At 54.8% G+C, this 72,089-nt stretch overlaps 5 pseudogenes; all 5 read left to right on the top strand.

Moving 5' to 3' along the window:
* Nucleotides 1-505: 505 nt before the first annotated feature.
* On the top strand, nucleotides 506-614 carry LOC143175456 (U2 spliceosomal RNA; annotated as a pseudogene).
* Nucleotides 615-23,212: 22,598 nt separating this feature from the next.
* On the top strand, nucleotides 23,213-23,393 carry LOC143175454 (U2 spliceosomal RNA; annotated as a pseudogene).
* A 7,856-nt stretch (nucleotides 23,394-31,249) lies between these two features.
* LOC143175453 (U2 spliceosomal RNA) lies at nucleotides 31,250-31,430 on the top strand (annotated as a pseudogene).
* Nucleotides 31,431-51,565: 20,135 nt separating this feature from the next.
* On the top strand, nucleotides 51,566-51,744 carry LOC116434477 (U2 spliceosomal RNA; annotated as a pseudogene).
* A 7,566-nt stretch (nucleotides 51,745-59,310) lies between these two features.
* LOC143175455 (U2 spliceosomal RNA) lies at nucleotides 59,311-59,491 on the top strand (annotated as a pseudogene).
* The last annotated feature ends 12,598 nt before the right edge of the window (nucleotides 59,492-72,089 follow it).

Here is a 72,089-nt window from a genome sequence, read left to right as displayed (position 1 = left end):
ATGTGGATGCAAGTGCGTGGCTTATGCTGACGACATGCTTATGATTGTGGAAGGACGTAACAGAATGGATCTAGAGCGAAAGGGAACGGAATGGATGAGGATTGTGAGTGATTGGGGAATGAAAGTGGGTGTGAGTGTTTCCGAGAGCAAGAGTGTGTGCATGTTGATGAAAGGACGTTTGTCCAAGAGTAGGTGCCCGAACGTACGTGTGAATGGGAAATGTATGAAGTATGTTGAATGTGTGAAATATCTTGGTGTGTGGATGAGTGAGCGCATGAATTTCAAGGTACATCTGGAGAATGTGAGAGGTAAGATTAATTAATGTGGTAGGGCAGATGATTCGTGTCCTACGGTGTGAATGGGGTATGAGGAAGAATGCGTTGCGTGTATTGTACAAGGGTTTGTTTGAGGCGTGTGTGATGTATGGTGCGAGTGTGTGGTGTGATGTGTTGAACTTTGAGTATGGGAGAAGAATGCTTGTGAGATGTCAGAGAGTTGTGTTGTGATCGCTTCTCGGCCTTATGGCTAAGATCAAAGTGTAGTATCTGTTCTTATCAGCTTAATATCTGATACACTCCGCATCGCCCGGGCCCACACCACCAAAACGACTCCCAGGGGAATTAAGGGTTAACCGGACGGTCGAGGGCATCGACGGGGATCTGGGGGCTCTTAGGCCTGACATTGTTGTTAGGCACGAGCCCTCAAGGAGCATCGTCATCGTCGATGTTACCGTGCCCTTCGAGAACGAGTATATTTCGTTCGAGGAGGCCAGGGCGCGAAAGATACAAAAGTATAAGCCCCTGGCCGACGTTCTCGGAGGGCGCGGCTATCGGGTGGCGGTCTCCGCGATCGTCGTTGGTGCTCTCGGCTCATGGGATCCGGCCAATGAGTCGGTGTTGAAGATCTTGCGTATCGGTAATCGGTACGCATCTCTGATGCGCCGGCTCATTGTGTCGGAGACTGTCCGGTGGAGCCGGGATATCTACGTGGAGCACGTATCGGGAGTTCGCCAGTATCGCGAGGCACTCGCCGAGGATGTCCCGGCCCCTGATCCAGGCCGACCCACTTAGAAACTGCGGGATCAACTCCCCCGGCTTAGGCAGGTACTGCAGCGAGAGGACAGCAGCAAAGAAGACAACAGGTAAGTGGATAGGCCTGATAGTATGTAGCCGCATATTTTATTAACTCACATCTATTTCTAATCGCTAAATCAACTAGAATATCTTTTAGCTATATCATTTATGTATGACTTGTGTAGTCATCTATTTATTTATTTATTTCTTTCTTTCTTTATTTGTTTATTTATTTTTCTATTTATTTATTTATTTATTTATTTATTTATTTATTTATTTACCCATTTATTTATTTATTTATTTATATATATACTTATTTATCTATTTATCCGTCTATTTATTTATTTATTTGTTTATTTATTTGATCATACACCTATTTATTTAATTTTGTCTATCTAGTTTATTTATTCTACTTGTTTTAGCTGATTAACCTATTATGGATGTTTTACTTGAATAACTCTTTCTATTTTACCTATTCATTTATATTGTCTATTTTATCTTCTACTCTTCCTCTTTATTTATTTATTTATTTACTTATTTATTTATTTATTTATTTTATCTACGTATCCACTATTTATTTTTACTCATGGACTCTATCTATTTTAATTATTCTACCTATGTATTTTAACAAAACTGGCTCTACATACTATGCCATCCGCTTTTCTTAACTGATGACCCACTAACAATAGATATTCTTTTAACTCTAATACTTAATTTTAAGTTTTAACCCCAATTTTAATTTTAACTTTTACTGCACTGTGCTTTTATCTATTTATTAACTACAACTCGCTTTTACCCTCACGCTACACTCTTGTTCTTCGCTATGCCTGACTGCCTCCTCAAGCCTGCATGCCCTGCCCCAACGACCTTGCTCTTGCGCCCACGCCCACTAATTTTATGCTCTATAACCACGTACCGATACATGTATCTATTTTAACTTTAATTATTTTCTTTTTATTCTTTCTATTTCTTTATTTTAACGATCTGTTTATCTATCTATTTTACTTACTGTTTTATTTATATATTTAGTTTAGTTCTTTTCTATTTTATGATACTTATTTCTAATGGCGAAGGCCCGGGGATGATGTAACCCCCGGTAATGGCTATGTGAAAATTAACTGTGTACTATTCTATATATTTTAACCATGCATTAACCTATTTATTATTTCATTGTGTAGTTATTTCGTTTGATTTGTTTATTTATTTACTTTCCTATTTAATTATGGTTTATTTATTCATTCATTTATTTATTTATTTATTTATTTATTTATTTACTTGTTTATCTATTTATGTATTTATTTATTTATGTATTTATTTACTTATCTGTATATATACTTATCCACCTATTTACCCCAGCCCATTGATTTAACTGTTAACCTACTTATACTAATAGCCTCAGATGCATAGCTAGCCATGCAAATGTATACACGACTGCATAATAATATATTAAATTATCTGCCTCCGCCATAAAGGCGCTCCTGTACACCTACCCCCAGCCAAACTATGTAAGGCTGGGGGAACATGTTTTGAAAAATAAAGCGCTTTTTATCTGTTCTTATCAGCTTAATATCTGATACACTCCGCATCGCCCGGGCCCACACCACCAAAACGCAGCCCCCCACCGAGGAAGCACCGGAGCCCCAGGACGCCGCCGACCATCCGCGGCGAGCAGGGGGCTCCGTCTCCGGTAACATCGGCGAGCATGGTGACGTTATGCACTTCCACCGTTACCACCACCTGCAGCGGGGGGCCGATAATGACCCCCCTGCCTATTGTGGGAGGAGCGATGGTGGCCAGGCCGCTACCACCATCTCCAGCGGCCCCGCTCCTCCCACCCATCGAAGAGGTGGAGGTGCCGCAGCCGGCCGGGGCAGCCGTTAGCCCCGATTCTTCACCGGAGCCGTGGCGAATCGCCGCTGGATCCCGCCGACGCCACCACCGCGGGATCCCGTCGTCCAGCTCGTCGTCCGACGAGGAGGCGCAGCCGCTGCCGCCAGCGAAGAGGACGACGCCTCCGCCCGCCCAACCACCGCGGGAAAAGTCCCCCGCCCGGCCGCCACCGGGCAGCAGCAGCAGCAGCAACAATAACAACAGCGTTGCGCACAACAGTGCGCATCGGCCTGGAGCAGGGTGCTCCGGGGAAGCCTCGGTGAGTAGCGTAACACCTGCTAGCCCCACGCGACTCCCGAGCGTCCCCCGTAGTGCCCCCGGCTCCATTTCTACCTTGCGGGAAGGGGTAGTTTTGAATCGCGCGGGGAGGGATAATCGGAGGCCCGTCCCCGTGGATGCAACCGTGAGGGGTGCTCCTGCCTCCGCGACGGAGGCGACCGCACCTGCGAGAAGTCGCAGACCGACCGCACCCTCGCGTGCCTCGGTACCTCGTGAGCCCAGGCGTCCTGCGGCATCCGGGCAGCCCTCTCGAAGAAGGGACGCCATCCGGCCTTTGGTCGGGGAAGCGTTTCCTTCGGAGAGAGAGTTGTTGATCGGAATGGCGCAGAACGCTGGCTCCCTGGAGCAGCTGGAGGATGTTGCGAGGGAAATCGCAGCATACCTTCAGGGCTTCAGAGTCGAGGGACCGACCACGAGAGGGGGCGGGACGGATAGGCCCCAACAGCGTGCGAGAGCTAGGGAAGTGTCGGGCGACCAAGCGGCTCGCGGTTCGAACGGTCACCGCGATCGTCCTGTGTTGGCAAGTGGACCAACGCGGGGGGACCAGGTAAGGGAGGCTACGCGTATACAACGGCTCTTCAGGCAGAACCGTCGGCGTGCTGTTCAGGAGGTGCTCATGGGCCCGTCCTTGCACTGCAAAGTGCCAAAGGACAGGGTACACGAGTACTTCCTCAACATGTACTCACCGGCGGGGAACCTGGGAGCTAGGCCTCCCCCGCCTTCCATCGAGGCTCCAGACGAGGCCAGCAATGTGGCCTTGGTGAAGCTCTTCGAAGTGAGTGAGGTAGATCGTCGGATCAGGCGTATGACAAACTCTGCGCCCGGTCCCGACGGTCTAACTTACAATGATCTGAAAAGGGCAGATCCGGGGTCACATCTGCTGACCTCTTTGTTTAATCTATGTCTTCGTCTGGAGTCGGTCCCCTCGTGTTGGAAAACTTCCAACACTGTGCTCGTGCACAAAAAGGGCGATCGGGATGACCTGTCGAACTGGCGACCGCTGGCCATGTCCGATACGACCCCGAAGCTCTTCGCCGCTGTTCTGGCTGACCGTCTCGTCGCGTGGTCGGTCAAAAATAAGCGCCTAAGTCCCGCGCAAAAGGGCTTCCTGCCGTACGAGGGGTGTTACGAACATAACTTCGTGCTGCAGGGAGCCCTTACAGACGCTCGCAGGTGGGGGCGTCAGGTGGTGGTGGCGTGGCTGGACCTGTCGAACGCGTTCGGCTCGGTCCCCCACACTTCCATCTACCAATCCTTCGTGGAGGCCGGGGTTCCCTCTACTCTTCAGAATATTCTGAAGAGTATGTACCACGGTTGCACCACGCGGGTGCGGACCGCCGACGGGTTTACCGACCCCGTTCCCATCCTCTCCGGGGTGCGCCAGGGCTGTCCGATGAGCCCTGTGGCGTTTAACCTCGCCCTGGAACCGGTGCTGCGCGCAGCTACCGGAACCTCGGCGGGTTACACGCTGCACGGCCATCGGCACAGTGTCCTGGCGTACGCGGACGATCTCGCGTTGATCGCCGACACCCCGGAGGGCATGGAAACGCTGCTAAAGGCAGTGGATGCTGCGGCGAGTGGCATCGGATTGCGGTTTAATCCCGCAAAATGCGCGACCCTCCACCATCGTGGCAGGGGGCCGCGCGGGATCCGTGCCACTCGCTTCACCATCCAGGGTCAGCAAATGCGCGCCCTGATAGCCGGTGAGCCCTATGAACACCTGGGCGTTCCCACCGGGTTTCAGGTCCGTCAAACCCCACTGCTGACGATCGACGAGCTGGTTCAGGACCTGCAGGCCGTCGACCGTTCCCTCTTGGCCCCGTGGCAGAAGGCCGAGACCGTGGCAGCTTTTATACTGCCACGCCTCGACTTCTACCTGCGGGGAGCCCACGTGGAGAAACGTCCCTTAGTCGAAGTCGACAAGCGAGTGCGACGTATGGCCAAGTCCTGGCTCAACCTCCCGCAGCGGGCCAGCGCGGAGGTAGTCTACCTCCCACCCAGTAGGGGGGGATGTGGACTGCTTCCGCTTGCTGACATGGCCGACGTCCTGACCATCGCTCATGCGTTCCGTCTTTTGACGGCGGATGATGCGGTGGTCAGGGAGTTGGCCTGGAACTCGCTGCGCGAGGCTGTAGCCAGGAAAATCGGCCATACCAACCCGTCGAACAATGACCTGGCCGAGTACCTCTCTGGTTCGCTGGAGGGGTACTTCGCCAGGGACGGGGGGGACATTTCCTCGCTGTGGTCGAGGGCACGGAACGCGGCACGCAGGAGTCGGGACCTGCTCGGATTGCGTTGGCAGTGGAGCGAGGCGAGATCTGAGCTCGCGATTACGCTCAGGGGTTCTCGCGATCGGGAGACCATAGTTCCGCCCGTGGCGAGGGGCCAGATCATCCGCCGATTGCGGATGGCAGTGGTAGAATACTACCATCAACGCCTTCAGCGTAAGAAGGACCAGGGGAAGGTATTTGGGGTGTCGTCGCGGAGTGGTGCTTCAAACCACTTCCTCCGCGGCGGCAACTTCACCCGCTTCGCCGATTGGCGCTTCATTCACCGAGCTCGCCTCGACGTCTTGCCTCTCAACGGGGCAAGGCGCTGGGGTGAGGGTGATAAGCGTTGCCGGCGATGCGGGGCGGAGCTTGAATCCCTTCCCCACGTCCTTTGCCACTGTCGTCCGCACTCGGCGGCCTGGCAACTTCGCCACGATGCGGTGGTTTCCCGCATCGCTAAGGCCTGCCGACTCCCAGGGGAGTTAAGGGTTAACCGGACGGTCGAGGGCATCGACGGGGATCTGGGGGCTCTTAGGCCTGACATTGTTGTTAGGCACGAGCCCTCAAGGAGTATCGTCATCGTCGATGTTACCGTGCCCTTCGAGAACGAATATATTTCGTTCGAGGAGGCCAGGGCGCGAAAGATACATAAGTATAAGCCCCTGGCCGACGTTCTCGGAGGGCGCGGTTATCGGGTGGCGGTCTCCGCGATCGTCGTCGGTGCTCTCGGCTCGTGGGATCCGGCCAATGAGTCGGTGCTGAAGATTTTGCGTATCGGTAATCGATACGCATCACTGATGCGCCGGCTCATTGTGTCGGAGACGGTCCGGTGGAGCCGGGATATCTACGTGGAGCACGTATCGGGAGTTCGCCAGTATCGCGAGGCACTCGCCGAGGATGTACCGGCCCCTGATCCAGGCCGACCTATCGATAACCTGCGGGGGTCAACTCCCCCGACATAAGCGGCAGTACGTACAGGTAGGCGATGCAGCAAAGTAAGTACAATCAATTTTAACCAAGTGACCCAACCCTGCTTTATTCTAGTCATGTAACTAATATAAGACAGCCAAATACGACATAGCTTTAATAACTGCCTGTGATTTTATTTTATTTCTTATGTAGTTGCATGCCTTTTATTTAATTAACTTATTCAATTTTTCTAAATTTTTTTATTTTTATTTATTTATTTATTTATTTATTTAGTTATTTATTTATTTATTTATTTATTTATTTATCGATTTATTTATTTATTTATTTATTTATTTTAGCTATCTTGACTTTCTGTACTTCTTTTTTCTATTTTATCTTATTTTATTTTATTCTATTTTACTCGCTCTTTAATCTATATATTAACTATGTTTTATTATTGACTAGAACTTCAACTATTATCTATCTTAACGGGACACTGGTTTTAATTCATTAACATATCTATTACTATTCTATTTACATTTTTATTTACATTTTTATTTACATTTTTATTTACATTTTTATTTACATTCCATTTCCTTGTTTTTACATTTTATTTCTTCTTTTTCTTTTTTTTAACCACTATGTACTTACATGCTAACGCTAAGCTCATGACATCATGCCTGCTCTAGTCCTACGCCTGCCGCTTTAAGCACCCGCGCACGCAAACGCCCTTGTAACATTCTCTTGCCTCTAACCTAGCTACTATACTTAATATTTATATGTCTATTTATTTATTTAATTAAGTATTTATTTTATCATGTATTATTATTTTGTATTTATTTAGTATTTATTTTCTTTTGTCTTATTAATTTACATGGCGAAGGTCTGGGTACTAAATGTCCCGGTATTAACTATTACAACTATAACATACAACTGTCCACAACTATCTGTTGATCTATTTATTTATTTATTTATCGATTTTATTTCCGTCTGGTTATTTATTATCTATCTATTTGTGTGTTAATCTTTTTGCTCGTTAATTTATTTAATCATTCATTTATTTGTTTATTTATTTATTTATATATTATTTATTAACTTCTTTCTTTCTTTATTTATTTATTTATGTATTTAGTCTATTTATTTTAATCTTTAACACATCTATGTATTTAAATAGCCATGCTTGTATAACTAGTAATCGTAGAATTAACCTACATAGTAAGATAACTTATTTGGATGTCTACCTTCGCCAATAGGCGTAATGTTGCTGTATCTACCCCCGACCAAACATTGTAAGGCCGGGGGAACATTTATTGAAAAATAAACGCCTTTATCTGTTCTTATCAGCTTAATATCTGATACACTCCGCATCGCCCGGGCCCACACCACCAAAACGCAGCCCCCCACCGAGGAAGCACCGGAGCCCCAGGACGCCGCCGACCATCCGCGGCGAGCAGGGGGCTCCGTCTCCGGTAACATCGGCGAGCATGGTGACGTTATGCACTTCCACCGTTACCACCACCTGCAGCGGGGGGCCGATAATGACCCCCCTGCCTATTGTGGGAGGAGCGATGGTGGCCAGGCCGCTACCACCATCTCCAGCGGCCCCGCTCCTCCCACCCATCGAAGAGGTGGAGGTGCCGCAGCCGGCCGGGGCAGCCGTTAGCCCCGATTCTTCACCGGAGCCGTGGCGAATCGCCGCTGGATCCCGCCGACGCCACCACCGCGGGATCCCGTCGTCCAGCTCGTCGTCCGACGAGGAGGCGCAGCCGCTGCCGCCAGCGAAGAGGACGACGCCTCCGCCCGCCCAACCACCGCGGGAAAAGTCCCCCGCCCGGCCGCCACCGGGCAGCAGCAGCAGCAGCAACAATAACAACAGCGTTGCGCACAACAGTGCGCATCGGCCTGGAGCAGGGTGCTCCGGGGAAGCCTCGGTGAGTAGCGTAACACCTGCTAGCCCCACGCGACTCCCGAGCGTCCCCCGTAGTGCCCCCGGCTCCATTTCTACCTTGCGGGAAGGGGTAGTTTTGAATCGCGCGGGGAGGGATAATCGGAGGCCCGTCCCCGTGGATGCAACCGTGAGGGGTGCTCCTGCCTCCGCGACGGAGGCGACCGCACCTGCGAGAAGTCGCAGACCGACCGCACCCTCGCGTGCCTCGGTACCTCGTGAGCCCAGGCGTCCTGCGGCATCCGGGCAGCCCTCTCGAAGAAGGGACGCCATCCGGCCTTTGGTCGGGGAAGCGTTTCCTTCGGAGAGAGAGTTGTTGATCGGAATGGCGCAGAACGCTGGCTCCCTGGAGCAGCTGGAGGATGTTGCGAGGGAAATCGCAGCATACCTTCAGGGCTTCAGAGTCGAGGGACCGACCACGAGAGGGGGCGGGACGGATAGGCCCCAACAGCGTGCGAGAGCTAGGGAAGTGTCGGGCGACCAAGCGGCTCGCGGTTCGAACGGTCACCGCGATCGTCCTGTGTTGGCAAGTGGACCAACGCGGGGGGACCAGGTAAGGGAGGCTACGCGTATACAACGGCTCTTCAGGCAGAACCGTCGGCGTGCTGTTCAGGAGGTGCTCATGGGCCCGTCCTTGCACTGCAAAGTGCCAAAGGACAGGGTACACGAGTACTTCCTCAACATGTACTCACCGGCGGGGAACCTGGGAGCTAGGCCTCCCCCGCCTTCCATCGAGGCTCCAGACGAGGCCAGCAATGTGGCCTTGGTGAAGCTCTTCGAAGTGAGTGAGGTAGATCGTCGGATCAGGCGTATGACAAACTCTGCGCCCGGTCCCGACGGTCTAACTTACAATGATCTGAAAAGGGCAGATCCGGGGTCACATCTGCTGACCTCTTTGTTTAATCTATGTCTTCGTCTGGAGTCGGTCCCCTCGTGTTGGAAAACTTCCAACACTGTGCTCGTGCACAAAAAGGGCGATCGGGATGACCTGTCGAACTGGCGACCGCTGGCCATGTCCGATACGACCCCGAAGCTCTTCGCCGCTGTTCTGGCTGACCGTCTCGTCGCGTGGTCGGTCAAAAATAAGCGCCTAAGTCCCGCGCAAAAGGGCTTCCTGCCGTACGAGGGGTGTTACGAACATAACTTCGTGCTGCAGGGAGCCCTTACAGACGCTCGCAGGTGGGGGCGTCAGGTGGTGGTGGCGTGGCTGGACCTGTCGAACGCGTTCGGCTCGGTCCCCCACACTTCCATCTACCAATCCTTCGTGGAGGCCGGGGTTCCCTCTACTCTTCAGAATATTCTGAAGAGTATGTACCACGGTTGCACCACGCGGGTGCGGACCGCCGACGGGTTTACCGACCCCGTTCCCATCCTCTCCGGGGTGCGCCAGGGCTGTCCGATGAGCCCTGTGGCGTTTAACCTCGCCCTGGAACCGGTGCTGCGCGCAGCTACCGGAACCTCGGCGGGTTACACGCTGCACGGCCATCGGCACAGTGTCCTGGCGTACGCGGACGATCTCGCGTTGATCGCCGACACCCCGGAGGGCATGGAAACGCTGCTAAAGGCAGTGGATGCTGCGGCGAGTGGCATCGGATTGCGGTTTAATCCCGCAAAATGCGCGACCCTCCACCATCGTGGCAGGGGGCCGCGCGGGATCCGTGCCACTCGCTTCACCATCCAGGGTCAGCAAATGCGCGCCCTGATAGCCGGTGAGCCCTATGAACACCTGGGCGTTCCCACCGGGTTTCAGGTCCGTCAAACCCCACTGCTGACGATCGACGAGCTGGTTCAGGACCTGCAGGCCGTCGACCGTTCCCTCTTGGCCCCGTGGCAGAAGGCCGAGACCGTGGCAGCTTTTATACTGCCACGCCTCGACTTCTACCTGCGGGGAGCCCACGTGGAGAAACGTCCCTTAGTCGAAGTCGACAAGCGAGTGCGACGTATGGCCAAGTCCTGGCTCAACCTCCCGCAGCGGGCCAGCGCGGAGGTAGTCTACCTCCCACCCAGTAGGGGGGGATGTGGACTGCTTCCGCTTGCTGACATGGCTGACGTCCTGACCATCGCTCATGCGTTCCGTCTTTTGACGGCGGATGATGCGGTGGTCAGGGAGTTGGCCTGGAACTCGCTGCGCGAGGCTGTAGCCAGGAAAATCGGCCATACCAACCCGTCGAACAATGACCTGGCCGAGTACCTCTCTGGTTCGCTGGAGGGGTACTTCGCCAGGGACGGGGGGGACATTTCCTCGCTGTGGTCGAGGGCACGGAACGCGGCACGCAGGAGTCGGGACCTGCTCGGATTGCGTTGGCAGTGGAGCGAGGCGAGATCTGAGCTCGCGATTACGCTCAGGGGTTCTCGCGATCGGGAGACCATAGTTCCGCCCGTGGCGAGGGGCCAGATCATCCGCCGATTGCGGATGGCAGTGGTAGAATACTACCATCAACGCCTTCAGCGTAAGAAGGACCAGGGGAAGGTATTTGGGGTGTCGTCGCGGAGTGGTGCTTCAAACCACTTCCTCCGCGGCGGCAACTTCACCCGCTTCGCCGATTGGCGCTTCATTCACCGAGCTCGCCTCGACGTCTTGCCTCTCAACGGGGCAAGGCGCTGGGGTGAGGGTGATAAGCGTTGCCGGCGATGCGGGGCGGAGCTTGAATCCCTTCCCCACGTCCTTTGCCACTGTCGTCCGCACTCGGCGGCCTGGCAACTTCGCCACGATGCGGTGGTTTCCCGCATCGCTAAGGCCTGCCGACTCCCAGGGGAGTTAAGGGTTAACCGGACGGTCGAGGGCATCGACGGGGATCTGGGGGCTCTTAGGCCTGACATTGTTGTTAGGCACGAGCCCTCAAGGAGTATCGTCATCGTCGATGTTACCGTGCCCTTCGAGAACGAATATATTTCGTTCGAGGAGGCCAGGGCGCGAAAGATACATAAGTATAAGCCCCTGGCCGACGTTCTCGGAGGGCGCGGTTATCGGGTGGCGGTCTCCGCGATCGTCGTCGGTGCTCTCGGCTCGTGGGATCCGGCCAATGAGTCGGTGCTGAAGATTTTGCGTATCGGTAATCGATACGCATCACTGATGCGCCGGCTCATTGTGTCGGAGACGGTCCGGTGGAGCCGGGATATCTACGTGGAGCACGTATCGGGAGTTCGCCAGTATCGCGAGGCACTCGCCGAGGATGTACCGGCCCCTGATCCAGGCCGACCTATCGATAACCTGCGGGGGTCAACTCCCCCGACATAAGCGGCAGTACGTACAGGTAGGCGATGCAGCAAAGTAAGTACAATCAATTTTAACCAAGTGACCCAACCCTGCTTTATTCTAGTCATGTAACTAATATAAGACAGCCACATACGACATAGCTTTAATAACTGCCTGTGATTTTATTTTATTTCTTATGTAGTTGCATGCCTTTTATTTAATTAACTTATTCAATTTTTCTAAATTTTTTTATTTTTATTTATTTATTTATTTATTTATTTATTTATTTATTTATTTATTTATTTATTTATTTATCTATTTATTTATTTATTTATTTATTTATTTTAGCTATCTTGACTTTCTGTACTTCTTTTTTCTATTTTATCTTATTTTATTTTATTCTATTTTACTCGCTCTTTAATCTATATATTAACTATGTTTTATTATTGACTAGAACTTCAACTATTATCTATCTTAACGGGACACTGGTTTTAATTCATTAACATATCTATTACTATTCTATTTACATTTTTATTTACATTTTTATTTACATTTTTATTTACATTTTTATTTACATTTTTATTTACATTCCATTTCCTTGTTTTTACATTTTATTTCTTCTTTTTCTTTTTTTTAACCACTATGTACTTACATGCTAACGCTAAGCTCATGACATCATGCCTGCTCTAGTCCTACGCCTGCCGCTTTAAGCACCCGCGCACGCAAACGCCCTTGTAACATTCTCTTGCCTCTAACCTAGCTACTATACTTAATATTTATATGTCTATTTATTTATTTAATTAAGTATTTATTTTATCATGTATTATTATTTTGTATTTATTTAGTATTTATTTTCTTTTGTCTTATTAATTTACATGGCGAAGGTCTGGGTACTAAATGTCCCGGTATTAACTATTACAACTATAACATACAACTGTCCACAACTATCTGTTGATCTATTTATTTATTTATTTATCGATTTTATTTCCGTCTGGTTATTTATTATCTATCTATTTGTGTGTTAATCTTTTTGCTCGTTAATTTATTTAATCATTCATTTATTTGTTTATTTATTTATTTATATATTATTTATTAACTTCTTTCTTTCTTTATTTATTTATTTATGTATTTAGTCTATTTATTTTAATCTTTAACACATCTATGTATTTAAATAGCCATGCTTGTATAACTAGTAATCGTAGAATTAACCTACATAGTAAGATAACTTATTTGGATGTCTACCTTCGCCAATAGGCGTAATGTTGCTGTATCTACCCCCGACCAAACATTGTAAGGCCGGGGGAACATTTATTGAAAAATAAACGCCTTTATCTGTTCTTATCAGCTTAATATCTGATACACTCCGCATCGCCCGGGCCCACACCACCAAAACGCAGCCCCCCACCGAGGAAGCACCGGAGCCCCAGGACGCCGCCGACCATCCGCGGCGAGCAGGGGGCTCCGTCTCCGGTAACATCGGCGAGTATGGTGACGTTGTGCACCTCCACCGTTACCACCACCTGCAGCGGGGGGCCGATAATGACCCCCCTGCCTATTGTGGGAGGAGCGATGGTGGCCAGGCCGCTACCACCATCTCCAGCGGCCCTGCTCCTCCCACCCATCGAAGAGGTGGAGGTGCCGCAGCCGGCCGGGGCAGTCGTTAGCCCCGATTCATCACCGGAGCCGTGGCGAATCGCCGCTGGATCCCGCCGACGCCACCACCGCGGGATCCCGTCGTCCAGCTCGTCGTCCGACGAGGAGGCGCAGCCGCTGCCGCCAGTGAAGAGGACGACGCCTCCGCCCGCCCAACCACCGCGGGAAAAGTCCCCCGCCCGGCCGCCACCGGGCAGCAGCAGCAGCAGCAACAATAACAACAGCGTTGCGCACAACAGTGCGCATCGGCCTGGAGCAGGGTGCTCCGGAGAATCCTCGGTGAGTAGCGTAACACCTGCTAGCCCCACGCGACTCCCGAGCGTCCCCCGTAGTGCCCCCGGCTCCATTTCTACCTTGCGGGAAGGGGTAGTTCTGAATCGCGCGGGGAGGGATAATCGGAGGCCCGTCCCCGTGGATGCAACCGTGAGGGGTGCTCCTGCCTCCGCGACGGAGGCGACCGCACCTGCGAGAAGTCGCAGACCGACCACACCCTCGCGTGCCTCGGGACCTCGTGAGCCCAGGCGTCCTGCGGCATCCGGGCAGCCCTCTCGAAGAAGGGGCGCCATCCGGCCTTTGGTCGGGGAAGCGTTTCCTTCGGAGAGAGAGTTGTTGATCGGAATGGCGCAGAACGCTGGCTCCCTGGAGCAGCTGGAGGATGTTGCGAGGGAAATCGCAGCATACCTTCAGGGCTTCAGAGTCGAGGGACCGACCACGAGAGGGGGCGGGACGGATAGGCCCCAACAGCGTGCGGGGGCTGGGGTCGTGTTGGGCGACCAAGCGGCTCGCGGTTCGAACGGTCACCGCGATCGTCCTGTGTTGCCAGGTGGACCAACGCGGGGGGACCAGGTAAGGGAGGCTACGCGTATACAACGGCTCTTCAGGCAGAACCGTCGGCGTGCTGTTCAGGAGGTGCTCATGGGCCCGTCCTTGCACTGCAAAGTGCCAAAGGACAGGGTACACGAGTACTTCCTCAACATGTACTCACCGGCGGGGAACCTGGGAGCTAGGCCTCCCCCGCCTTCCATCGAGGCTCCAGACGAGGCCAGCAATGTGGCCTTGGTGAAGCTCTTCGAAGTGAGTGAGGTAGATCGTCGGATCAGGCGTATGACAAACTCTGCGCCCGGTCCCGACGGTCTAACTTACAATGATCTAAAAAGGGCAGATCCGGGGTCACATCTGCTGACCTCTTTGTTTAATCTATGTCTTCGTCTGGAGTCGGTCCCCTCGTGTTGGAAAACTTCCAACACTGTGCTCGTGCACAAAAAGGGCGATCGCGACGACCTGTCGAACTGGCGACCGCTGGCCATGTCTGATACGACCCCGAAGCTCTTCGCCGCTGTTCTGGCTGACCGTCTCGTCGCGTGGTCGGTCAAAAATAAGCGCCTAAGTCCCGCGCAAAAGGGCTTCCTGCCGTACGAGGGGTGTTACGAACATAACTTCGTGCTGCAGGGAGCCCTTACAGACGCTCGCAGGTGGGGGCGTCAGGTGGTGGTGGCGTGGCTGGACCTGTCGAACGCGTTCGGCTCGGTCCCCCACGCTTCCATCTACCAATCCTTCGTGGAGGCCGGGGTTCCCTCTACTCTTCAGAATATTCTGAAGAGTATGTACCACGGTTGCACCACGCGGGTGCGGACCGCCGATGGGTTTACCGACCCCGTTCCCATCCTCTCCGGGGTGCGCCAGGGCTGTCCGATGAGCCCTGTGGCGTTTAACCTCGCCCTGGAACCGGTGCTGCGCGCAGCTACCGGAACCTCGGCGGGTTACACGTTGCACGGCCATCGGCACAGTGTCCTGGCGTACGCGGACGATCTCGCGTTGATCGCTGACACCCCGGAGGGCATGGAAACGCTGCTAAAGGCAGTGGATGCTGCGGCGAGTGGCATCGGATTGCGGTTTAATCCCGCAAAATGCGCGACCCTCCACCATCGTGGCAGGGGGCCGCGCGGGATCCGTGCCACTCGCTTCACCATCCAGGGTCAGCAAATGCGCGCCCTGGCAGCCAGTGAGCCCTATAAACACCTGGGCGTTCCCACCGGGTTTCAGGTCCGTCAAACCCCACTGCTGACGATCGACGAGCTGGTCCAGGACCTGCAGGCCGTCGACCGTTCCCTCTTGGCCCCGTGGCAGAAGGCCGAGACCGTGGCAGCTTTTATACTGCCACGCCTCGACTTCTACCTGCGGGGAGCCCACGTGGAGAAGCGTCCCTTAATCGAAGTCGACAAACAAGTGCGACGTATGGCCAAATCCTGGCTCAACCTCCCGCAGCGGGCCAGCGCGGAGGTAGTCTACCTCCCACCCAGTAGGGGGGGATGTGGACTGCTTCCGCTTGCTGACATGGCCGACGTCCTGACCATCGCTCATGCGTTCCGTCTTTTGACGGCGGATGATGCGGTGGTCAGGGAGTTGGCCTGGAACTCGCTGCGCGAGGCTGTAGCCAGGAAAATCGGCCATACCAACCCGTCGAACAATGACCTGGCCGAGTACCTCTCTGGTTCGCTGGAGGGGTACTTCGCCAGGGACGGGGGGGACATTTCCTCGCTGTGGTCGAGGGCACGGAACGCGGCACGCAGGAGTCGGGACCTGCTCGGATTGCGTTGGCAGTGGAGCGAGGCGAGATCTGAGCTCGCGATTACGCTCAGGGGTTCTCGCGATCGGGAGACCATAGTTCCGCCCGTGGCGAGGGGCCAGATCATCCGCCGATTGCGGATGGCAGTGGTAGAATACTACCATCAACGCCTTCAGCGTAAGAAGGACCAGGGGAAGGTATTTGGGGTGTCGTCGCGGAGTGGTGCTTCAAACCACTTCCTCCGCGGCGGCAACTTCACCCGCTTCGCCGATTGGCGCTTCATTCACCGAGCTCGCCTCGACGTCTTGCCTCTCAACGGGGCAAGGCGCTGGGGTGAGGGTGATAAGCGTTGCCGGCGATGCGGGGCGGAGCTTGAATCCCTTCCCCACGTCCTTTGCCACTGTCGTCCGCACTCGGCGGCCTGGCAACTTCGCCACGATGCGGTGGTTTCCCGCATCGCTAAGGCCTGCCGACTCCCAGGGGAGTTAAGGGTTAACCGGACGGTCGAGGGCATCGACGGGGATCTGGGGGCTCTTAGGCCTGACATTGTTGTTAGGCACGAGCCCTCAAGGAGTATCGTCATCGTCGATGTTACCGTGCCCTTCGAGAACGAATATATTTCGTTCGAGGAGGCCAGGGCGCGAAAGATACATAAGTATAAGCCCCTGGCCGACGTTCTCGGAGGGCGCGGTTATCGGGTGGCGGTCTCCGCGATCGTCGTCGGTGCTCTCGGCTCGTGGGATCCGGCCAATGAGTCGGTGCTGAAGATTTTGCGTATCGGTAATCGATACGCATCACTGATGCGCCGGCTCATTGTGTCGGAGACGGTCCGGTGGAGCCGGGATATCTACGTGGAGCACGTATCGGGAGTTCGCCAGTATCGCGAGGCACTCGCCGAGGATGTACCGGCCCCTGATCCAGGCCGACCTATCGATAACCTGCGGGGGTCAACTCCCCCGACATAAGCGGCAGTACGTACAGGTAGGCGATGCAGCAAAGTAAGTACAATCAATTTTAACCAAGTGACCCAACCCTGCTTTATTCTAGTCATGTAACTAATATAAGACAGCCACATACGACATAGCTTTAATAACTGCCTGTGATTTTATTTTATTTCTTATGTAGTTGCATGCCTTTTATTTAATTAACTTATTCAATTTTTCTAAATTTTTTTATTTTTATTTATTTATTTATTTATTTATTTATTTATTTATTTATTTATTTATTTATTTATTTATCTATTTATTTATTTATTTATTTATTTATTTTAGCTATCTTGACTTTCTGTACTTCTTTTTTCTATTTTATCTTATTTTATTTTATTCTATTTTACTCGCTCTTTAATCTATATATTAACTATGTTTTATTATTGACTAGAACTTCAACTATTATCTATCTTAACGGGACACTGGTTTTAATTCATTAACATATCTATTACTATTCTATTTACATTTTTATTTACATTTTTATTTACATTTTTATTTACATTTTTATTTACATTTTTATTTACATTCCATTTCCTTGTTTTTACATTTTATTTCTTCTTTTTCTTTTTTTTAACCACTATGTACTTACATGCTAACGCTAAGCTCATGACATCATGCCTGCTCTAGTCCTACGCCTGCCGCTTTAAGCACCCGCGCACGCAAACGCCCTTGTAACATTCTCTTGCCTCTAACCTAGCTACTATACTTAATATTTATATGTCTATTTATTTATTTAATTAAGTATTTATTTTATCATGTATTATTATTTTGTATTTATTTAGTATTTATTTTCTTTTGTCTTATTAATTTACATGGCGAAGGTCTGGGTACTAAATGTCCCGGTATTAACTATTACAACTATAACATACAACTGTCCACAACTATCTGTTGATCTATTTATTTATTTATTTATCGATTTTATTTCCGTCTGGTTATTTATTATCTATCTATTTGTGTGTTAATCTTTTTGCTCGTTAATTTATTTAATCATTCATTTATTTGTTTATTTATTTATTTATATATTATTTATTAACTTCTTTCTTTCTTTATTTATTTATTTATGTATTTAGTCTATTTATTTTAATCTTTAACACATCTATGTATTTAAATAGCCATGCTTGTATAACTAGTAATCGTAGAATTAACCTACATAGTAAGATAACTTATTTGGATGTCTACCTTCGCCAATAGGCGTAATGTTGCTGTATCTACCCCCGACCAAACATTGTAAGGCCGGGGGAACATTTATTGAAAAATAAACGCCTTTATCTGTTCTTATCAGCTTAATATCTGATACACTCCGCATCGCCCGGGCCCACACCACCAAAACGCAGCCCCCCACCGAGGAAGCACCGGAGCCCCAGGACGCCGCCGACCATCCGCGGCGAGCAGGGGGCTCCGTCTCCGGTAACATCGGCGAGTATGGTGACGTTGTGCACCTCCACCGTTACCACCACCTGCAGCGGGGGGCCGATAATGACCCCCCTGCCTATTGTGGGAGGAGCGATGGTGGCCAGGCCGCTACCACCATCTCCAGCGGCCCTGCTCCTCCCACCCATCGAAGAGGTGGAGGTGCCGCAGCCGGCCGGGGCAGTCGTTAGCCCCGATTCATCACCGGAGCCGTGGCGAATCGCCGCTGGATCCCGCCGACGCCACCACCGCGGGATCCCGTCGTCCAGCTCGTCGTCCGACGAGGAGGCGCAGCCGCTGCCGCCAGTGAAGAGGACGACGCCTCCGCCCGCCCAACCACCGCGGGAAAAGTCCCCCGCCCGGCCGCCACCGGGCAGCAGCAGCAGCAGCAACAATAACAACAGCGTTGCGCACAACAGTGCGCATCGGCCTGGAGCAGGGTGCTCCGGAGAATCCTCGGTGAGTAGCGTAACACCTGCTAGCCCCACGCGACTCCCGAGCGTCCCCCGTAGTGCCCCCGGCTCCATTTCTACCTTGCGGGAAGGGGTAGTTCTGAATCGCGCGGGGAGGGATAATCGGAGGCCCGTCCCCGTGGATGCAACCGTGAGGGGTGCTCCTGCCTCCGCGACGGAGGCGACCGCACCTGCGAGAAGTCGCAGACCGACCACACCCTCGCGTGCCTCGGGACCTCGTGAGCCCAGGCGTCCTGCGGCATCCGGGCAGCCCTCTCGAAGAAGGGGCGCCATCCGGCCTTTGGTCGGGGAAGCGTTTCCTTCGGAGAGAGAGTTGTTGATCGGAATGGCGCAGAACGCTGGCTCCCTGGAGCAGCTGGAGGATGTTGCGAGGGAAATCGCAGCATACCTTCAGGGCTTCAGAGTCGAGGGACCGACCACGAGAGGGGGCGGGACGGATAGGCCCCAACAGCGTGCGGGGGCTGGGGTCGTGTTGGGCGACCAAGCGGCTCGCGGTTCGAACGGTCACCGCGATCGTCCTGTGTTGCCAGGTGGACCAACGCGGGGGGACCAGGTAAGGGAGGCTACGCGTATACAACGGCTCTTCAGGCAGAACCGTCGGCGTGCTGTTCAGGAGGTGCTCATGGGCCCGTCCTTGCACTGCAAAGTGCCAAAGGACAGGGTACACGAGTACTTCCTCAACATGTACTCACCGGCGGGGAACCTGGGAGCTAGGCCTCCCCCGCCTTCCATCGAGGCTCCAGACGAGGCCAGCAATGTGGCCTTGGTGAAGCTCTTCGAAGTGAGTGAGGTAGATCGTCGGATCAGGCGTATGACAAACTCTGCGCCCGGTCCCGACGGTCTAACTTACAATGATCTAAAAAGGGCAGATCCGGGGTCACATCTGCTGACCTCTTTGTTTAATCTATGTCTTCGTCTGGAGTCGGTCCCCTCGTGTTGGAAAACTTCCAACACTGTGCTCGTGCACAAAAAGGGCGATCGCGACGACCTGTCGAACTGGCGACCGCTGGCCATGTCTGATACGACCCCGAAGCTCTTCGCCGCTGTTCTGGCTGACCGTCTCGTCGCGTGGTCGGTCAAAAATAAGCGCCTAAGTCCCGCGCAAAAGGGCTTCCTGCCGTACGAGGGGTGTTACGAACATAACTTCGTGCTGCAGGGAGCCCTTACAGACGCTCGCAGGTGGGGGCGTCAGGTGGTGGTGGCGTGGCTGGACCTGTCGAACGCGTTCGGCTCGGTCCCCCACGCTTCCATCTACCAATCCTTCGTGGAGGCCGGGGTTCCCTCTACTCTTCAGAATATTCTGAAGAGTATGTACCACGGTTGCACCACGCGGGTGCGGACCGCCGATGGGTTTACCGACCCCGTTCCCATCCTCTCCGGGGTGCGCCAGGGCTGTCCGATGAGCCCTGTGGCGTTTAACCTCGCCCTGGAACCGGTGCTGCGCGCAGCTACCGGAACCTCGGCGGGTTACACGTTGCACGGCCATCGGCACAGTGTCCTGGCGTACGCGGACGATCTCGCGTTGATCGCTGACACCCCGGAGGGCATGGAAACGCTGCTAAAGGCAGTGGATGCTGCGGCGAGTGGCATCGGATTGCGGTTTAATCCCGCAAAATGCGCGACCCTCCACCATCGTGGCAGGGGGCCGCGCGGGATCCGTGCCACTCGCTTCACCATCCAGGGTCAGCAAATGCGCGCCCTGGCAGCCAGTGAGCCCTATAAACACCTGGGCGTTCCCACCGGGTTTCAGGTCCGTCAAACCCCACTGCTGACGATCGACGAGCTGGTCCAGGACCTGCAGGCCGTCGACCGTTCCCTCTTGGCCCCGTGGCAGAAGGCCGAGACCGTGGCAGCTTTTATACTGCCACGCCTCGACTTCTACCTGCGGGGAGCCCACGTGGAGAAGCGTCCCTTAATCGAAGTCGACAAACAAGTGCGACGTATGGCCAAATCCTGGCTCAACCTCCCGCAGCGGGCCAGCGCGGAGGTAGTCTACCTCCCACCCAGTAGGGGGGGATGTGGACTGCTTCCGCTTGCTGACATGGCCGACGTCCTGACCATCGCTCATGCGTTCCGTCTTTTGACGGCGGATGATGCGGTGGTCAGGGAGTTGGCCTGGAACTCGCTGCGCGAGGCTGTAGCCAGGAAAATCGGCCATACCAACCCGTCGAACAATGACCTGGCCGAGTACCTCTCTGGTTCGCTGGAGGGGTACTTCGCCAGGGACGGGGGGGACGTTTCTTCGCTGTGGTCGAGGGCACGGAACGCGGCACGCAGGAGTCGGGACCTGCTCGGATTGCGTTGGCAGTGGAGCGAGGCGAGATCTGAGCTCTCGGTTACGCTCAGGGGTTCTCGCGATCGGGAGACCATAGTTCCGCCCGTGGCGAGGGGCCAGATCATCCGCCGATTGCGGATGGCGGTGGTAGAATATTACCATCAACGCCTTCAGCGTAAGAAGGACCAGGGGAAGGTATTCGGGGTGTCGTCGCGGAGTGGTGCTTCAAACCACTTCCTCCGTGGCGGCAACTTCACCCGCTTCGCCGATTGGCGCTTCATACACCGAGCTCGCCTCGACGTCTTGCCTCTTAACGGGGCAAGACGCTGGAGTGAGGGTGACAAGCGTTGCCGGCGATGTGGGGCGGAGCTCGAATCCCTTCCCCACGTCCTATGCCACTGCCGTCCGCACTCGGCGGCCTGGCAACTCCGCCACGATGCGGTGGTTTCCCGCATCGCTAAGGCCTGCCGGCTCCCGGGGGAATTAAGGGTTAACCGGACAGTCGAGGGCATCGACGGGGATCTGGGGGCTCTTAGGCCTGACATCGTCGTCAGGCACGATCCCTCAAGGAGCATCGTCATCGTTGATGTTACCGTGCCCTTCGAGAACGAATATATTTCGTTCGAGGAGGCCAGGGCGCGAAAAATACAAAAGTATAAGCCCCTGGCCGACGTTCTCGGAGGGCGCGGTTATCGGGTGGCGGTCTCCGCGATCGTCGTCGGTGCTCTCGGCTCGTGGGATCCGGCCAACGAGTCGGTGCTGAAGATTTTGCGTATCGGTAATCGATACGCATCTCTGATGCGCCGGCTCATTGTGTCGGAGACTGTCCGGTGGAGCCGGGATATCTACGTGGAGCACGTATCGGGAGTTCGCCAGTATCGCGAGGCACTCGCCGAGGATGTCCCGGCCCCTGATCCGGGCCGACGTATTGAAAATCTGCGGGGGCTAACTCCCCCGACTTAAGCGGCAGAAACACCAGGGGTCAGCGGCTGTGTAAGTACGAATATAATCTTTTATTAAAAACTAAGTGACCCTAGTCAATTAATCTAGTCTATTTATATACCTTTTCTCTTTCGCTCCTTCTCTTAGTTAGTTACGAGCCATAGCGTATTTTATTTTATTTTATTTTATTTTATTTATTTAATTTACTGACATATTTATTTAATTATTTAACTACTTATTCATCTAGTCACCTAATTAGCTGTTCTTCTTTCTCTCTTTTACTTATTTATATATTTTACTTATTTATTTTTCTTTTCTTTTATCTGTTTACCCCGTCTTGTAACATTTTAACTATTAACTACATTTTAACTATTAACATCTTTATCTTTATTCACCTCCACATTGACTAGATTTTAACCGTACTAACTAATATTATAATAATGACTAGATACATGACTAATACAGTACGCAAAGATACACTGGTTTTACCTATCAACATCTTTTATCACAGACTTTTATTGATTATACCTTATTTTAGCTTAATTTGTATTATATTAACTAAATTGACTAGCTTCTAATTTACCATTATGATTTTTATTTTTCTTATACTTTTAACTTACTTTATTTTACTCTACTATATTTTTCTTTCTTTCTTTTTATGTTATCTTAATATTCTCTATGAGTACTTACACTATTTTCCACTAACCCAACTTCTGCCTATGCCGCCCCCCCCTGCCTCTCGCATGCTGCTTCACTGTACCTGACCACGCGCACGCGCCCATTTTATGCAATATTAACCTCTCTACCTATCGCTATATTCATAACATATTTATTTATTTATTTGTTTGTAATTTATTTGTACTTATATATTTATTTATTCATTTATTTATTATTTATTTATATATTTATTTATTATTTATTTACTTATATATTTATTTATTCATTTATTTATTATTTATTTATATATTTATTCATTATTTATTTATTTATTTATTTATTTATTATTCATTTATTATTTGTTTTAATCCAAATAGTTATTTATTTATTTATCTATCTACATGTTCTATCTAGTCTATTGTTTTTTCTTCTTTTGTTATTTATTTTATTATAATGGCGAAGGCCTAGGAATCAAAATCCGGGTTCCAGCCACGATTAATTATGTATCGGCTTGCCCACCTTCTAACACGCATTGTTATTTGTATATTACTTAACACTACAAAACAGCCACAAACGAATAACTAGTTGATACGTATACGAGCTATATGATAAACTATAAGATATTGCCCTCGCCATAAAAGGCGCTCCTGTACACTTACCCCCAGCCAAACCATGTAAGGCTGGGGGAACATTTGTTGAAAAATAAAGCGCTTTTATCTGTTCTTATCAGCTTAATATCTGATACACTCCGCATCGCGGAGTCAGAATATTAACCTGATTTTTGGAGTCAGGCGGATCGCTGGGGCTCGCTCCACTTCCGCCGCGAGTCGGTCCGGCACTGCAGTGCCGCCGGAAACGGCTCAATTTGCGCTGCAATTGAGCTCCCTACCTTTTCTAATAGCCGGATCGGCTCGCTGGACTCCAAAAATAGTCCCTGTTACTATTCTGACTCCGCGATACGTACCCGACGCCGCGGTAAATTCACCCGCCGCGGTACTACGCAACAGTGCGGGCCGAGTTGCGATCGGGCGTGTGCGCGGCAAGGTCTGTACACGATCAGTGCTCGAGGTGTTGTGCGGTGAGGTGTGTAATAAGTGCCTTCGCCGCGGGACCGGATCGAGCCTGCGCGGGAGGACACCTGCGCCAACCACCTGCGCGGGAGGACCACCGGCGCACCACTACCTGCGCACCACCACGCATCCTGCTTCCGAGGACAGCCGAGGGAGAGGACGACCAGGGTCTACCGAGGGTCCAGGACTTCACCCAGGACCAACCACCATCCCTGGCCTGCCTGGACAACCCTGGTCTTCCTCTACGTGGGTCACCCAACACCGCAACGACCCACCAGGACTTGGCCATCGGCAACCCCGACGGGAAGGACGGCTCGCCTGATCCACGTCAACCACCGCTGGATCAGGAATCAGGAGCGAGGTGTTATTCCCCTCGGAGAGCGCTCCTGCATCGCTGGACTCCTGCGCCGAGTGAGTCTCTCTTTTCTCTCTATCCCCCCGGCAGTGAGGAGGGTAACGCAGCCGGTCTCCAGCCGTCTGCGGTGCTCGAATCATCGTCGGTAGTCCTCTACCTTACCCCTACGCGTCCACCCGCTCCTCCGATCGCTCCCATCCGTTGAGGTGTGTCAACGGACCGGGACGCGTGAGGTCCGAGTCGAGTGGCGCCTCCACCTCCTTCTTCTCCCTTCAGTCACCGCCCGCGTGGAGGCTGACTCCACTCACCCGTTAGTGAGTGGACGTCAGGTCGGCCCGCCTGCGGTGCAACCCCCGTGCAGTCCTCGGTGGAGTGGGCGATTCCGTCGCTCTTCCTCCATCGAGATCGCTGCACTCCTCCGCAACCGTCATCCGTTAGTCTCCCTACCGACTGCCACGTCGGAGGCTGTCATTTTTCCAGGCAGTCTTCGACACCGGACTTAGCGCCGGCGGAGTCAGTAGGGTGTTAGCGCGTGGCGGTATTCCTACTATCGCTTTTAACTTAGTTTTCTCTTCTCTTCCTCTGTCATTCCCACTTAGTCTATCTTCCCCGTTTCGCCTCGCTGTGGCACTTAGAAATATTTGCCACAGCAACTCTGTCTCTCTTTCTTCTTTCGACTCACTCGTAGCGTAGGACTTAGTCTTAAGAGTGATGCAGGACCGCGGTGATAGTGCGACAGTCACCTCCTGCACTACCGAGGGGAGTAACAATCTTGCCCTGACAATCGAGTTTCCCTTCCCGGCGGAGTTCCGATGCCCTGCCTGCTTCGGTGTCCCCGGAATCAGGATCAGTGGCGTGTACAGGTCCCACTCGGACTTGACGAAGCACGCCCGGAAGTATCATCCGGGCGTTGTAGTGACATACAAGTGCCGTGAGTGCAGCTTCACCGGTGACGGGAAGTACCCTCTCAAGGTGGTGAAGCTGCACCACGGCCATATACATAGTTCCGCCCACCAGAACAGTCCGAGTGGGACTTGTGCACCTCCCGTGACGGGCGCGACCGGTCCAAGCAACACCTCGCGTCGGGGGAGTTCCGCGACATCCGCCCCCGCAGAACCGCGCGCTGCTGCGTTAGCTGCTGCCAATTTGGCGGCCCAGTCCCCGCCCCCGCAACCGACGTGCGCCGCGACGTCGCCGCCCCCGCCCCCGCCCACCCACACCCCTTCATCGGCGCGGGATCCAACGGGGACGGCCATCACCACCTGCGCGATGCGGCGCACAAGGGCGGCAGCGGCAACAACAACAGCAACAACAACGGGGACAACAACGAGGACGACGACGAAGACGACGACAACGAGACCGGTGGCGACGGGGGGCAAGACGCGGGCCCCTAAACAAACTACGTTGCGTGGGGTGCTGGTAACGGCGGCGGCGACGGCTATGACGACGTCGTATCGCACGCCGCCGTCCGGCACTTCCACGCTAACGATCACGATCGGGCCCACCACCAGTGCCCGGCCCGCGCCCCCGCCCCCCACCCAACCAACCTACCCCAGACCTAAGGGGACGCCACCGGTCCAGAAGAGCGGCAGCCCGCCGCGGCGATCGGGGTCGGCTGCCCCAAGGACATCGCCGCCGGCTGCAAGGGCGCCTGCTACGAGGAGAGGCTCCGGTCCTTTAGCCGCTACCGCAACGAGGCCCACCCCACCGGGCAGAAGAGCGGCCCCCGCTACCAGGGGGTCGACTGGCACCCCTCCCGCAAGAACCCCGCCTGTTAGGAGCCCGCCTATCACCACCCAAAGGCGGGTGACACGGAGTATGAGGGGTGCCAAAGTCTCGGTGGAGGTGGGCAGAAGAACTGTCACCACCACCACCCGGAGGACGGTAGCGGCTCTGACTGGAGCCAGAAGAACGCCCCCGAGAATTGGAGGGACTCCCACCGCCCACACACCATCGCCAAGGGCGGTGGTACAGGGAAAGAGTCCCTCCAGCGGCCCCACACCACCTCGGGCCGCTCAACGGAAACCCTCGGGGGTAAGGACGGCGGCCTCACCATCTTATGCCGCCGTCACAGCAGGCGCCCCTGCCCACACGTCACCTCCCTCGCCGATTGACGTCATACCGGAAAGGGGGCTGCGTCCAGGAACCCGGGCCATCCCTACAACGCCCGGGCCCACACCACCCAAGCGCAGCCCCCCACCGAGGAAGCACCGGAGCCCCAGGACGCCGCCGACCATCCGCGGCGAGCAGGGGGCGCCGTTACCGGTAACATCGGCGAGCATGGTGACGTTATGCACCTCCACCGTTACCACCACCTGCAGCGGGGGGCCGATTATGACCCCCCTGCCTATCGTGGGAGGAGCGATGGTGGCCAGGCCGCTACCACCATCTCCAGCGGCCCCGCTCCTCCCACCCATCGAAGAGGTGGAGGTGCCGCAGCCGGCTGGGGCAGCCGTTAGCCCCGATTCCTCACCGGAGCCGTGGCGAATCGCCGCTGGATCCCGCCGACGCCACCACCGCGGGATCCCGTCGTCCAGCTCGTCGTCCGACGAGGAGGCGCAGCCGCTGCCGCCAGCGAAGAGGACGACGCCTCCGCCCGCCCAACCACCGCGGGAAAAGTCCCCCGCCCGGCCGCCACCGGGCAGCAGCAGCAGCAGCAACAATAACAACAGCGTTGCGCACAACAGTGCGCATCGGCCTGGAGCAGGGTGCCCGGGAGAATCCTCGGTGAGTAGCGTAACACCTGCTAGCCCCACGCGACTCCCGAGCGTCCCCCGTGGTGCCCCTGGCTCCATTTCTACCTTGCGGGAAGGGGTAGTTTTAAATCGCGCGGGGAGGGATAATCGGAGGCCCGTCCCCGTTGATGCAACCGTGAGGGGTGCTCCTGCCTCCGCGACGGAGGCGACCGCACCTGCGAGAAGTCGCAGACCGACCACACCCTCGCGTGCCTCGGGACCTCGTGAGCCCAGGCGTCCTGCGGCATCCGGGCAGCCCTCTCGAAGAAGGGGCGGCATCCGGCCTTTGGTCGGGGAAGCGCTTCCTTCCGAGAGAGAGTTGTTGATCGGAATGGCGCAGAACGCTGGCTCCCTGGAGCAGCTGGAGGATGTTGCGAGGGAAATCGCAGCATACCTCCAGGGCTTCAGAGTCGAGGGACCGACCACGAGAGGGGGCGGGACGGATAGGCCCCAACAGCGTGCGAGAGCGAGGGGCGTGTCGGGCGACCAAGCGGCTCGCGGTTCGAACGGTCACCGCGATCGTCCTGCGTTGGCAGGTGGACCAACGCGGGGGGACCAGGTAAGGGAGGCTACGCGTATACAACGGCTCTTCAGGCAGAACCGTCGGCGTGCTGTTCAGGAGGTGCTCATGGGCCCGTCCTTGCACTGCAAAGTGCCAAAGGACAGGGTACATGAGTACTTCCTCAACATGTACTCACCGGCGGGGAACCTGGGAGCTAGGCCTCCCCCGCCTTCCATCGAGGCTCCAGACGAGGCCAGCAATGTGGCCTTGGTGAAGCTCTTCGAAGTGAGTGAGGTGGATCGTCGGATCAGGCGTATGACAAACTCTGCGCCCGGTCCCGACGGTCTAACTTACAATGATCTGAAAAGGGCAGATCCGGGGTCACATCTGCTGACCTCTTTGTTTAATCTATGTCTTCGTCTGGAGTCGGTCCCCTCGTGTTGGAAAACTTCCAACACTGTGCTCGTGCACAAAAAGGGCGATTGCGACGACCTGTCGAACTGGCGACCGCTGGCCATGTCCGATACGACCCCGAAGCTCTTCGCCGCTGTTCTGGCTGACCGTCTCGTCGCGTGGTCGGTCAAAAATAAGCGCCTAAGTCCCGCGCAAAAGGGCTTCCTGCCGTACGAGGGGTGCTACGAACATAACTTCGTGCTGCAGGGAGCCCTTACAGACGCTCGCAGGTGGGGGCGTCAGGTGGTGGTGGCGTGGCTGGACCTGTCGAACGCGTTCGGCTCGGTCCCCCACGCTTCCATCTACCAATCCTTCGTGGAGGCCGGGGTTCCCTCTACTCTTCAGAATATTCTGAAGAGTATGTACCACGGTTGCACCACACGGGTGCGGACCGCCGATGGGTTTACCGACCCCGTTCCCATCCTCTCCGGGGTGCGCCAGGGCTGTCCGATGAGCCCTGTGGCGTTTAACCTCGCCCTGGAACCGGTGCTGCGCGCAGCTACCGGAACCTCGGCGGGTTACACGTTGCACGGCCATCGGCACAGTGTCCTGGCGTACGCGGACGATCTCGCGTTGATCGCCGACACCCCGGAGGGCATGGAAACGCTGCTAAAGGCAGTGGATGCTGCGGCGAGTGGCATCGGATTGCGGTTTAATCCCGCAAAATGCGCGACCCTCCACCATCGTGGCAGGGGGCCGCGCGGGATCCGTGCCACTCGCTTCACCATCCAGGGTCAGCAAATGCGCGCCCTGGCAGCCGGTGAGCCCTATGAACACCTGGGCGTTCCCACCGGGTTTCAGGTCCGTCAAACCCCACTGCTGACGATCGACGAGCTGGTCCAGGACCTGCAGGCCGTCGACCGTTCCCTCTTGGCCCCGTGGCAGAAGGCCGAGACCGTGGCAGCTTTTATACTGCCACGCCTCGACTTCTACCTGCGGGGAGCCCACGTGGAGAAACGTCCCTTAGTCGAAGTCGACAAACAAGTGCGACGTATGGCCAAATCCTGGCTCAACCTCCCGCAGCGGGCCAGCGCGGAGGTAGTCTACCTCCCACCCAGTAGGGGGGGATGTGGACTGCTTCCGCTTGCTGACATGGCTGACGTCCTGACCATCGCTCATGCGTTCCGTCTTTTGACGGCGGATGATGCGGTGGTCAGGGAGTTGGCCTGGAACTCGCTGCGCGAGGCTGTAGCCAGGAAAATTGGCCATACCAACCCGTCGAACAATGACCTGGCCGAGTACCTCTCTGGTTCGCTGGAGGGGTACTTCGCCAGGGACGGGGGGGACATTTCCTCGCTGTGGTCGAGGGCACGGAACGCGGCACGCAGGAGTCGGGACCTGCTCGGATTGCGTTGGCAGTGGAGCGAGGCGAGATCTGAGCTCTCGGTTACGCTCAGGAGTTCTCGCGATCGGGAGACCATAGTTCCGCCCGTGGCGAGGGGCCAGATTATCCGCCGATTGCGGATGGCAGTGGTAGAATACTATCATCAGCGCCTTCAGCGCAAGAAGGACCAGGGGAAGGTATTCGGGGTGTCGTCGCGGAGTGGTGCTTCAAACCACTTCCTCCGCGGCGGCAACTTCACCCGCTTCGCCGATTGGCGCTTCATTCACCGAGCCCGCCTCGACGTCTTGCCTCTTAACGGGGCAAGACGCTGGGGTGAGGGTGATAAGCGTTGCCGGCGATGCGGGGCGGAGCTCGAATCCCTTCCCCACGTCCTTTGCCACTGCCGCCCGCACTCGGCGGCCTGGCAACTCCGCCACGATGCGGTGGTTTCCCGCATCGCTAAGGCCTGCCGGCTCCCAGGGGAATTAAGGGTTAACCGGACGGTCGAGGGCATCGACGGGGATCTGGGGGCTCTTAGGCCTGATATCGTCGTCAGGCACGAGCCCTCAAGGAGCATCGTCATCGTCGATGTTACCGTGCCCTTCGAGAACGAGTATATTTCGTTCGAGGAGGCCAGGGCGCGAAAGATACATAAGTATAAGCCCCTGGCCGACGTTCTCGGAGGGCGCGGTTATCGGGTGGCGGTCTCCGCGATCGTCGTCGGTGCTCTCGGCTCGTGGGATCCGGCCAATGAGTCGGTGCTGAAGATTCTGCGTATTGGTAATCGATACGCTTCTCTGATGCGCCGGCTCATTGTGTCGGAGACTGTCCGGTGGAGCCGGGATATCTACGTGGAGCACGTATCGGGAGTTCGCCAGTATCGCGAGGCACTCGCCGAGGATGTCCCGGCCCCTGATCCGGGCCGACGTATTGAAAATCTGCGGGGGCTAACTCCCCCGACTTAAGCGGCAGAAACACCAGGGGTCCGCGGCTGTGTAAGTACGAATATAATCTTTTATTAAAAACTGAGTGACCCTAGTCAATTAATCTAGTCTATTTATATACCTTTTCTCTTTCGCTCCTTCTCTTAGTTAGTTATGGGCCATAGTGTATTTTATTTTATTTTATTTTATCTATTTGATTTACTGACATATTTATTTAATTATTTAACTACTTATTCATCTAGTCACCTAATTAGCTGTTCTTCTTTCTCTCTTTTACTTATTTATATATTTTACTTATTTATTTTTCTTTTCTTTTATTTGTCTACCCCGACTTGTAACATTTTAACTATTAACTACATTTTAACTATTAACATCTTTATCTTTATTCACCTCCACATTGACTAGATTTTAACCGTACTAACTAATATTATAATAATGACTAGATACATGACTAATACAGTACATAAAGGGACACTGGTTTTACCTATCAACATCTTTTATCACAGACTTTTATTGATTATACCTTATTTTAGCTTAATTTGTATTATATTAACTAAATTGACTAGCTTCTAATTTACCATTATGATTTTTATTTTTCTTATACTTTTAACTTACTTTATTTTACTCTACTATATTTTTCTTTCTTTCTTTTTATGTTATCTTAATATTCTCTATGAGTACTTACACTATTTTCCACTAACCCAACTTCTGCCTATGCCGCCCCCCCCTGCCTCTCGCATGCTGCTTCACTGTACCTGACCACGCGCACGCGCCCATTTTATGCAATATTAACCTCTACCTATCGCTATATTTATAACATATTTATTTATTTATTTGTTTGTAATTTATTTGTACTTATATATTTATTTATTTATTTATTTATTATTTATTTATATATTTATTATTTATTTACTTATATATTTATTTATTCATTTATTTATTATTTATTTATATATTTATTTATTATTTATTTACTTATTTATTTATTTATTATTCATTTATTATTTGTTTTAATCAAATAGTTAATTATTTATTTATCTATCTGCATGTTCTATCTAGTCTATTGTTTTTTTTTTTTTTTTCTTCTTTTGTTATTTATTTTATTATAATGGCGAAGGCCTAGGAATCAGAATCCGGGTTCCAGCCACGATTAATTATGTATCGGCTTGCCCACCTTCTAATACGCATCGTTATTTGTATATTACTTAATACTACAAAACAGCCACAAACGAATAACCAGTTGATACGTATACGAGCTATATGATAAACTATAAGATATTGCCCTCGCCATAAAGGCGCTCCTGTACACTTACCCCCAGCCAAACCATGTAAGGCTGGGGGAACATTTGTTGAAAAATAAAGCGCTTTTATCTGTTCTTATCAGCTTAATATCTGATACACTCCGCATCGCGGAGTCAGAATATTAACCTGATTTTTGGAGTCAGGCGGATCGCTGGGGCTCGCTCCACTTCCGCCGCGAGTCGGTCCGGCACTGCAGTGCCGCCGGAAACGGCTCAATTTGCGCTGCAATTGAGCTCCCTACCTTTTCTAATAGCCGGATCGGCTCGCTGGACTCCAAAAACAGTCCCTTTGGTATTCTGACTCCGCGATAAGTACCCGACGCCGCGGTAGTTTTATAACTTCACGGGTCGCGATACTACGCAACAGTGCGGGCCGAGTTGCGATCGGGCGTGTGCGCGGCAAGGTCTGTACACGATCAGTGCTCGAGGTGTTGTGCGGTGAGGTGTGTAATAAGTGCCTTCGCCGCGGGACCGGATCGAGCCTGCGCGGGAGTACACCTGCGCCGCCCACCTGCGCGGGAGGACCACCGGCGCACCTCCACCTGCGCCCCACCACGCATCCTGCTTCCGAGGACAGCCGAGGGAGAGGACGACCAGGGTCTACCGAGGGTCCAGGACTACTTCATCTAGGACCAACCACCATCCCTGGCCTGCCTGGACAACCCTGGTCTTCCTCTACGTGGGTCACCCAACACCGCAACGACCCACCAGGACTTGGCCATCGGCAGCCCCGACAGGAAGGACGGCTCGCCTGATCCACCTCTACCACCGCTGGATCAGGAATCAGGAGCGAGGTGTTATTCCCCTCGGAGAGCGCTCCTGCATCGCTGGACTCCTGCGCCGAGTGAGTCTCTCTTTTCTCTCTATCCCCCCGGCAGTGAGGAGGGTAACGCAGCCGGTCTCCAGCCGTCTGCGGTGCTCGAATCATCGTCGGTAGTCCTCTACCTTACCCCTACGCGTCCACCCGCTCCTCCGATCGCTCCCATCCGTTGAGGTGTGTCAACGGACCGGGACGCGTGAGGTCCGAGTCGAGTGGCGCCTCCACCTCCTTCTTCTCCCTTCAGTCACCGCCCGCGTGGAGGCTGACTCCACTCACCCGTTAGTGAGTGGACGTCAGGTCGGCCCGCCTGCGGTGCAACCCCCGTGCAGTCCTCGGTGGAGTGGGCGATTCCGTCGCTCTTCCTCCATCGAGATCGCTGCACTCCTCCGCAACCGTCATCCGTTACTCTCCCTACCGACTGCCACGTCGGAGGCTGTCATTTTTCCAGGCAGTCTTCGACACCGGACTTAGCGCCGGCGGAGTCAGTAGGGTGTTAGCGCGTGGCGGTATTCCTTCTGTCGCTTTTAACTTAGTTTTCTCTTCTCTTCCTCTGTCATTCCCACTTAGTCTATCTTCCCCGTTTCGCCTCGCTGTGGCACTTAGAAATATTTGCCACAGCCACTCTGTCACTTTCTTCTTCTGACTCACTCGTAGCGTAGGACTTAGTCTTAAGAGCGATGCAGGACCGCGGTGATAGTGCGACGATCACCTCCTGCACTACCGAGGGGAGTAACAATCTCGCCCTGACAATCGAGTTTCCCTTCCCGGCGGAGTTTCGATGCCCTGCCTGCTTCGGTGTCCCCGGGATCAGGATCAGTGGCGTGTACAAGTCCCACTCGGACTTGACGAAGCACGCCCGGAAGTATCATCCGGGCGTTGCAGTAACGTATAAGTGCCGTGAGTGCAGCTTCACCGGTGATGGGAAGTACCCTCTCAAGGTGGTGAAGCTGCACCACGGCCATATACATAGTTCCGCTCAACAGAACAGTCCGAGTGGGACTTGTGCACCTCCCGTGACGGGCGCGACCGGTCCGAGCAACACCTCGCGTCGGGGGAGTTCCGCGACATCCGCCCCCGCAGAACCGCGCGCTGCTGCGTTAGCTGCTGCCAATTTGGCGGCCCAGTCCCCGCCCCCGCAAACGACGTGCGCCGCGACGTCGCCGCCCCCGCCCCCGCCCACCCACACCCCTTCATCGGCGAGGGATTCTACGGGGACGGCCATCACCACCTGCGCGATGCGGCGCACAAGGGCGGCAGCGGCAATAACAGCAGCAACAACAACGGGGACAACAACGAGGACGACGACGAAGACGACGACCACGAGACCGGTGGCGACGGGGGGCAAGGCGCGGGCCCCTAAACAAACTACGTTGCGTGGGGTGCTGGTAACGGCGGCGGCGACGGCTATGACGACGTCGTATCGCACGCCGCCGTCCGGCACTCCCACGTTAACAATAACGATTGGGCCCACCACCAGCGCCCGGCCCGCGCCCCCGCCCCCCCACCAACCAACCTACCCCAGACCTAAGGGGACGCCACCGGTCCAGAAGAGCGGCAGCCCGCCGCGGCGATCGGGGTCGGCTGCCCCAAGGACATCGCCGCCGGCTGCAAGGGCGCCTGCTACGAGAAGAGGCTCCGGTCCCTTAGCCGCTACCGCAACGAGGCCCACCCCACCGGGCAGAAGAGCGGCCCCCGCTACCAGGGGGTCGACTGGCACCCCTCCCGCAAGAACCCCGCCCGTCAGGAGCCCGCCTGCCACCACCCAAAGGCGGGTGACACGGAGTATGAGGGGTGCCAAAGTCTCGGTGGAGGTGGGCAGAAGAACTGTCACCACCACCACCCGGAGGACGGTAGCGGCTCCGACCGGAGCCAGAAGAACGCCCCCGAGAGTAGGAGGGACTCCCACCGCCCACACACCATCACCAAGGGCGGTGGTACAGGGAAAGAGTCCCTCCAGCGGCCCCACACCACCTCGGGCCGCCTTACGGAAACCCTCGGGGGTAAGGACGGCGGCCTCACCATCCTACGCCGCCGTCACAGCAGGCGCCCCGTCATTAACGTCACCTCCCTCGCCGATTGACGTCGCACCGGAAAGGGGGCTGCGTACAGCAACCCGGGCCATCCCTACAACGCCCGGGCCCACACCACCAAAACGCAGCCCCCCACCGAGGAAGCACCGGAGCCCCAGGACGCCGCCGACCATCCGCGGCGAGCAGGGGGCTCCGTCTCCGGTAACATCGGCGAGCATGGTGACGTTATGCACCTCCACCGTTACCACCACCTGCAGCGGGGGGCCGATTATGACCCCCCTGCCTATCGTGGGAGGAGCGATGGTGGCCAGGCCGCTACCACCATCTCCAGCGGCCCCGCTCCTCCCACCCATCGAAGAGGTGGAGGTGCCGCAGCCGGCCGGGGCAGCCGTTAGCCCCGATTCTTCACCGGAGCCGTGGCGAATCGCCGCTGGATCCCGCCGACGCCACCACCGCGGGATCCCGTCGTCCAGCTCGTCGTCCGACGAGGAGGCGCAGCCGCTGCCGCCAGCGAAGAGGACGACGCCTCCGCCCGCCCAACCACCGCGGGAAAAGTCCCCCGCCCGGCCGCCACCGGGCAGCAGCAGCAGCAGCAACAATAACAACAGCGTTGCGCACAACAGTGCGCATCGGCCTGGAGCAGGGTGCTCCGGGGAAGCCTCGGTGAGTAGCGTAACACCTGCTAGCCCCACGCGACTCCCGAGCGTCCCCCGTAGTGCCCCCGGCTCCATTTCTACCTTGCGGGAAGGGGTAGTTTTGAATCGCGCGGGGAGGGATAATCGGAGGCCCGTCCCCGTGGATGCAACCGTGAGGGGTGCTCCTGCCTCCGCGACGGAGGCGACCGCACCTGCGAGAAGTCGCAGACCGACCGCACCCTCGCGTGCCTCGGTACCTCGTGAGCCCAGGCGTCCTGCGGCATCCGGGCAGCCCTCTCGAAGAAGGGACGCCATCCGGCCTTTGGTCGGGGAAGCGTTTCCTTCGGAGAGAGAGTTGTTGATCGGAATGGCGCAGAACGCTGGCTCCCTGGAGCAGCTGGAGGATGTTGCGAGGGAAATCGCAGCATACCTTCAGGGCTTCAGAGTCGAGGGACCGACCACGAGAGGGGGCGGGACGGATAGGCCCCAACAGCGTGCGAGAGCTAGGGAAGTGTCGGGCGGCCAAGCGGCTCGCGGTTCGAACGGTCACCGCGATCGTCCTGTGTTGGCAAGTGGACCAACGCGGGGGGACCAGGTAAGGGAGGCTACGCGTATACAACGGCTCTTCAGGCAGAACCGTCGGCGTGCTGTTCAGGAGGTGCTCATGGGCCCGTCCTTGCACTGCAAAGTGCCAAAGGACAGGGTACACGAGTACTTCCTCAACATGTACTCACCGGCGGGGAACCTGGGAGCTAGGCCTCCCCCGCCTTCCATCGAGGCTCCAGACGAGGCCAGCAATGTGGCCTTGGTGAAGCTCTTCGAAGTGAGTGAGGTAGATCGTCGGATCAGGCGTATGACAAACTCTGCGCCCGGTCCCGACGGTCTAACTTACAATGATCTGAAAAGGGCAGATCCGGGGTCACATCTGCTGACCTCTTTGTTTAATCTATGTCTTCGTCTGGAGTCGGTCCCCTCGTGTTGGAAAACTTCCAACACTGTGCTCGTGCACAAAAAGGGCGATCGGGATGACCTGTCGAACTGGCGACCGCTGGCCATGTCCGATACGACCCCGAAGCTCTTCGCCGCTGTTCTGGCTGACCGTCTCGTCGCGTGGTCGGTCAAAAATAAGCGCCTAAGTCCCGCGCAAAAGGGCTTCCTGCCGTACGAGGGGTGTTACGAACATAACTTCGTGCTGCAGGGAGCCCTTACAGACGCTCGCAGGTGGGGGCGTCAGGTGGTGGTGGCGTGGCTGGACCTGTCGAACGCGTTCGGCTCGGTCCCCCACACTTCCATCTACCAATCCTTCGTGGAGGCCGGGGTTCCCTCTACTCTTCAGAATATTCTGAAGAGTATGTACCACGGTTGCACCACGCGGGTGCGGACCGCCGACGGGTTTACCGACCCCGTTCCCATCCTCTCCGGGGTGCGCCAGGGCTGTCCGATGAGCCCTGTGGCGTTTAACCTCGCCCTGGAACCGGTGCTGCGCGCAGCTACCGGAACCTCGGCGGGTTACACGCTGCACGGCCATCGGCACAGTGTCCTGGCGTACGCGGACGATCTCGCGTTGATCGCCGACACCCCGGAGGGCATGGAAACGCTGCTAAAGGCAGTGGATGCTGCGGCGAGTGGCATCGGATTGCGGTTTAATCCCGCAAAATGCGCGACCCTCCACCATCGTGGCAGGGGGCCGCGCGGGATCCGTGCCACTCGCTTCACCATCCAGGGTCAGCAAATGCGCGCCCTGATAGCCGGTGAGCCCTATGAACACCTGGGCGTTCCCACCGGGTTTCAGGTCCGTCAAACCCCACTGCTGACGATCGACGAGCTGGTTCAGGACCTGCAGGCCGTCGACCGTTCCCTCTTGGCCCCGTGGCAGAAGGCCGAGACCGTGGCAGCTTTTATACTGCCACGCCTCGACTTCTACCTGCGGGGAGCCCACGTGGAGAAACGTCCCTTAGTCGAAGTCGACAAGCGAGTGCGACGTATGGCCAAGTCCTGGCTCAACCTCCCGCAGCGGGCCAGCGCGGAGGTAGTCTACCTCCCACCCAGTAGGGGGGGATGTGGACTGCTTCCGCTTGCTGACATGGCTGACGTCCTGACCATCGCTCATGCGTTCCGTCTTTTGACGGCGGATGATGCGGTGGTCAGGGAGTTGGCCTGGAACTCGCTGCGCGAGGCTGTAGCCAGGAAAATCGGCCATACCAACCCGTCGAACAATGACCTGGCCGAGTACCTCTCTGGTTCGCTGGAGGGGTACTTCGCCAGGGACGGGGGGGACATTTCCTCGCTGTGGTCGAGGGCACGGAACGCGGCACGCAGGAGTCGGGACCTGCTCGGATTGCGTTGGCAGTGGAGCGAGGCGAGATCTGAGCTCGCGATTACGCTCAGGGGTTCTCGCGATCGGGAGACCATAGTTCCGCCCGTGGCGAGGGGCCAGATCATCCGCCGATTGCGGATGGCAGTGGTAGAATACTACCATCAACGCCTTCAGCGTAAGAAGGACCAGGGGAAGGTATTTGGGGTGTCGTCGCGGAGTGGTGCTTCAAACCACTTCCTCCGCGGCGGCAACTTCACCCGCTTCGCCGATTGGCGCTTCATTCACCGAGCTCGCCTCGACGTCTTGCCTCTTAACGGGGCAAGACGCTGGGGTGAGGGTGATAAGCGTTGCCGGCGATGCGGGGCGGAGCTCGAATCCCTTCCCCACGTCCTTTGCCACTGTCGTCCGCACTCGGCGGCCTGGCAACTTCGCCACGATGCGGTGGTTTCCCGCATCGCTAAGGCCTGCCGACTCCCAGGGGAGTTAAGGGTTAACCGGACGGTCGAGGGCATCGACGGGGATCTGGGGGCTCTTAGGCCTGACATTGTTGTTAGGCACGAGCCCTCAAGGAGTATCGTCATCGTCGATGTTACCGTGCCCTTCGAGAACGAATATATTTCGTTCGAGGAGGCCAGGGCGCGAAAGATACATAAGTATAAGCCCCTGGCCGACGTTCTCGGAGGGCGCGGTTATCGGGTGGCGGTCTCCGCGATCGTCGTCGGTGCTCTCGGCTCGTGGGATCCGGCCAATGAGTCGGTGCTGAAGATTTTGCGTATCGGTAATCGATACGCATCACTGATGCGCCGGCTCATTGTGTCGGAGACGGTCCGGTGGAGCCGGGATATCTACGTGGAGCACGTATCGGGAGTTCGCCAGTATCGCGAGGCACTCGCCGAGGATGTACCGGCCCCTGATCCAGGCCGACCTATCGATAACCTGCGGGGGTCAACTCCCCCGACATAAGCGGCAGTACGTACAGGTAGGCGATGCAGCAAAGTAAGTACAATCAATTTTAACCAAGTGACCCAACCCTGCTTTATTCTAGTCATGTAACTAATATAAGACAGCCAAATACGACATAGCTTTAATAACTGCCTGTGATTTTATTTTATTTCTTATGTAGTTGCATGCCTTTTATTTAATTAACTTATTCAATTTTTCTAAATTTTTTTATTTTTATTTATTTATTTATTTATTTATTTAGTTATTTATTTATTTATTTATTTATTTATTTATCTATTTATTTATTTATTTATTTATTTATTTTAGCTATCTTGACTTTCTGTACTTCTTTTTTCTATTTTATCTTATTTTATTTTATTCTATTTTACTCGCTCTTTAATCTATATATTAACTATGTTTTATTATTGACTAGAACTTCAACTATTATCTATCTTAACGGGACACTGGTTTTAATTCATTAACATATCTATTACTATTCTATTTACATTTTTATTTACATTTTTATTTACATTTTTATTTACATTTTTATTTACATTTTTATTTACATTCCATTTCCTTGTTTTTACATTTTATTTCTTCTTTTTCTTTTTTTTAACCACTATGTACTTACATGCTAACGCTAAGCTCATGACATCATGCCTGCTCTAGTCCTACGCCTGCCGCTTTAAGCACCCGCGCACGCAAACGCCCTTGTAACATTCTCTTGCCTCTAACCTAGCTACTATACTTAATATTTATATGTCTATTTATTTATTTAATTAAGTATTTATTTTATCATGTATTATTATTTTGTATTTATTTAGTATTTATTTTCTTTTGTCTTATTAATTTACATGGCGAAGGTCTGGGTACTAAATGTCCCGGTATTAACTATTACAACTATAACATACAACTGTCCACAACTATCTGTTGATCTATTTATTTATTTATTTATCGATTTTATTTCCGTCTGGTTATTTATTATCTATCTATTTGTGTGTTAATCTTTTTGCTCGTTAATTTATTTAATCATTCATTTATTTGTTTATTTATTTATTTATATATTATTTATTAACTTCTTTCTTTCTTTATTTATTTATTTATGTATTTAGTCTATTTATTTTAATCTTTAACACATCTATGTATTTAAATAGCCATGCTTGTATAACTAGTAATCGTAGAATTAACCTACATAGTAAGATAACTTATTTGGATGTCTACCTTCGCCAATAGGCGTAATGTTGCTGTATCTACCCCCGACCAAACATTGTAAGGCCGGGGGAACATTTATTGAAAAATAAACGCCTTTATCTGTTCTTATCAGCTTAATATCTGATACACTCCGCATCGCCCGGGCCCACACCACCAAAACGCAGCCCCCCACCGAGGAAGCACCGGAGCCCCAGGACGCCGCCGACCATCCGCGGCGAGCAGGGGGCTCCGTCTCCGGTAACATCGGCGAGTATGGTGACGTTGTGCACCTCCACCGTTACCACCACCTGCAGCGGGGGGCCGATAATGACCCCCCTGCCTATTGTGGGAGGAGCGATGGTGGCCAGGCCGCTACCACCATCTCCAGCGGCCCTGCTCCTCCCACCCATCGAAGAGGTGGAGGTGCCGCAGCCGGCCGGGGCAGTCGTTAGCCCCGATTCATCACCGGAGCCGTGGCGAATCGCCGCTGGATCCCGCCGACGCCACCACCGCGGGATCCCGTCGTCCAGCTCGTCGTCCGACGAGGAGGCGCAGCCGCTGCCGCCAGTGAAGAGGACGACGCCTCCGCCCGCCCAACCACCGCGGGAAAAGTCCCCCGCCCGGCCGCCACCGGGCAGCAGCAGCAGCAGCAACAATAACAACAGCGTTGCGCACAACAGTGCGCATCGGCCTGGAGCAGGGTGCTCCGGAGAATCCTCGGTGAGTAGCGTAACACCTGCTAGCCCCACGCGACTCCCGAGCGTCCCCCGTAGTGCCCCCGGCTCCATTTCTACCTTGCGGGAAGGGGTAGTTCTGAATCGCGCGGGGAGGGATAATCGGAGGCCCGTCCCCGTGGATGCAACCGTGAGGGGTGCTCCTGCCTCCGCGACGGAGGCGACCGCACCTGCGAGAAGTCGCAGACCGACCACACCCTCGCGTGCCTCGGGACCTCGTGAGCCCAGGCGTCCTGCGGCATCCGGGCAGCCCTCTCGAAGAAGGGGCGCCATCCGGCCTTTGGTCGGGGAAGCGTTTCCTTCGGAGAGAGAGTTGTTGATCGGAATGGCGCAGAACGCTGGCTCCCTGGAGCAGCTGGAGGATGTTGCGAGGGAAATCGCAGCATACCTTCAGGGCTTCAGAGTCGAGGGACCGACCACGAGAGGGGGCGGGACGGATAGGCCCCAACAGCGTGCGGGGGCTGGGGTCGTGTTGGGCGACCAAGCGGCTCGCGGTTCGAACGGTCACCGCGATCGTCCTGTGTTGCCAGGTGGACCAACGCGGGGGGACCAGGTAAGGGAGGCTACGCGTATACAACGGCTCTTCAGGCAGAACCGTCGGCGTGCTGTTCAGGAGGTGCTCATGGGCCCGTCCTTGCACTGCAAAGTGCCAAAGGACAGGGTACACGAGTACTTCCTCAACATGTACTCACCGGCGGGGAACCTGGGAGCTAGGCCTCCCCCGCCTTCCATCGAGGCTCCAGACGAGGCCAGCAATGTGGCCTTGGTGAAGCTCTTCGAAGTGAGTGAGGTAGATCGTCGGATCAGGCGTATGACAAACTCTGCGCCCGGTCCCGACGGTCTAACTTACAATGATCTAAAAAGGGCAGATCCGGGGTCACATCTGCTGACCTCTTTGTTTAATCTATGTCTTCGTCTGGAGTCGGTCCCCTCGTGTTGGAAAACTTCCAACACTGTGCTCGTGCACAAAAAGGGCGATCGCGACGACCTGTCGAACTGGCGACCGCTGGCCATGTCTGATACGACCCCGAAGCTCTTCGCCGCTGTTCTGGCTGACCGTCTCGTCGCGTGGTCGGTCAAAAATAAGCGCCTAAGTCCCGCGCAAAAGGGCTTCCTGCCGTACGAGGGGTGTTACGAACATAACTTCGTGCTGCAGGGAGCCCTTACAGACGCTCGCAGGTGGGGGCGTCAGGTGGTGGTGGCGTGGCTGGACCTGTCGAACGCGTTCGGCTCGGTCCCCCACGCTTCCATCTACCAATCCTTCGTGGAGGCCGGGGTTCCCTCTACTCTTCAGAATATTCTGAAGAGTATGTACCACGGTTGCACCACGCGGGTGCGGACCGCCGATGGGTTTACCGACCCCGTTCCCATCCTCTCCGGGGTGCGCCAGGGCTGTCCGATGAGCCCTGTGGCGTTTAACCTCGCCCTGGAACCGGTGCTGCGCGCAGCTACCGGAACCTCGGCGGGTTACACGTTGCACGGCCATCGGCACAGTGTCCTGGCGTACGCGGACGATCTCGCGTTGATCGCTGACACCCCGGAGGGCATGGAAACGCTGCTAAAGGCAGTGGATGCTGCGGCGAGTGGCATCGGATTGCGGTTTAATCCCGCAAAATGCGCGACCCTCCACCATCGTGGCAGGGGGCCGCGCGGGATCCGTGCCACTCGCTTCACCATCCAGGGTCAGCAAATGCGCGCCCTGGCAGCCAGTGAGCCCTATAAACACCTGGGCGTTCCCACCGGGTTTCAGGTCCGTCAAACCCCACTGCTGACGATCGACGAGCTGGTCCAGGACCTGCAGGCCGTCGACCGTTCCCTCTTGGCCCCGTGGCAGAAGGCCGAGACCGTGGCAGCTTTTATACTGCCACGCCTCGACTTCTACCTGCGGGGAGCCCACGTGGAGAAGCGTCCCTTAATCGAAGTCGACAAACAAGTGCGACGTATGGCCAAATCCTGGCTCAACCTCCCGCAGCGGGCCAGCGCGGAGGTAGTCTACCTCCCACCCAGTAGGGGGGGATGTGGACTGCTTCCGCTTGCTGACATGGCCGACGTCCTGACCATCGCTCATGCGTTCCGTCTTTTGACGGCGGATGATGCGGTGGTCAGGGAGTTGGCCTGGAACTCGCTGCGCGAGGCTGTAGCCAGGAAAATCGGCCATACCAACCCGTCGAACAATGACCTGGCCGAGTACCTCTCTGGTTCGCTGGAGGGGTACTTCGCCAGGGACGGGGGGGACATTTCCTCGCTGTGGTCGAGGGCACGGAACGCGGCACGCAGGAGTCGGGACCTGCTCGGATTGCGTTGGCAGTGGAGCGAGGCGAGATCTGAGCTCGCGATTACGCTCAGGGGTTCTCGCGATCGGGAGACCATAGTTCCGCCCGTGGCGAGGGGCCAGATCATCCGCCGATTGCGGATGGCAGTGGTAGAATACTACCATCAACGCCTTCAGCGTAAGAAGGACCAGGGGAAGGTATTTGGGGTGTCGTCGCGGAGTGGTGCTTCAAACCACTTCCTCCGCGGCGGCAACTTCACCCGCTTCGCCGATTGGCGCTTCATTCACCGAGCTCGCCTCGACGTCTTGCCTCTCAACGGGGCAAGGCGCTGGGGTGAGGGTGATAAGCGTTGCCGGCGATGCGGGGCGGAGCTTGAATCCCTTCCCCACGTCCTTTGCCACTGTCGTCCGCACTCGGCGGCCTGGCAACTTCGCCACGATGCGGTGGTTTCCCGCATCGCTAAGGCCTGCCGACTCCCAGGGGAGTTAAGGGTTAACCGGACGGTCGAGGGCATCGACGGGGATCTGGGGGCTCTTAGGCCTGACATTGTTGTTAGGCACGAGCCCTCAAGGAGTATCGTCATCGTCGATGTTACCGTGCCCTTCGAGAACGAATATATTTCGTTCGAGGAGGCCAGGGCGCGAAAGATACATAAGTATAAGCCCCTGGCCGACGTTCTCGGAGGGCGCGGTTATCGGGTGGCGGTCTCCGCGATCGTCGTCGGTGCTCTCGGCTCGTGGGATCCGGCCAATGAGTCGGTGCTGAAGATTTTGCGTATCGGTAATCGATACGCATCACTGATGCGCCGGCTCATTGTGTCGGAGACGGTCCGGTGGAGCCGGGATATCTACGTGGAGCACGTATCGGGAGTTCGCCAGTATCGCGAGGCACTCGCCGAGGATGTACCGGCCCCTGATCCAGGCCGACCTATCGATAACCTGCGGGGGTCAACTCCCCCGACATAAGCGGCAGTACGTACAGGTAGGCGATGCAGCAAAGTAAGTACAATCAATTTTAACCAAGTGACCCAACCCTGCTTTATTCTAGTCATGTAACTAATATAAGACAGCCACATACGACATAGCTTTAATAACTGCCTGTGATTTTATTTTATTTCTTATGTAGTTGCATGCCTTTTATTTAATTAACTTATTCAATTTTTCTAAATTTTTTTATTTTTATTTATTTATTTATTTATTTATTTATTTATTTATTTATTTATTTATTTATTTATTTATCTATTTATTTATTTATTTATTTATTTATTTTAGCTATCTTGACTTTCTGTACTTCTTTTTTCTATTTTATCTTATTTTATTTTATTCTATTTTACTCGCTCTTTAATCTATATATTAACTATGTTTTATTATTGACTAGAACTTCAACTATTATCTATCTTAACGGGACACTGGTTTTAATTCATTAACATATCTATTACTATTCTATTTACATTTTTATTTACATTTTTATTTACATTTTTATTTACATTTTTATTTACATTTTTATTTACATTCCATTTCCTTGTTTTTACATTTTATTTCTTCTTTTTCTTTTTTTTAACCACTATGTACTTACATGCTAACGCTAAGCTCATGACATCATGCCTGCTCTAGTCCTACGCCTGCCGCTTTAAGCACCCGCGCACGCAAACGCCCTTGTAACATTCTCTTGCCTCTAACCTAGCTACTATACTTAATATTTATATGTCTATTTATTTATTTAATTAAGTATTTATTTTATCATGTATTATTATTTTGTATTTATTTAGTATTTATTTTCTTTTGTCTTATTAATTTACATGGCGAAGGTCTGGGTACTAAATGTCCCGGTATTAACTATTACAACTATAACATACAACTGTCCACAACTATCTGTTGATCTATTTATTTATTTATTTATCGATTTTATTTCCGTCTGGTTATTTATTATCTATCTATTTGTGTGTTAATCTTTTTGCTCGTTAATTTATTTAATCATTCATTTATTTGTTTATTTATTTATTTATATATTATTTATTAACTTCTTTCTTTCTTTATTTATTTATTTATGTATTTAGTCTATTTATTTTAATCTTTAACACATCTATGTATTTAAATAGCCATGCTTGTATAACTAGTAATCGTAGAATTAACCTACATAGTAAGATAACTTATTTGGATGTCTACCTTCGCCAATAGGCGTAATGTTGCTGTATCTACCCCCGACCAAACATTGTAAGGCCGGGGGAACATTTATTGAAAAATAAACGCCTTTATCTGTTCTTATCAGCTTAATATCTGATACACTCCGCATCGCCCGGGCCCACACCACCAAAACGCAGCCCCCCACCGAGGAAGCACCGGAGCCCCAGGACGCCGCCGACCATCCGCGGCGAGCAGGGGGCTCCGTCTCCGGTAACATCGGCGAGTATGGTGACGTTGTGCACCTCCACCGTTACCACCACCTGCAGCGGGGGGCCGATAATGACCCCCCTGCCTATTGTGGGAGGAGCGATGGTGGCCAGGCCGCTACCACCATCTCCAGCGGCCCTGCTCCTCCCACCCATCGAAGAGGTGGAGGTGCCGCAGCCGGCCGGGGCAGTCGTTAGCCCCGATTCATCACCGGAGCCGTGGCGAATCGCCGCTGGATCCCGCCGACGCCACCACCGCGGGATCCCGTCGTCCAGCTCGTCGTCCGACGAGGAGGCGCAGCCGCTGCCGCCAGTGAAGAGGACGACGCCTCCGCCCGCCCAACCACCGCGGGAAAAGTCCCCCGCCCGGCCGCCACCGGGCAGCAGCAGCAGCAGCAACAATAACAACAGCGTTGCGCACAACAGTGCGCATCGGCCTGGAGCAGGGTGCTCCGGAGAATCCTCGGTGAGTAGCGTAACACCTGCTAGCCCCACGCGACTCCCGAGCGTCCCCCGTAGTGCCCCCGGCTCCATTTCTACCTTGCGGGAAGGGGTAGTTCTGAATCGCGCGGGGAGGGATAATCGGAGGCCCGTCCCCGTGGATGCAACCGTGAGGGGTGCTCCTGCCTCCGCGACGGAGGCGACCGCACCTGCGAGAAGTCGCAGACCGACCACACCCTCGCGTGCCTCGGGACCTCGTGAGCCCAGGCGTCCTGCGGCATCCGGGCAGCCCTCTCGAAGAAGGGGCGCCATCCGGCCTTTGGTCGGGGAAGCGTTTCCTTCGGAGAGAGAGTTGTTGATCGGAATGGCGCAGAACGCTGGCTCCCTGGAGCAGCTGGAGGATGTTGCGAGGGAAATCGCAGCATACCTTCAGGGCTTCAGAGTCGAGGGACCGACCACGAGAGGGGGCGGGACGGATAGGCCCCAACAGCGTGCGGGGGCTGGGGTCGTGTTGGGCGACCAAGCGGCTCGCGGTTCGAACGGTCACCGCGATCGTCCTGTGTTGCCAGGTGGACCAACGCGGGGGGACCAGGTAAGGGAGGCTACGCGTATACAACGGCTCTTCAGGCAGAACCGTCGGCGTGCTGTTCAGGAGGTGCTCATGGGCCCGTCCTTGCACTGCAAAGTGCCAAAGGACAGGGTACACGAGTACTTCCTCAACATGTACTCACCGGCGGGGAACCTGGGAGCTAGGCCTCCCCCGCCTTCCATCGAGGCTCCAGACGAGGCCAGCAATGTGGCCTTGGTGAAGCTCTTCGAAGTGAGTGAGGTAGATCGTCGGATCAGGCGTATGACAAACTCTGCGCCCGGTCCCGACGGTCTAACTTACAATGATCTAAAAAGGGCAGATCCGGGGTCACATCTGCTGACCTCTTTGTTTAATCTATGTCTTCGTCTGGAGTCGGTCCCCTCGTGTTGGAAAACTTCCAACACTGTGCTCGTGCACAAAAAGGGCGATCGCGACGACCTGTCGAACTGGCGACCGCTGGCCATGTCTGATACGACCCCGAAGCTCTTCGCCGCTGTTCTGGCTGACCGTCTCGTCGCGTGGTCGGTCAAAAATAAGCGCCTAAGTCCCGCGCAAAAGGGCTTCCTGCCGTACGAGGGGTGTTACGAACATAACTTCGTGCTGCAGGGAGCCCTTACAGACGCTCGCAGGTGGGGGCGTCAGGTGGTGGTGGCGTGGCTGGACCTGTCGAACGCGTTCGGCTCGGTCCCCCACGCTTCCATCTACCAATCCTTCGTGGAGGCCGGGGTTCCCTCTACTCTTCAGAATATTCTGAAGAGTATGTACCACGGTTGCACCACGCGGGTGCGGACCGCCGATGGGTTTACCGACCCCGTTCCCATCCTCTCCGGGGTGCGCCAGGGCTGTCCGATGAGCCCTGTGGCGTTTAACCTCGCCCTGGAACCGGTGCTGCGCGCAGCTACCGGAACCTCGGCGGGTTACACGTTGCACGGCCATCGGCACAGTGTCCTGGCGTACGCGGACGATCTCGCGTTGATCGCTGACACCCCGGAGGGCATGGAAACGCTGCTAAAGGCAGTGGATGCTGCGGCGAGTGGCATCGGATTGCGGTTTAATCCCGCAAAATGCGCGACCCTCCACCATCGTGGCAGGGGGCCGCGCGGGATCCGTGCCACTCGCTTCACCATCCAGGGTCAGCAAATGCGCGCCCTGGCAGCCAGTGAGCCCTATAAACACCTGGGCGTTCCCACCGGGTTTCAGGTCCGTCAAACCCCACTGCTGACGATCGACGAGCTGGTCCAGGACCTGCAGGCCGTCGACCGTTCCCTCTTGGCCCCGTGGCAGAAGGCCGAGACCGTGGCAGCTTTTATACTGCCACGCCTCGACTTCTACCTGCGGGGAGCCCACGTGGAGAAGCGTCCCTTAATCGAAGTCGACAAACAAGTGCGACGTATGGCCAAATCCTGGCTCAACCTCCCGCAGCGGGCCAGCGCGGAGGTAGTCTACCTCCCACCCAGTAGGGGGGGATGTGGACTGCTTCCGCTTGCTGACATGGCCGACGTCCTGACCATCGCTCATGCGTTCCGTCTTTTGACGGCGGATGATGCGGTGGTCAGGGAGTTGGCCTGGAACTCGCTGCGCGAGGCTGTAGCCAGGAAAATCGGCCATACCAACCCGTCGAACAATGACCTGGCCGAGTACCTCTCTGGTTCGCTGGAGGGGTACTTCGCCAGGGACGGGGGGGACGTTTCTTCGCTGTGGTCGAGGGCACGGAACGCGGCACGCAGGAGTCGGGACCTGCTCGGATTGCGTTGGCAGTGGAGCGAGGCGAGATCTGAGCTCTCGGTTACGCTCAGGGGTTCTCGCGATCGGGAGACCATAGTTCCGCCCGTGGCGAGGGGCCAGATCATCCGCCGATTGCGGATGGCGGTGGTAGAATATTACCATCAACGCCTTCAGCGTAAGAAGGACCAGGGGAAGGTATTCGGGGTGTCGTCGCGGAGTGGTGCTTCAAACCACTTCCTCCGTGGCGGCAACTTCACCCGCTTCGCCGATTGGCGCTTCATACACCGAGCTCGCCTCGACGTCTTGCCTCTTAACGGGGCAAGACGCTGGAGTGAGGGTGACAAGCGTTGCCGGCGATGTGGGGCGGAGCTCGAATCCCTTCCCCACGTCCTTTGCCACTGTCGTCCGCACTCGGCGGCCTGGCAACTTCGCCACGATGCGGTGGTTTCCCGCATCGCTAAGGCCTGCCGACTCCCAGGGGAGTTAAGGGTTAACCGGACGGTCGAGGGCATCGACGGGGATCTGGGGGCTCTTAGGCCTGACATTGTTGTTAGGCACGAGCCCTCAAGGAGTATCGTCATCGTCGATGTTACCGTGCCCTTCGAGAACGAATATATTTCGTTCGAGGAGGCCAGGGCGCGAAAGATACATAAGTATAAGCCCCTGGCCGACGTTCTCGGAGGGCGCGGTTATCGGGTGGCGGTCTCCGCGATCGTCGTCGGTGCTCTCGGCTCGTGGGATCCGGCCAATGAGTCGGTGCTGAAGATTTTGCGTATCGGTAATCGATACGCATCACTGATGCGCCGGCTCATTGTGTCGGAGACGGTCCGGTGGAGCCGGGATATCTACGTGGAGCACGTATCGGGAGTTCGCCAGTATCGCGAGGCACTCGCCGAGGATGTACCGGCCCCTGATCCAGGCCGACCTATCGATAACCTGCGGGGGTCAACTCCCCCGACATAAGCGGCAGTACGTACAGGTAGGCGATGCAGCAAAGTAAGTACAATCAATTTTAACCAAGTGACCCAACCCTGCTTTATTCTAGTCATGTAACTAATATAAGACAGCCAAATACGACATAGCTTTAATAACTGCCTGTGATTTTATTTTATTTCTTATGTAGTTGCATGCCTTTTATTTAATTAACTTATTCAATTTTTCTAAATTTTTTTATTTTTATTTATTTATTTATTTATTTATTTAGTTATTTATTTATTTATTTATTTATTTATTTATCGATTTATTTATTTATTTATTTATTTATTTTAGCTATCTTGACTTTCTGTACTTCTTTTTTCTATTTTATCTTATTTTATTTTATTCTATTTTACTCGCTCTTTAATCTATATATTAACTATGTTTTATTATTGACTAGAACTTCAACTATTATCTATCTTAACGGGACACTGGTTTTAATTCATTAACATATCTATTACTATTCTATTTACATTTTTATTTACATTTTTATTTACATTTTTATTTACATTTTTATTTACATTCCATTTCCTTGTTTTTACATTTTATTTCTTCTTTTTCTTTTTTTTAACCACTATGTACTTACATGCTAACGCTAAGCTCATGACATCATGCCTGCTCTAGTCCTACGCCTGCCGCTTTAAGCACCCGCGCACGCAAACGCCCTTGTAACATTCTCTTGCCTCTAACCTAGCTACTATACTTAATATTTATATGTCTATTTATTTATTTAATTAAGTATTTATTTTATCATGTATTATTATTTTGTATTTATTTAGTATTTATTTTCTTTTGTCTTATTAATTTACATGGCGAAGGTCTGGGTACTAAATGTCCCGGTATTAACTATTACAACTATAACATACAACTGTCCACAACTATCTGTTGATCTATTTATTTATTTATTTATCGATTTTATTTCCGTCTGGTTATTTATTATCTATCTATTTGTGTGTTAATCTTTTTGCTCGTTAATTTATTTAATCATTCATTTATTTGTTTATTTATTTATTTATATATTATTTATTAACTTCTTTCTTTCTTTATTTATTTATTTATGTATTTAGTCTATTTATTTTAATCTTTAACACATCTATGTATTTAAATAGCCATGCTTGTATAACTAGTAATCGTAGAATTAACCTACATAGTAAGATAACTTATTTGGATGTCTACCTTCGCCAATAGGCGTAATGTTGCTGTATCTACCCCCGACCAAACATTGTAAGGCCGGGGGAACATTTATTGAAAAATAAACGCCTTTATCTGTTCTTATCAGCTGTTAACCGGACGGTCGAGGGCATCGACGGGGATCTGGGGGCTCTTAGGCCTGACATTGTTGTTAGGCACGAGCCCTCAAGGAGCATCGTCATCGTCGATGTTACCGTGCCCTTCGAGAACGAGTATATTTCGTTCGAGGAGGCCAGGGCGCGAAAAATACAAAAGTATAAGCCCCTGGCCGACGTTCTCGGAGGGCGCGGTTATCGGGTGGCGGTCTCCGCGATCGTCGTCGGTGCTCTCGGCTCGTGGGATCCGGCCAATGAGTCGGTGCTGAAGATCTTGCGTATCGGTAATCGGTACGCATCTCTGATGCGCCGGCTCATTGTGTCGGAGACTGTCCGGTGGAGCCGGGATATCTACGTGGAGCACGTATCGGGAGTTCGCCAGTATCGCGAGGCACTCACCGAGGATGTCCCGGCCCCTGATCCAGGCCGACCCATAGAAAATCTGCGGGGGCCAACTCCCCCGACCTAGGCGGGAATAGCAGCAGGAGGGTAGCAGCAGAGAAACAGGTAAGTGGATTAGCCTGGTATAATGCGGCCATTAATTTGAAAAAAGAGATTAACATCTACTTTAAATAACTAATGCAAGTAGTATAAATTAATTTCATATATGTATTTATTTATTTATTTATTTATTTATTTGTCAATTTATTCATTTATTTAATTACCCATTTAGATATTTATCTTGATTATTTATTTGACTATTTATTTGTATATACTTGTTCTTTGATTTATTTATTATTTTACTATTTTACCCATTTTAACTATTTATTTAACTATCTGTTCGATTATTTGCCTATCTATCTAGTCACATATTTATCTTTCTATCCCCTTTTATCTATTTATTATTTTAACCAACTAACTTATTTAATCTACTTGCTTTAGTTAACTAACCCAGAGCGGATGTTTTACATAATCAACTCTCAACCTATTTTACCTATTTATATACACCTTATCTATTCTATTTATTTACTTTATTTATTTATTTATCATTTTATCTATAATTATTTACTCCATCTATTTTTCTACTGCTCTATCTGCTTATAATTTCTATACTTTGGTTACAATGGTGCTAAATACTAAGCTATCCGCTTCTTTTACCTATGGACTATATAACTATTGATATCTATATTTTAATCTTTACTACTATTTTACCAACTGACTAACAACAATTTTATTTCTGATACTATCTACATTTTATTTTTATTTTTATCTTACTTCTCTCTCCGCCATACCTGACTGCCCCTCAATGCCTGCATGCCCTGCCTTACAGACCTTATACCCGCGCTCACGCCCTTTTAACTTTATACATTTGAGCAAACATGCTAATTGTACACCGACTCACTTTCTATCTTATTATTTATCTATTATCTTACTGTCACCGTTTATCTTCCGATTTATTTATTTACTTTTATTATTTTATTTAATGTTATTATTTATCCGTTAATTTATTTATATTATTAATTTATCTGTTAATGGCGGAGGACTGGGGAACGTATAACCCTGGTGTCGGCTATGTCAACAATTAACAACACAAATCTATAAATTAACCACGCATTCAAACATATACTTATTAATTCATCTATTTATACATTTATCTATTCATTTATATGGCTATTTACTTATTTATTTATTTATTTATTATTTATCTATTTATTATTTATTTATTTATTTATTATTTACTCATTTGTTTGTTTATTTATTTATTTATTTATATATGTATTTATTTATCTAAGTATTTAGTTATATATTTATTTCGTTATTTATTCATCTATGTTGGTGTCTGTTTACTTATTTTTTTGTTCCACTTATTATCTTTCTTTATCGTATTAATTTATTATTCATAAATCGATGATATGCGTACTGAAGAATTAAAATCATAACATAGCCACAAAGTTGTATTTATACCTAAAATTGTATACGTGGTATACTATAATTTATAAAACATTGCCTTCGCCATAAAGGCGCTATTGTACATCCACCCTCGGCCGAACTTTGTAAGGCCGGGGGAACATTACTTGGAAAATAAAGCGCTTGTATCTGTTCTTATCAGCTTAATATCTGATACACTCCGCATCGCGGAGTCAGAATATTAACCTGATTTTTGGAGTCAGGCGGATCGCTGGGGCTCGCTCCACTTCCGCCGCGAGTCGGTCCGGCACTGCAGTGCCGCCGGAAACGGCTCAATTTGCGCTGCAATTGAGCTCCCTACCTTTTCTAATAGCCGGATCGGCTCGCTGGACTCCAAAAATAGTCCCTGTTGGTATTCTGACTCCGCGATAAGTACCCGACGCCGCGGTAGTTTTATAACTTCACGGGTCGCGATACTGCGCAACAGTGCGGGCCGAGTTGCGATCGGGCGTGTGCGCGGCAAGGTCTGTACACGATCAGTGCTCGAGGTGTTGTGCGGTGAAGTGTAATAAGTGCCTTCGCCGCGGGACCGGATCGAGCCTGCGCGGGAGTACACCTGCGCCACCCACCTGCGCGGGAGGACCACCGGCGCACCACCACCTGCGCACCACCACGCATCCTGCTTCCGAGGACAGCCGAGGGAGAGGACGACCAGGGTCTACCGAGGGTCCAGGACTTCACCCAGGACCAACCACCATCCCTGGCCTGCCTGGACAACCCTGGTCTTCCTCTACGTGGGTCACCCAACACCGCAACGACCCACCAGGCTTGGCCATCGGCAACCCCGACGGGAAGGACGGCTCGCCTGATCCACCTCTACCACCGCTGGATCAGGAATCAGGAGCGAGGTGTTATTCCCCTCGGAGAGCGCTCCTGCATCGCTGGACTCCTGCGCCGAGTGAGTCTCTCTTTTCTTTCTATCCCCCCGGCAGTGAGGAGGGTAACGCAGCCGGTCTCCAGCCGTCTGCGGTGCTCGAATCATCGTCGGTAGTCCTCTACCTTACCCCTACGCGTCCACCCGCTCCTCCGATCGCTCCCATCCGTTGAGGTGTGTCAACGGACCGGGACGCGTGAGGTCCGAGTCGAGTGGCGCCTCCACCTCCTTCTTCTCCCTTCAGTCACCGCCCGCGTGGAGGCTGACTCCACTCACCCGTTAGTGAGTGGACGTCAGGTCGGCCCGCCTGCGGTGCAACCCCCGTGCAGTCCTCGGTGGAGTGGGCGATTCCGTCGCTCTTCCTCCATCGAGATCGCTGCACTCCTCCGCAACCGTCATCCGTTAGTCTCCCTACCGACTGCCACGTCGGAGGCTGTCATTTTTCCAGGCAGTCTTCGACACCGGACTTAGCGCCGGCGGAGTCAGTAGGGTGTTAGCGCGTGGCGGTATTCCTTCTGTCGCTTTTAACTTAGTTTTCTCTTCTCTTCCTCTGTCATTCCCACTTAGTCTATCTTCCCCGTTTCGCCTCGCTGTGGCACTTAGAAATATTTGCCACAGCCACTCTGTCTCTCTTTCTTCTTTCGACTCACTCGTAGCGTAGGACTTAGTCTTAAGAGCGATGCAGGACCGCGGTGATAGTGCGACGATCACCTCCTGCACTACCGAGGGGAGTAATAATCTCGCCCTGACAATCGAGTTTCCCTTCCCGGCGGAGTTCCGATGCCCTGCCTGCTTCGGTGTCCCCGGGATCAGGATCAGTGGCGTGTACAAGTCCCACTCGGACTTGACGAAGCACGCCCGGAAGTATCATCCGGGCGTTGTAGTGACATACAAGTGCCGTGAGTGCAGCTTCACCGGTGACGGGAAGTACCCTCTCAAGGTGGTGAAGCTGCACCACGGCCATATACATAGTTCCGCCCACCAGAACAGTCCGAGTGGGACTTGTGCACCTCCCGTGACAGGTGCGACCGGTCCATGCAACACCTCGCGTCGGGGGAGTTCCGCGACATCCGCCCCCGCAGAACCGCGCGCTGCTGCGTTAGCTGCTGCCAATTTGGCGGCCCAGTCCCCGCTCCCGCAAACGACGTGCGCCGCGACGTCGCCGCCCCCGCCCCCGCCCACCCACACCCCTTCATCGGCGCGGGATCCAACGGGGACGGCCACCACCACCTGCGCGATGCGGCGCACAAGGGCGGCAGCGGCAATAACAGCAGCAACAACAACGGGGACAACAACGAGGACGACGACGAAGACGACGACCACGAGACCGGTGGCGACGGGGGGCAAGGCGCGGGCCCCTAAACAAACTACGTTGCGTGGGGTGCTGGTAACGGCGGCGGCGACGGCTATGACGACGTCGTATCGCACGCCGCCGTCCGGCACTCCCACGTTAACAATAACGATTGGGCCCACCACCAGCGCCCGGCCCGCGCCCCCGCCCCCCCACCAACCAACCTACCCCAGACCTAAGGGGACGCCACCGGTCCAGAAGAGCGGCAGCCCGCCGCGGCGATCGGGGTCGGCTGCCCCAAGGACATCGCCGCCGGCTGCAAGGGCGCCTGCTACGAGAAGAGGCTCCGGTCCCTTAGCCGCTACCGCAACGAGGCCCACCCCACCGGGCAGAAGAGCGGCCCCCGCTACCAGGGGGTCGACTGGCACCCCTCCCGCAAGAACCCCGCCCGTCAGGAGCCCGCCTGCCACCACCCAAAGGCGGGTGACACGGAGTATGAGGGGTGCCAAAGTCTCGGTGGAGGTGGGCAGAAGAACTGTCACCACCACCACCCGGAGGACGGTAGCGGCTCCGACCGGAGCCAGAAGAACGCCCCCGAGAGTAGGAGGGACTCCCACCGCCCACACACCATCACCAAGGGCGGTGGTACAGGGAAAGAGTCCCTCCAGCGGCCCCACACCACCTCGGGCCGCCTTACGGAAACCCTCGGGGGTAAGGACGGCGGCCTCGCCATCCTACGCCGCCGTCACAGCAGGCGCCCCGTCATTAACGTCACCTCCCTCGCCGATTGACGTCGCACCGGAAAGGGGGCTGCGTACAGCAACCCGGGCCATCCCTACAACGCCCGGGCCCACACCACCAAAACGCAGCCCCCCACCGAGGAAGCTCCGGAGCCCCAGGACGCCGCCGACCATCCGCGGCGAGCAGGGGGCTCCGTCTCCGGTAACATCGGCGAGCATGGTGACGTTATGCACTTCCACCGTTACCACCACCTGCAGCGGGGGGCCGATAATGACCCCCCTGCCTATTGTGGGAGGAGCGATGGTGGCCAGGCCGCTACCACCATCTCCAGCGGCCCCGCTCCTCCCACCCATCGAAGAGGTGGAGGTGCCGCAGCCGGCCGGGGCAGCCGTTAGCCCCGATTCTTCACCGGAGCCGTGGCGAATCGCCGCTGGATCCCGCCGACGCCACCACCGCGGGATCCCGTCGTCCAGCTCGTCGTCCGACGAGGAGGCGCAGCCGCTGCCGCCAGCGAAGAGGACGACGCCTCCGCCCGCCCAACCACCGCGGGAAAAGTCCCCCGCCCGGCCGCCACCGGGCAGCAGCAGCAGCAGCAACAATAACAACAGCGTTGCGCACAACAGTGCGCATCGGCCTGGAGCAGGGTGCTCCGGAGAATCCTCGGTGAGTAGCGTAACACCTGCTAGCCCCACGCGACTCCCGAGCGTCCCCCGTAGTGCCCCCGGCTCCATTTCTACCTTGTGGGAAGGGGTAGTTTTAAATCGCGCGGGGAGGGATAATCGGAGGCCCGTCCCCGTTGATGCAACCGTGAGGGGTGCTCCTGCCTCCGCGACGGAGGCGGCCGCACCTGCGAGAAGTCGCAGACCGACCGCACCCTCGCGTGCCTCGGGACCTCGTGAGCCCAGGCGTCCTGCGGCATCCGGGCAGTCCTCTCGAAGAAGGGGCGCCATCCGGCCTTTGGTCGGGGAAGCGTTTCCTTCGGAGAGAGAGTTGTTGATCGGAATGGCGCAGAACGCTGGCTCCCTGGAGCAGCTGGAGGATGTTGCGAGGGAAATCGCAGCATACCTTCAGGGCTTCAGAGTCGAGGGACCGACCACGAGAGGGGGCGGGACGGATAGGCCCCAACGGCGTGCGAGAGCTGGGGACGTGTCGGGCGACCAAGCGGCTCGCGGTTCGAACGGTCACCGCGATCGTCCTGTGTTGGCAGGTGGACCAACGCGGGGGGACCAGGTAAGGGAGGCTACGCGTATACAACGGCTCTTCAGGCAGAACCGTCGGCGTGCTGTTCAGGAGGTGCTCATGGGCCCGTCCTTGCACTGCAAAGTGCCAAAGGACAGGGTACATGAGTACTTCCTCAACATGTACTCACCGGCGGGGAACCTGGGAGCTAGGCCTCCCCCGCCTTCCATCGAGGCTCCAGACGAGGCCAGCAATGTGGCCTTGGTGAAGCTCTTCGAAGTGAGTGAGGTAGATCGTCGGATCAGGCGTATGACAAACTCTGCGCCCGGTCCCGACGGTCTAACTTACAATGATCTAAAAAGGGCAGATCCGGGGTCACATCTGCTGACCTCTTTGTTTAATCTATGTCTTCGTCTGGAGTCGGTCCCCTCGTGTTGGAAAACTTCCAACACTGTGCTCGTGCACAAAAAGGGCGATCGCGACGACCTGTCGAACTGGCGACCGCTGGCCATGTCCGATACGACCCCGAAGCTCTTCGCCGCTGTTCTGGCTGACCGTCTCGTCGCGTGGTCGGTCAAAAATAAGCGCCTAAGTCCCGCGCAAAAGGGCTTCCTGCCGTACGAGGGGTGCTACGAACATAACTTCGTGCTGCAGGGAGCCCTTACAGACGCTCGCAGGTGGGGGCGTCAGGTGGTGGTGGCGTGGCTGGACCTGTCGAACGCGTTCGGCTCGGTCCCCCACGCTTCCATCTACCAATCCTTCGTGGAGGCCGGGGTTCCCTCTACTCTTCAGAATATTCTGAAGAGTATGTACCACGGTTGCACCACACGGGTGCGGACCGCCGATGGGTTTACCGACCCCGTTCCCATCCTCTCCGGGGTGCGCCAGGGCTGTCCGATGAGCCCTGTGGCGTTTAACCTCGCCCTGGAACCGGTGCTGCGCGCAGCTACCGGAACCTCGGCGGGCTACACGTTGCACGGCCTTCGGCACAGTGTCCTGGCGTACGCGGACGATCTCGCGTTGATCGCCGACACCCCGGAGGGCATGGAAACGCTGCTAAAGGCAGTGGATGCTGCGGCGAGTGGCATCGGATTGCGGTTTAATCCCGCAAAATGCGCGACCCTCCACCATCGTGGCAGGGGGCCGCGCGGGATCCGTGCCACTCGCTTCACCATCCAGGGTCAGCAAATGCGCGCCCTGGCAGCCGGTGAGCCCTATGAACACCTGGGCGTTCCCACCGGGTTTCAGGTCCGTCAAACCCCACTGCTGACGATCGACGAGCTGGTCCGGGACCTGCAGGCCGTCGACCGTTCCCTCTTGGCCCCGTGGCAGAAGGCCGAGACCGTGGCAGCTTTTATACTGCCACGCCTCGACTTCTACCTGCGGGGAGCCCACGTGGAGAAACGTCCCTTAGTCGAAGTCGACAAACAAGTGCGACGTATGGCCAAATCCTGGCTCAACCTCCCGCAGCGGGCCAGCGCGGAGGTAGTCTACCTCCCACCCAGTAGGGGGGGATGTGGACTGCTTCCGCTTGCTGACATGGCTGACGTCCTGACCATCGCTCATGCGTTCCGTCTTTTGACGGCGGATGATGCGGTGGTCAGGGAGTTGGCCTGGAACTCGCTGCGCGAGGCTGTAGCCAGGAAAATTGGCCATAACCCGTCGAACAATGACCTGGCCGAGTACCTCTCTGGTTCGCTGGAGGGGTACTTCGCCAGGGACGGGGGGGACGTTTCTTCGCTGTGGTCGAGGGCACGGAACGCGGCACGCAGAAGTCGGGACCTGCTCGGATTGCGTTGGCAGTGGAGCGAGGCGAGATCTGAGCTCTCGGTTACGCTCAGGGGTTCTCGCGATCGGGAGACCATAGTTCCGCCCGTGGCGAGGGGCCAGATCATCCGCCGATTGCGGATGGCAGTGGTAGAATACTATCACCAGCGCCTTCAGCGCAAGAAGGACCAGGGGAAGGTATTCGGGGTGTCGTCGCGGAGTGGTGCTTCAAACCACTTCCTCCGTGGCGGCAGCTTCACCCGCTTCGCCGATTGGCGCTTCATTCACCGAGCTCGCCTCGACGTCTTGCCTCTCAACGGGGCAAGGCGCTGGGGTGAGGGTGATAAGCGTTGCCGGCGATGCGGGGCGGAGCTCGAATCCCTTCCCCACGTCCTTTGCCACTGTCGTCCGCACTCGGCGGCCTGGCAACTTCGCCACGATGCGGTGGTTTCCCGCATCGCTAAGGCCTGCCGGCTCCCAGGGGAATTAAGGGTAAACCGGACGGTCGAGGGCGTCGACGGGGATCTGGGGGCTCTTAGGCCTGACATTGTTGTTAGGCACGAGCCCTCAAGGAGTATCGTCATCGTCGATGTTACCGTGCCCTTCGAGAACGAGTATATTTCGTTCGAGGAGGCCAGGGCGCGAAAGATACATAAGTATAAGCCCCTGGCCGACGTTCTCGGAGGGCGCGGTTATCGGGTGGCGGTCTCCGCGATCGTCGTCGGTGCTCTCGGCTCGTGGGATCCGGCCAATGAGTCGGTGTTGAAGATCTTGCGTATCGGTAACCGATATGCATCTCTGATGCGCCGGCTCATTGTGTCGGAGACTGTCCGGTGGAGCCGGGATATCTACGTGGAGCACGTATCGGGAGTTCGCCAGTATCGCGAGGCACTCGCCGAGGATGTCCCGGCCCCTGATCCAGGCCGACCTACAGAAAATCTGCGGGGGTAAGCTCCCTCGACTTAGGCAGGAATTGCAGCGAGAGGGCAGCAGCAGAAAAGAAGCCAGGTAAGTGGATAGGCTTGGTATTGTGCAGCCACGCATCTTAATTATTAACATCGAATTACCAACATAACTAGAACACTCTTAATTTTAACTATTTAACTACTTATGATCTATTTTATATATGTATTCTAGTTATAAATCTATTCTATTCTTCCTTTTTACTTATTTATTTTACCTGTGGACTTCATTTATCTATCTATTTAATTTATTAACCGTATGTACATATTTATTTTATCTATTTAATCTATTAACCTTATTTGCCTATTTATTTTATTTATTTTATTTATGGATTCTATTTATCTATGGATTTTATTTATTTCTTCTTTATTTACTACATTATTTATTTACTACATGGGCACTATATACTAAGCAATCCGCTTCTTTTAACCGATATCTTTTAATTTTAAAACTGACTATCCCTGCTCTTTTCTGCTTACTAATATGCCTCTATCTTCATTCTTTCTTTTTATTCCATCTCTATGCCCCCCTATGCCTGCATGCCCTGCCTTACTGACCTTGCTATGCGCCCACGCCCTACTGATAATATGCGATATCTAATCATATACATGAATTGTCTTTCTTTTATCTCTTTTTGTATATATTATTTATTTAACCACCTTTCTGCTCTATAATTAACCTTAAGTATTCATCTTCTTTTCTTTTAATGGCGGATTAACTAATTTGTATATCTATTTATTTATTTATCATTTTATTTGCGGCTTATTTATTTATTTACTCATTTATTTATATAGTTGTCTGATCTGTCTATGCTGTCATTTATTATTTATTCCTCTGTCTATTTATTGATCTATCTATGTATTTATTTATTTCGATGATCTACTTGCTACGCCATATACGTATACTGCATAGCCACTGATGCATACTTAGCTGTGCACATGGATATATATAATAAACATATATAAGACTCTGCCTCCGCCATAAAGGCGCTATTCTGTATATACCCCTTGCCGAGCTTTGTAAGGCAGGGGAACATTATTTGGAAAATAAAGCGCTTTTATCTGTTCTTATCAGCTTAATATCTGATACACTCCGCATCGCGGAGTCAGAATATTAACCTGATTTTTGGAGTCAGGCGGATCGCTGGGGCTCGCTCCACTTCCGCCGCGAGTCGGTCCGGCACTGCAGTGCCGCCGGAAACGGCTCAATTTGCGCTGCAATTGAGCTCCCTACCTTTTCTAATAGCCGGATCGGCTCGCTGGACTCCAAAAATAGTCCCTGTTGGTATTCTGACTCCGCGATAAGTACCCGACGCCGCGGTAGTTTTATAACTTCACGGGTCGCGATACTGCGCAACAGTGCGGGCCGAGTTGCGATCGGGCGTGTGCGCGGCAAGGTCTGTACACGATCAGTGCTCGAGGTGTTGTGCGGTGAAGTGTGTAATAAGTGCCTTCGCCGCGGGACCGGATCGAGCCTGCGCGGGAGTACACCTGCGCCGCCCACCTGCGCGGGAGGACCACCGGCGCACCTCCACCTGCGCCATCCACGCATCCTGCTTCCGAGGACAGCCGAGGGAGAGGACGACCAGGGTCTACCGAGGGTCCAGGACTTCATCTAGGACCAACCACCATCCCTGGCCTGCCTGGACAACCACCCTGGTCTTCCTCTACGTGGGTCACCCAACACCGCAACGACCCACCAGGACTTGGCCATCGGCAACCCCGACAGGAAGGACGGCTCGCCTGATCCACCTCTACCACCGCTGGATCAGGAATCAGGAGCGAGGTGTTATTCCCCTCGGAGAGCGCTCCTGCATCGCTGGACTCCTGCGCCGAGTGAGTCTCTCTCTTCTTTCTATCCCCCCGGCAGTGAGGAGGGTAACGCAGCCGGTCTCCAGCCGTCTGCGGTGCTCGAATCATCGTCGGTAGTCCTCTACCTCACCCCTACGCGTCCACCCGCTCCACCGATCGCTCCCATCCGTTGAGGTGTGTCAACGGACCGGGACGCGTGAGGTCCGAGTCGAGTGGCGCCTCCACCTCCTCCTTCTCCCTTCAGTCACCGCCCGCGTGGAGGCTGACTCCACTCACCCGTTAGTGAGTGGACGTCAGGTCGGCCCGCCTGCGGTGCAACCCCCGTGCAGTCCTCGGTGGAGTGGGCGATTCCGTCGCTCTTCCTCCATCGAGATCGCTGCACTCCTCCGCAACCGTCATCCGTTAGTCTCCCTACCGACTGCCACGTCGGAGGCCGTCATTTTTCCAGGCAGTCTTCGACACCGGACTTAGCGCCGGCGGAGTCAGTAGGGTGTTAGCGCGTGGCGGTATTCCTTCTGTCGCTTTTAACTTAGTTTTCTCTTCTCTTCCTCTGTCATTCCCACTTAGTCTATCTTCCCCGTTTCGCCTCGCTGTGGCACTTAGAAATATTTGCCACAGCAACTCTGTCTCTCTTTCTTCTTTCGACTCACTCGTAGCGTAGGACTTAGTCTTAAGAGCGATGCAGGACCGCGGTGATAGTGCGACGATCACCTCCTGCACTACCGAGGGGAGTAATAATCTCGCCCTGACAATCGAGTTTCCCTTCCCGGCGGAGTTCCGATGCCCTGCCTGCTTCGGTGTCCCCGGGATCAGGATCAGTGGCGTGTACAAGTCCCACTCGGACTTGACGAAGCACGCCCGGAAGCATCATCCGGGCGTTGCAGTGACATACAAGTGCCGTGAGTGCAGCTTCACCGGCGACGGGAGGTATCCACTCAAGGTGGTGAAGCTGCACCACGGCCATATTCATAGTTCCGCTCAACAGAACAGTCCGAGTGGGACTTGTGCACCTCCCGTGACAGGCTCGACCGGTTCGAGCAACACCTCGCGTCGGGGGAGTTCCGCGACATCCGCCCCCGCAAAACCGCGCGCTGCTGCGTTAGCTGCTGCCAATTTGGCGGCCCAGTCCCCGCCCCCGCAAACGACGTGCGCCGCGACGTCGCCGCCCCCGCCCCCGCCCACCCACACCCCTTCATCGGCGAGGGATTCTACGGGGACGGCCATCACCACCTGCGCGATGCGGCGCACAAGGGCGGCAGCGGCAATAACAGCAGCAACAACAACGGGGACAACAACGAGGACGACGACGAAGACGACGACCACGAGACCGGTGGCGACGGGGGGCAAGGCGCGGGCCCCTAAACAAACTACGTTGCGTGGGGTGCTGGTAACGGCGGCGGCGACGGCTATGACGACGTCGTATCGCACGCCGCCGTCCGGCACTCCCACGTTAACAATAACGATTGGGCCCACCACCAGCGCCCGGCCCGCGCCCCCGCCCCCCCACCAACCAACCTACCCCAGACCTAAGGGGACGCCACCGGTCCAGAAGAGCGGCAGCCCGCCGCGGCGATCGGGGTCGGCTGCCCCAAGGACATCGCCGCCGGCTGCAAGGGCGCCTGCTACGAGAAGAGGCTCTGGTCCCTTAGCCGCTACCGCAACGAGGCCCACCCCACCGGGCAGAAGAGCGGCCCCCGCTACCAGGGGGTCGACTGGCACCCCTCCCGCAAGAACCCCGCCCGTCAGGAGCCCGCCTGCCACCACCCAAAGGCGGGTGACACGGAGTATGAGGGGTGCCAAAGTCTCGGTGGAGGTGGGCAGAAGAACTGTCACCACCACCACCCGGAGGACGGTAGCGGCTCCGACCGGAGCCAGAAGAACGCCCCCGAGAGTAGGAGGGACTCCCACCGCCCACACACCATCACCAAGGGCGGTGGTACAGGGAAAGAGTCCCTCCAGCGGCCCCACACCACCTCGGGCCGCCTTACGGAAACCCTCGGGGGTAAGGACGGCGGCCTCACCATCCTACGCCGCCGTCACAGCAGGCGCCCCGTCATTAACGTCACCTCCCTCGCCGATTGACGTCGCACCGGAAAGGGGGCTGCGTACAGCAACCCGGGCCATCCCTACAACGCCCGGGCCCACACCACCAAAACGCAGCCCCCCACCGAGGAAGCACCGGAGCCCCAGGACGCCGCCGACCATCCGCGGCGAGCAGGGGGCTCCGTCTCCGGTAACATCGGCGAGTATGGTGACGTTGTGCACCTCCACCGTTACCACCACCTGCAGCGGGGGGCCGATAATGACCCCCCTGCCTATTGTGGGAGGAGCGATGGTGGCCAGGCCGCTACCACCATCTCCAGCGGCCCTGCTCCTCCCACCCATCGAAGAGGTGGAGGTGCCGCAGCCGACCGGGGCAGTCGTTAGCCCCGATTCATCACCGGAGCCGTGGCGAATCGCCGCTGGATCCCGCCGACGCCACCACCGCGGGATCCCGTCGTCCAGCTCGTCGTCCGACGAGGAGGCGCAGCCGCTGCCGCCAGTGAAGAGGACGACGCCTCCGCCCGCCCAACCACCGCGGGAAAAGTCCCCCGCCCGGCCGCCACCGGGCAGCAGCAGCAGCAGCAACAATAACAACAGCGTTGCGCACAACAGTGCGCATCGGCCTGGAGCAGGGTGCTCCGGAGAATCCTCGGTGAGTAGCGTAACACCTGCTAGCCCCACGCGACTCCCGAGCGTCCCCCGTAGTGCCCCCGGCTCCATTTCTACCTTGCGGGAAGGGGTAGTTCTGAATCGCGCGGGGAGGGATAATCGGAGGCCCGTCCCCGTGGATGCAACCGTGAGGGGTGCTCCTGCCTCCGCGACGGAGGCGACCGCACCTGCGAGAAGTCGCAGACCGACCACACCCTCGCGTGCCTCGGGACCTCGTGAGCCCAGGCGTCCTGCGGCATCCGGGCAGCCCTCTCGAAGAAGGGGCGCCATCCGGCCTTTGGTCGGGGAAGCGTTTCCTTCGGAGAGAGAGTTGTTGATCGGAATGGCGCAGAACGCTGGCTCCCTGGAGCAGCTGGAGGATGTTGCGAGGGAAATCGCAGCATACCTTCAGGGCTTCAGAGTCGAGGGACCGACCACGAGAGGGGGCGGGACGGATAGGCCCCAACAGCGTGCGAGGGCTGGGGTCGTGTTGGGCGACCAAGCGGCTCGCGGTTCGAACGGTCACCGCGATCGTCCTGTGTTGCCAGGTGGACCAACGCGGGGGGACCAGGTAAGGGAGGCTACGCGTATACAACGGCTCTTCAGGCAGAACCGTCGGCGTGCTGTTCAGGAGGTGCTCATGGGCCCGTCCTTGCACTGCAAAGTGCCAAAGGACAGGGTACACGAGTACTTCCTCAACATGTACTCACCGGCGGGGAACCTGGGAGCTAGGCCTCCCCCGCCTTCCATCGAGGCTCCAGACGAGGCCAGCAATGTGGCCTTGGTGAAGCTCTTCGAAGTGAGTGAGGTAGATCGTCGGATCAGGCGTATGACAAACTCTGCGCCCGGTCCCGACGGTCTAACTTACAATGATCTAAAAAGGGCAGATCCGGGGTCACATCTGCTGACCTCTTTGTTTAATCTATGTCTTCGTCTGGAGTCGGTCCCCTCGTGTTGGAAAACTTCCAACACTGTGCTCGTGCACAAAAAGGGCGATCGCGACGACCTGTCGAACTGGCGACCGCTGGCCATGTCTGATACGACCCCGAAGCTCTTCGCCGCTGTTCTGGCTGACCGTCTCGTCGCGTGGTCGGTCAAAAATAAGCGCCTAAGTCCCGCGCAAAAGGGCTTCCTGCCGTACGAGGGGTGTTACGAACATAACTTCGTGCTGCAGGGAGCCCTTACAGACGCTCGCAGGTGGGGGCGTCAGGTGGTGGTGGCGTGGCTGGACCTGTCGAACGCGTTCGGCTCGGTCCCCCACGCTTCCATCTACCAATCCTTCGTGGAGGCCGGGGTTCCCTCTACTCTTCAGAATATTCTGAAGAGTATGTACCACGGTTGCACCACGCGGGTGCGGACCGCCGATGGGTTTACCGACCCCGTTCCCATCCTCTCCGGGGTGCGCCAGGGCTGTCCGATGAGCCCTGTGGCGTTTAACCTCGCCCTGGAACCGGTGCTGCGCGCAGCTACCGGAACCTCGGCGGGTTACACGTTGCACGGCCATCGGCACAGTGTCCTGGCGTACGCGGACGATCTCGCGTTGATCGCTGACACCCCGGAGGGCATGGAAACGCTGCTAAAGGCAGTGGATGCTGCGGCGAGTGGCATCGGATTGCGGTTTAATCCCGCAAAATGCGCGACCCTCCACCATCGTGGCAGGGGGCCGCGCGGGATCCGTGCCACTCGCTTCACCATCCAGGGTCAGCAAATGCGCGCCCTGGCAGCCAGTGAGCCCTATGAACACCTGGGCGTTCCCACCGGGTTTCAGGTCCGTCAAACCCCACTGCTGACGATCGACGAGCTGGTCCAGGACCTGCAGGCCGTCGACCGTTCCCTCTTGGCCCCGTGGCAGAAGGCCGAGACCGTGGCAGCTTTTATACTGCCACGCCTCGACTTCTACCTGCGGGGAGCCCACGTGGAGAAACGTCCCTTAATCGAAGTCGACAAACAAGTGCGACGTATGGCCAAATCCTGGCTCAACCTCCCGCAGCGGGCCAGCGCGGAGGTAGTCTACCTCCCACCCAGTAGGGGGGGATGTGGACTGCTTCCGCTTGCTGACATGGCCGACGTCCTGACCATCGCACATGCGTTCCGTCTTTTGACGGCGGATGATGCGGTGGTCAGGGAGTTGGCCTGGAACTCGCTGCGCGAGGCTGTAGCCAGGAAAATCGGCCATACCAACCCGTCGAACAATGACCTGGCCGAGTACCTCTCTGGTTCGCTGGAGGGGTACTTCGCCAGGGACGGGGGGGACATTTCTTCGCTGTGGTCGAGGGCACGGAACGCGGCACGCAGGAGTCGGGACCTGCTCGGATTGCGTTGGCAGTGGAGCGAGGCGAGATCTGAGCTCGCGATTACGCTCAGGGGTTCTCGCGATCGGGAGACCATAGTTCCGCCCGTGGCGAGGGGCCAGATCATCCGCCGATTGCGGATGGCAGTGGTAGAATACTACCATCAACGCCTTCAGCGTAAGAAGGACCAGGGGAAGGTATTTGGGGTGTCGTCGCGGAGTGGTGCTTCAAACCACTTCCTCCGCGGCGGCAACTTCACCCGCTTCGCCGATTGGCGCTTTATACACCGAGCTCGCCTCGACGTCTTGCCTCTTAACGGGGCAAGACGCTGGGGTGAGGGTGATAAGCGTTGCCGGCGATGCGGGGCGGAGCTCGAATCCCTTCCCCACGTCCTTTGCCACTGTCGTCCGCACTCGGCGGCCTGGCAACTTCGCCACGATGCGGTGGTTTCCCGCATCGCTAAGGCCTGCCGACTCCCAGGGGAGTTAAGGGTTAACCGGTCGGTCGAGGGCATCGACGGGGATCTGGGGGCTCTTAGGCCTGACATTGTTGTTAGGCACGAGCCCTCAAGGAGTATCGTCATCGTCGATGTTACCGTGCCCTTCGAGAACGAATATATTTCGTTCGAGGAGGCCAGGGCGCGAAAGATACATAAGTATAAGCCCCTGGCCGACGTTCTCGGAGGGCGCGGTTATCGGGTGGCGGTCTCCGCGATCGTCGTCGGTGCTCTCGGCTCGTGGGATCCGGCCAATGAGTCGGTGCTGAAGATTTTGCGTATCGGTAATCGATACGCATCACTGATGCGCCGGCTCATTGTGTCGGAGACGGTCCGGTGGAGCCGGGATATCTACGTGGAGCACGTATCGGGAGTTCGCCAGTATCGCGAGGCACTCGCCGAGGATGTACCGGCCCCTGATCCAGGCCGACCTATCGATAACCTGCGGGGGTCAACTCCCCCGACATGAGAGGAGCAGTAGGGGAGAGACAGCAGCAAGGTAAGTAGCTAATAATAATAATGAACCAAACCAATAGAATAAAATACACTATTTATTTACTTATTTATTTATTTACTTTTTTACTTATTTATTTATTTGATTACTTATTTATTTACTAATTTATCTATTTATTTATTTATTTATTTATTTATTTATCTATTTATTTATTTATTTATCTATTTATTTATTTATTTACTTATTGATTTATTTATCTACTTAGTGATTTATTCTATTCTATCTAGTCATACTAACTTATTCTATTTATCTATCTAATTTTATTCTATCATCTATTTCATTTCATTCTATTTTAATATTTACTACCGGACTATCAATTTTAATATTTCTAACATTTTATTTTACTCTATTTTATCTCCTTTTAAAGCATGACTAGATCTAATAACTTGGTTTTATTTATTAACTGTCAGACCCATCTTACTTTTTTAACCCACTTCTTTTAACTAATCGTACATTAGCTACTTATGCATAACTATGCCCTGCCTCTCCCTCTATACTAAACATCTAACCACATGCTTGCTGCTCTACTGCACTTGACCGCGCGCTCACGCCCTACCACTATTATTTTAGCTGCTGTTTGCTAATGCTCTATCTATTTATTTATTTATTTATCTATGTATTTATCCACTTATTTATTTTATTTATTTGTTTATATATTTATTTAGTTAGGTCTATCTATTTATGTATGCTACTAATTAATAATTAATAGCCAAGCTTGTACATACAGCTAATTCATGTATATACATTTAAAAAAAAAAAACTAAGTTAATATCCACCTTCGCCAATAAGACGTAATGTTGTATCTACCCCCGGTCGGACATTGTAAGGCCGGGGGAACATGTTTTGGAAAATAAACGCCTTTTATCTGTTCTTATAGCGGCAACAACAACAGCAACAACCACGACGGGGACCAGGACTACGAGGATGACGACGAAGACGACGACAACGAGACCGGTGGCACCGGGGGGCAAGGCGCGGGTCACGAAACAAACATCGTTGCGTGGGGTGCTGGTAACGGCGGCGGCGACGGCTATGACGACGTCGTATCGCACGCCGCCGTCCGGCACTCCCACGTTAACAATAACGATTGGGCCCACCACCAGCGCCCGGCCCGCGCCCCCGCCCCCCACCCAACCAACCTACCCCAGACCTAAGGGGACGCCACCGGTCCAGAAGAGCGGCAGCCCGCCGCGGCGATCGGGGTCGGCTGCCCCAAGGACATCGCCGCCGGCTGCAAGGGCGCCTGCTACGAGAAGAGGCTCCGGTCCCTTAGCCGCTACCGCAACGAGGCCCACCCCACCGGGCAGAAGAGCGGCCCCCGCTACCAGGGGGTCGACTGGCACCCCTCCCGCAAGAACCCCGCCCGTCAGGAGCCCGCCTGCCACCACCCAAAGGCGGGTGACACGGAGTATGAGGGGTGCCAAAGTCTCGGTGGAGGTGGGCAGAAGAACTGTCACCACCACCACCCGGAGGACGGTAGCGGCTCCGACTGGAGCCAGAAGAACGCCCCCGAGAGTAGGAGGGACTCCCACCGCCCACACACCATCACCAAGGGCGGTGGTACAGGGAAAGAGTCCCTCCAGCGGCCCCACACCACCTCGGGCCGCCTTACGGAAACCCTCGGGGGTAAGGACGGCGGCCTCACCATCCTACGCCGCCGTCACAGCAGGCGCCCCGTCATTGACGTCACCTCCCTCGCCGATTGACGTCGCACCGGAAAGGGGGCTGCGTACAGCAACCCGGGCCATCCCTACAACGCCCGGGCCCACACCACCAAAACGCAGCCCCCCACCGAGGAAGCACCGGAGCCCCAGGACGCCGCCGACCATCAGCGGCGAGCAAGGGGCTCCGTCTCCGGTAACATCGGCGAGTATGGTGACGTTATGCACCTCCACCGTCACCACCACCTGCAGCGGGGGGCCGATTATGACCCCCCTGCCTATTGTGGGAGGAGCGATGGTGGCCAGGCCGCTACCACCATCTCCAGCGGCCCCGCTCCTCCCACCCATCGAAGAGGTGGAGGTGCCGCAGCCGGCCGGGGCAGTCGTTAGCCCCGATTCATCACCGGAGCCGTGGCGAATCGCCGCTGGATCCCGCCGACGCCACCACCGCGGGATCCCGTCGTCCAGCTCGTCGTCCGACGAGGAGGCGCAGCCGCTGCCGCCAGTGAAGAGGACGACGCCTCCGCCCGCCCAACCACCGCGGGAAAAGTCCCCCGCCCGGCCGCCACCGGGCAGCAGCAGCAGCAGCAACAATAACAACAGCGTTGCGCACAACAGTGCGCATCGGCCTGGAGCAGGGTGCTCCGGGGCGTCTTCGGTGAGTAGCGTAACACCGCTTAGCCCTTCGCGACTCCCGAGCGTCCCACGTAATGCCCCCGGCTCCGTTTTTAATTTGCGGGAAGGGGTAGTTTTGAATCGCGCGGGGAGGGATAATCGGAGGCCCGTCCCCGCTGATGCAACCGTGAGGGGTGCTCCTGCCTCCGCGACGGAGGCGACCGCACCTGCGAGAAGTCGCAGACCGACCGCACCCTCGCGTGCCTCGGGACCTCGTGAGCCCAGGCGTCCTGCGGCATCCGGGCAGCCCTCTCGAAGAAGGGGCGCCATCCGGCCTTTGGTCGGGGAAGCGCTTCCTTCGGAGAGAGAGTTGTTGATCGGAATGGCGCAGAACGCTGGCTCCCTGGAGCAGCTGGAGGATGTTGCGAGGGAAATCGCAGCATACCTTCAGGGCTTCAGAGTCGAGGGACCGACCACGAGAGGGGGCGGGACGGATAGGCCCCAACAGCGTGCGAGGGCTGGGGTCGTGTCGGGCGACCAAGCGGCTCGCGGTTCGAACGGTCACCGCGATCGTCCTGTGTTGGCAGGTGGACCAACGCGGGGGGACCAGGTAAGGGAGGCTACGCGTATACAACGGCTCTTCAGGCAGAACCGTCGGCGTGCTGTTCAGGGGGTGCTCATGGGCCCGTCCTTGCACTGCAAAGTGCCAAAGGACAGGGTACATGAGTACTTCCTCAACATGTACTCACCGGCGGGGAACCTGGGAGCTAGGCCTCCCCCGCCTTCCATTGAGGCTCCAGACGAGGCCAGCAATGTGGCCTTGGTGAAGCTCTTCGAAGTGAGTGAGGTGGATCGTCGGATCAGGCGTATGACAAACTCTGCGCCCGGTCCCGACGGTTTAACTTACAATGATCTGAAAAGGGCAGATCCGGGGTCACATCTGCTGACCTCTTTGTTTAATCTATGTCTTCGTCTGGAGTCGGTCCCCTCGTGTTGGAAAACTTCCAACACTGTGCTCGTGCACAAAAAGGGCGATCGCGACGACCTGTCGAACTGGCGGCCGCTGGCCATGTCCGATACGACCCCGAAGCTCTTCGCCGCTGTTCTGGCTGACCGTCTCGTCGCGTGGTCGGTCAAAAATAAGCGCCTAAGTCCCGCGCAAAAGGGCTTCCTGCCGTACGAGGGGTGCTACGAACATAACTTCGTGCTGCAGGGAGCCCTTACAGACGCTCGCAGGTGGGGGCGTCAGGTGGTGGTGGCGTGGCTGGACCTGTCGAACGCGTTCGGCTCGGTCCCCCACGCTTCCATCTACCAATCCTTCGTGGAGGCCGGGGTTCCCTCTACTCTTCAGAATATTCTGAAGAGTATGTACCACGGTTGCACCACACGGGTGCGGACCGCCGATGGGTTTACCGACCCCGTTCCCATCCTCTCCGGGGTGCGCCAGGGCTGCCCGATGAGCCCTGTGGCGTTTAACCTCGCCCTGGAACCGGTGCTGCGCGCAGCTACCGGAACCTCGGCGGGTTACACGTTGCACGGCCATCGGCACAGTGTCCTGGCGTACGCGGACGATCTCGCGTTGATCGCCGACACCCCGGAGGGCATGGAAACGCTGCTAAAGGCAGTGGATGCTGCGGCGAGTGGCATCGGATTGCGGTTTAATCCCGCAAAATGCGCGACCCTCCACCATCGTGGCAGGGGGCCGCGCGGGATCCGTGCCACTCGCTTCACCATCCAGGGTCAGCAAATGCGCGCCCTGGCAGCCGGTGAGCCCTATGAACACCTGGGCGTTCCCACCGGGTTTCAGGTCCGTCAAACCCCACTGCTGACGATCGACGAGCTGGTCCAGGACCTGCAGGCCGTCGACCGTTCCCTCTTGGCCCCGTGGCAGAAGGCCGAGACCGTGGCAGCTTTTATACTGCCACGCCTCGACTTCTACCTGCGGGGAGCCCACGTGGAGAAACGTCCCTTAGTCGAAGTCGACAAACAAGTGCGACGTATGGCCAAATCATGGCTCAACCTCCCGCAGCGGGCCAGCGCGGAGGTAGTCTACCTCCCACCCAGTAGGGGGGGATGTGGACTGCTTCCGCTTGCTGACATGGCTGACGTCCTGACCATCGCTCATGCGTTCCGTCTTTTGACGGCGGATGATGCGGTGGTCAGGGAGTTGGCCTGGAACTCGCTGCGCGAGGCTGTAGCCAGGAAAATTGGCCATACCAACCCGTCGAACAATGACCTGGCCGAGTACCTCTCTGGTTCGCTGGAGGGGTACTTCGCCAGGGACGGGGGGGACATTTCCTCGCTGTGGTCAAGGGCACGGAACGCGGCACGCAGGAGTCGGGACCTGCTCGGATTGCGTTGGCAGTGGAGCGAGGCGAGATCTGAGCTCTCGGTTACGCTCAGGAGTTCTTGCGATCGGGAGACCATAGTTCCGCCCGTGGCGAGGGGCCAGATCATCCGCCGATTGCGGATGGCAGTGGTAGAATACTATCATCAGCGCCTTCAGCGCAAGAAGGACCAGGGGAAGGTATTCGGGGTGTCGTCGCGGAGTGGTGCTTCAAACCACTTCCTCCGCGGCGGCAACTTCACCCGCTTCGCCGATTGGCGCTTCATTCACCGAGCCCGCCTCGACGTCTTGCCTCTTAACGGGGCAAGACGCTGGGGTGAGGGTGATAAGCGTTGCCGGCGATGCGGGGCGGAGCTCGAATCCCTTCCCCACGTCCTTTGCCACTGCCGCCCGCACTCGGCGGCCTGGCAACTCCGCCACGATGCGGTGGTTTCCCGCATCGCTAAGGCCTGCCGGCTCCCAGGGGAATTAAGGGTTAACCGGACGGTCGAGGGCATCGACGGGGATCTGGGGGCTCTTAGGCCTGATATCGTCGTCAGGCACGAGCCCTCAAGGAGCATCGTCATCGTCGATGTTACCGTGCCCTTCGAGAACGAGTATATTTCGTTCGAGGAGGCCAGGGCGCGAAAGATACAAAAGTACAAGCCCCTGGCCGACGTTCTCGGAGGGCGCGGTTATCGGGTGGCGGTCTCCGCGATCGTCGTCGGTGCCCTCGGCTCGTGGGATCCGGCCAATGAGTCGGTGTTGAAGATCTTGCGCATCGGTAATCGGTACGCATCTCTGATGCGCCGGCTCATTGTGTCGGAGACTGTCCGGTGGAGCCGGGATATCTACGTGGAGCACGTATCGGGAGTTCGCCAGTATCGCGAGGCACTCGCCGAGGATGCCCCGGCCCCTGATCCGGGCCGACCTATCGAGAACCTGCGGGGGTCAACTCCCCTGACCTAGGCAGGAGAGCAGCAAGTGGGGAGCAGCAATAACTCAGGTAAGTGGATAGGAATGGTAATATGCAGCCACTTATTTTAATTAATCAACATCTATTTTAAGCGACTAATTCAATTGGAATACATTGTACTGAATTTTGATATTTATAGTTTTATTTATTCATCTGTCTATTTATCTATTTATTTATCTATTTCTTTATTTGTGTATTCACCTATTTATTTCTTTCCTTACTTATTTATTTATTCTCGTATTTATTTATTGACTCAATTATTTTCGTATTTATTTATGGACTCATTTTCGTATTTATTTATTTATTTATTTATTTATTTATTTATTTATTTATCTATTCGCAAGACTGAATATTATTTTCCCACCTACTCCAATTGTTTTAGTTAATTAACTTTACATAGATGTTTTAATTCAACTAACCTACTTATTCA

This window comes from Nomia melanderi, unplaced genomic scaffold (genome assembly GCF_051020985.1).
Source record: "Nomia melanderi isolate GNS246 unplaced genomic scaffold, iyNomMela1 scaffold0090, whole genome shotgun sequence".
Lineage (NCBI taxonomy): Eukaryota > Metazoa > Arthropoda > Insecta > Hymenoptera > Halictidae > Nomia > Nomia melanderi.
The sequence above is the reverse complement of the archived record's forward strand: the minus strand, read 5'-3'. Positions and strand labels throughout refer to the sequence as shown.